General features: G+C 42.2%; 1 protein-coding gene across 2 annotated transcripts; it reads right to left on the bottom strand.

Annotated features, from left to right (window-relative positions):
• Nucleotides 1–6291: 6291 nt before the first annotated feature.
• Nucleotides 6292–52513, bottom strand: LOC142160193 (killer cell lectin-like receptor subfamily G member 1). 2 transcript variants are annotated; one of them, XM_075215135.1, is made up of 8 exons: nucleotides 52412–52513; nucleotides 46258–46404; nucleotides 43307–43384; nucleotides 42837–42935; nucleotides 29035–29133; nucleotides 6998–7146; nucleotides 6771–6853; nucleotides 6292–6586 (listed from the first exon to the last, which is right to left on the bottom strand). In XM_075215135.1, exons 2-8 carry the CDS (start codon nucleotides 46334–46336, stop codon nucleotides 6469–6471), a joined length of 705 nt encoding a protein of 234 aa, XP_075071236.1. In that variant the 5' UTR covers nucleotides 46337–46404; nucleotides 52412–52513; the 3' UTR covers nucleotides 6292–6468. The 2 variants fall into 2 exon arrangements, with proteins under 2 accessions (XP_075071236.1, XP_075071235.1); XM_075215134.1 differs by having other exon boundaries at nucleotides 6771–6883.
• Nucleotides 52514–72089: the final 19576 nt, after the last annotated feature.

Here is a 72089-nt window from a genome sequence, read left to right on the forward strand (position 1 = left end):
AATTTGAAGTGGTTACGCTGTGGTGATTAGCGCCAGATATATCTTTTATTTGTGTATAATATATATATATATATATATATATATATATATATATATATATATATATATATATATATATATATATATATATATATATATTAGAGATGAGCGGGATCGGATTTCGGAAATCCGAGCCCACCCGAACAGTGCGGATCCGACGGGATCCGAGCACTGTTCGGGAACTTCCGGGCGGCAAATGAAGCCAAACCGAGGCTATGACATCCAAGTCTCGCGTCGGATCTCGCGAGACTCGGATGTCATAAATTCAGCGCTAGCGGCCGCCATCTTCATTCTGGCTGCGATCACTCGTGAGAGAGGTTGTAGTTAGGGAGCTCCTGTCCTGCTTTTCAGCTTAGTGTAGCTTTGTGCTTTGTCCAGTGCTCTGTTCTGCTGAGTCCAGTGGTGCTTTGTCCAGTGCTCTGTTCTGCTGAGTCCAGTAGTGCTGTGTCCTGTGCTCTGTCCTGCTGAGTAAAGTGGTGCTGCCTGTGTCCTGTGCTCTGTTCTGCTAAGGGCATTGTTATTTCCAAATTATCCAAAAGTTCAAAAAAATGTTAAAAAAAATTATAAAAAACTTATAAAAAAAAAATATAAAAAAAATGATAAAAAAATTATCCAAAAATAATTGAAATTTTTTTTTTAAAAAATGAGTTAAAAAATACTAGGTACTGCTATTTAAAAGTCAAACTACGTTCACTGTTGCTGCTGTACCAAAAAATACTAGGTACTGCTATTTAAAAGTCAAACTACGTTCACTGTTGCTGCTGTACCAGAAAATACTAGGTACTGCTATTTAAAAGTCAAACTACATTCACTGTTGCTGCTGTACCAAAAAATACTAGGTACTGCTATTTAAAAGTCAAACTACGTTCACTGTTGCTGCTGTACCAGAAAATACTAGGTACTGCTATTTAAAAGTCAAACTACGTTCACTGTTGCTGCTGTACCCAAAAATACTAGGTACTGCTATTTAAAAGTCAAACTACATTCACTGTTGCTGCTGTACCAAAAAATACTAGGTACTGCTATTTAAAAGTCAAACTATGTTCACTGTTGCTGCTGTACCAGAAAATACTAGGTACTGCTATTTAAAAGTCAAACTACGTTCACTGTTGCTGCTGTACCCAAAAATACTAGGTACTGCTATTTAAAAGTCAAACTACGTTCACTGTTGCTGCTGTACCCAATAATAGGTACTGCTGTATAACTCCAGTCCAGTGGTACTCTCCTGTGCCGCATATAATTTGTAAAGGCTTTGCCGAGTGTGTGTGGTTTAGGGGTACGCTCTCTTCTGCTGCATATAATGGAGTACAAAAATTTGGAGGATAAAGTAGGGAAAGATCAAGACCCAATTCCTCCTAATGCTGAAGCTGCTGCCACTAGTCATGACATAGACGATGAAATGCCATCAACGTCGTCTGCCAAGGGCGATGCCCAATCTTCAACACCTGTGGCTGCGCGGAAAAAGCTCAGTTTTCCTAACATCCCCACTGGCGGGGATGCTGAGAACATCTGGTCTGGACTGAAGGACCTGACAACCATTGCAGACATGTCTACTGCAGCTGCATTGGATGCTGTCACAATTGAAAAAATGGTGGAGGATTACTTTGCTGACATCATCCAAGTAGACATGTCAGACAGTCCATATTCTTACTGGCAGGAAAAAAAGCCAGTTTAGAAGCGCCTGTACAAACTGGCTCTATTTTACCTGAGTTGTCCCCCCCCCCCTTCAGTGTGTACTCGGAAAGAGTTTTTAGTGCAGCGGGGAACCTGGTCAGTGAGCGGCGAAGGAGGTTGCTTCCGCAAAGCGTAGAAAAAATGATGTTCATAAAAATGAATTATTAATTTATCAATCAAGTACAGCACGGGCCTCCAGATACTACAGAGGGACCTGTGGTTGTGGAGTCCAGCGGGGACGAATTGATAATGTGTGAGGATGAGGAAGTACACACTGAAGGGGGAGAGGAATCAGAGGATGAGGATGAGGACGACACCTTGCCTCAGTAGAGACTGTTTAGTTTGTACAGGGAGATATGAATAGCTTTTTTGGCGTGGGGGCCCAAACAAACCAATCATTTCAGCCACAGTAGTTTGGTTGGCCCTGTCACTGAAATGATTGGTTTGTTAAAGTGCGCATGTCCTATTTCAACAACATCAGGGTGGGTGGGAGGTCCCAAGGACAATTCCATCTTGTAACTCTTTTTTGGCATTATGTGACCGTTCAACAGTCGTTTGCCATGAGCACAAAGTAAAACAAAATTAAAACAAATTAAACAAATTAAACCAAAAGTATAATATAACTTATAAACACTACACTTGAAAGCTTGAGCCTTTAAATGAAAAAGTCACTCTTCATTGCACGAAGATTTTCAACAGGGACAGTTTTTTTGTTCACAAAGTCAACAAATAACACTTCGACCCTGTCTGTCTTTGACATACTTGATGGGATCTCAATGATGAATGCTCTGTACCATGGTCGTCGAAAACAAGAGGTATTGACATGCTAGAAGTACTGTAGTGTTTATAACTTATAAACACTACACTTGAAAGCTTGAGCCTTTAAATGAAAAAGTCACTCTTCATTGCACGAAGATTTGCAACAGGGACAGTTTTTTTGTTCACAAAGTCAACAAATAACACTTCGACCCTGTCTGTCTTTTACATACTTGATGGGATCTCAATGATGAATGCTCTGTACCATGGTTGGAGGAGGTATTGTGGCCCCTGTACCAAATTGGGTACCGGGCCCACTCCACTACGCAGTCCAGAAAGCTACCTCAGTGCAATGTTTTGGATTAAAAACAATATTGTGAGGTGTTCAGAATAGACTGGAAATTAGTGGAAATGATTGTTATTGAATGTTATTGAGGTTAATAATTGTGTAGGAGTGGAAAAAAACCCAAAAAACTGGATTTTAGTGCTTTTTATGCTTTTTTAAATATAAATCAGAACCCAAAACCCGAAATCAGAACCAAAACCTTTCGTCAGGTGTTTTGGCAAAACAAATCAGAACCCAAAACCTCAAGCTAATCAGAACCCAAAACACTAAAAGTGCCCGGTGCACACCCCTAATATATATATATATATATATATATAATCATGCATTTGCAAATATGTGTAAAAGGATTCTTTCAGTAAAGTGCTAGCCACACCCCCACTTTAGGTTGGCCACACCTACTTGTCAAATGTCACTCCCACTTAGATGGGGGGCGCCGGTGCCCTGTTTCGCCCAGGGCACTAAAATGTCTAGTTACGGCACTGACCACAACCCCTCAGGACTTAACTTCCTGAGTATCAAGCAGGTACAAAAACCCTAATGAGGAGATTTCATATACCAAATATCAAGAGAAGAAGCAAAACGGTTTCACACATTAGCACCCTGACACCCAGAGGTCTCAACATAGACTTAGACCTAGATAAAACCGAAGTTCCAAACTCTACAAGACACCATAAGGAGCAACTTTCTTATTATACTATTTTTTTTTCTTATTGTTTCTCCTTTACAATTAATTCTAATCTTTATTTTAATTCTATTTCTTTTTAATCTATTTTACTGCTAAATTAATCTTAATTTTATTTATTATATATATATGTATATATATATATATGTATATATATATATATCTCCATATATGTATATATTTTAAATTTTATCCTTATTTTGCTTTTTCATATTTTGTTTATTTTTCAAATTATTTATTATCTATCTTTATTCTAATTTCTCATTTATTTTATTTTGTTTCCTATTATTTTATATTTTAATTTTGATTATTTAACTTTTTTATATATTTTTGTAATCTTTTTATTATTTTTAATTTCATTTATTCTCTCTATGCTACATTAAATAATGATATCACGTCTTGTATTCATCCAATGCTGTCACCTTTTTACCTATACCCAGGGCTTCTAGATACCCTCCCTTTCTCATCCATCCATATGGCTCTATTCTCCTATGTTTTCTCCCTCCCACATCCTTCCCTTGTTCCACTCCCTACCAATCACATTAACTCCATCCAGATTCCCTCTTTTTCCTATTTGGACACTTGGAACACAGCACCGTACATAAATCCAGCAATTCTCAACTGGAGAACACAAATCTTTGAAGAAAACCCATTAGAAGTGACAAAACACATTGGAAACAACTCTTCACATCAATTTATTCTTACCTGACTACAGCGTGCAATCAGCGAGACATCTATGGCGAATTTCCCCCCCCCCCCTGTCACGGAACTAAGGATACGTAGCTTACTGGTTTCAACACTGCTCACCAAAGAGGCGCGGAGTCTAACGTGCCCCAGGTCTTCACCAGGAACCTCCGCAAGGGAGTATGGACTTTGCTGCGGGAGACACGCAGGTCGCGGTCCTCAGAGGGAGCAACCAGTGAAACGTTAGGATGGAAGAGGAGTCAGGCGGTCCGAGTCATGCCGTGCAATCAGGAGGTGCCAGTAGGGGAATCCGTAAGCGTGGTCAATAAACTAGCCGGGTCAGATATCAGGAACACTGGAGACAGGAGAGAAGTCAAATGTAGCCGGGTCAAAACACGTGGAACACTGGAAACAGAAGTAGTCAGGAACGATAGCCGGGTCATACACTGGGAGACACAAAGAATTCAGAATATAACTCTGGAGCGCTGGAGATCAGGAGACCTAACACTCATTAGGTGCCAGAGTTGAGAATAAATAGAGGAAGGGGGCAGGGCTACCTATTGGCGATTGTGACGCTGAACACCTCCGCGGGAGACTGAAAGTGGTGTCCCGTTGCTAGGCAACAGGACGCGCCGCTGCCGGGAACCCGGAAGTGCAACCAGACGCTTGCAGACGGAGACAGGCGCCCGTCCCTGTGCGGAAGACACGGCACAGGGACGGCGCCTGACACCCTCCCCTGTGAAAAGCTAGCATACCCAGCTGAATCAACAGTGGGAAACACCAATGCCTGTGCATTCCACCAAAAACTGGTATGTTTTTGGTACGTAACCTGTGTTCGACCACTGAAGCAGGAAGCCGCTCGGGCCATCACTACACAGAAAAGCACCGCTGGCCACCACTGAAGTGCAAGATAAAGTATCAAATACAAAACTGCTCTTCTCAAAGCAATCTTGCAGCACATACATCTTTTTTATCTCTCCCACACCTGCACTTAGTTACAACATGCTTACCTTACCACAGTCATCCATATTAGACACACAATCACCTACCTACATAGATACATCAGTTATAGCCACATACCCACAGAGCTTTAAACATACTATTATCCATTTCTTATTTATTTTATTTTATTTAGATTTTTTTTTAGTTTGCTTTCATTTTATTTAATTTTAATTGTGTATTTTTATTTTTTGCTTTTATTTTCATATTTAATTTATTTTATATTTACTTGTATTTTTATTTATTTTATATTTTTATTTTATTATTTAATTATTTCTTTGAGTTTTTTACAAATAAGAGCTATTTAAACAAAAGAGTTTTTCACCTAAGAATAATGGGCATTCCAAGCTATATATATTAAAACCGTGAGCTACTGAGAGCTATTGACACCAATGACCTAATTGTCCCCAGGCATTCTGAGCTATATACATGTACACTTGCTCACTTAAGTTATTAACAGCAAAAAATAAATAAATACAAAAGAGCTATAACACTTCCTTTTAAACAAAGAGCTAAGGACATAGTAACTGGGTATAAGGGTTAAACAGAAAAGTGCTTTTTATTTGGCTATGTAGATTATAAGTTTTTGTCTCTACTTGAATGGTGTAACTATAACTGATATGCTGTGCTAAGTGAATCATATATGAACTTTTGTATTATTATCTTATATGGTCACGGTCAAGGGAGCCATTTGTAAGATAACATCTATATAGAAATGAGTAAAACAAAGAAAGAGCGGCCTCACAGTGGGATCACACAAGGAATTGATGTCCAGGATGTTATTGTATCAAGCTGCGATTTATAAAATACAGCAATTTTCTTGGGCAAATTGAAACTCACAGATGTATTAACCTGAGATTTGATGTAAAATCAAGATGTGTTTCTGTCAAAATCACCATTTCCAAAATTGCTAGAGATCACCGGAAGCTCGCGGCTTGATACATTTATCTCCTAGTGTTTATATGGTCATGTTAGAGGAGGACCTGTGTAAGTTTAATAGGTAAGGGGATTTATATTATTATAAAGTCTTTTTCTTTTATATGTTACCAGAACTTAATCCTTATACATGGAAAACGAAACAATATAAATGTTTTCTTTATTGATTCTTTACTTTGGCCTGTCTGATATTTAAGATCTGTGAGACACATTTTCTACAGATGAAGCTTTCAAGCTAATGATGTTCTAATATGTAGTTAAGTCTTTTCTTTTAAATCCTATTGGAACATAAATCGACTTTTAATTATCTTAATCTTAAATGATGCAACAGTACATTGTCTTAAAATAACTGTCAGATCTTCACAGCTTCCCTCTGACATATAAATCTATAAGTAGAATTACAGATACCAGTGTGATAACCAACTTCATTCATCAATGCACAGTTTTCTGAGTTCACCTCCAACTGGAACCTGGGTAGAAAAAAATAAGACAAAATTAGATATCACCCTAAAATTGGTTTAAAGTATTGACCAATAATCAGTAGTTATAAGATGATGAACTACAAGTAATACTGACGCACAGATGTTCAGATCCATGATCTGGATTAATGGATAATATTGTAACAAGATTGTGTACAACATCTGAGCCACTTACAGGCTGGTGTTATAGTGCCGGCTGTTCACCCATCTCCATCCATCTCCCTTATGGTAAAGTCCGATCCAAAACATGTCATCTGTCTGTTGTGTGAGAATTTGGTGTATAAATACCTGGAGCAAAGTTATAGCGTCAATCATAACAACTGATTAATGTTCTGTGGAAATGAAATAAGATATTGGAACTAAGCTGGTATTACTCTGAATAAAGTAGACAATAGACCATACCTGCTGTCCCTGGTCCTCTATGACCAGTAGATGGGCTCCCATAATCTCACAGAGGTCCTGGCTCTGATTCCATGACCTTTGTGTAGCATCTGTATAGTAATAACAGTTGTCTCCATACAGCAGCCAGTTACTAGGACACAGTATACACCCTGTAAGACATGTTTGTATTTTAAAATGTTGTATCTAATTTTTATCCTACAGCTTCACAAGTATACAATGTCATTTTAATACATCTGGCACAATCCAGGAAATTGTTCAGGTTCACATTGGGGAGTCACTGTGGGGACTTTACTTGGTGACTACATCCATAAACAGAAGGAGAAAAGTTTTCACAATACTGTGGTGCAGGTTCTTATATACATGTCCCATTAGGACCTTGCAGCCTGGATTTAGAGTATTACCATGCTAATAAAATGTAGTGTAAATTGAAGACATTTTCGAGAGAGAAGGAGGCGTTCAAAGTCCCCCTCACCTGATTTTTATTCTCGGAAAAGAAAAGCACATTAAACTTCTCCCACAATTCATTTTTTAGAAGAGACCCAATAATAAAATCCAGGAACAGATTTTCACTGCTTCAGGAAAGAGTAGCAGTAGCATCTCTATTAAGATAAAAAATTAGATGGAGGGGAAGAAGAGAAAATGCATTGAAAAAAACATTAAAGGGTATATTTACTAAAGATCTTCACTGACCCCTGTGCTCTGGTTTTGGATCTGGATTAACTTTGTGTTTTAGTTTTTGTTTTGGCAAAACCGCCTTTGCGTGTGTTACAGCTAACGGTCTTATCATAAACCTGTAGAACCAGATAGAGAGGTCTTCACCTATAGCTTTCCTGTAGAGCTCGTTATGCTCACAGGTACTCAGATGCCCTCAGGTCTTAAACTCAAAGTAGTGCAGGTGTATGAACATACCGTAGTGCAGAGTAGCGGGGTGAGGGATCTAACGAGGTCAGGAAAAAGGCCGAGGTCTAGGTCCGAAGTGGGCAACGTGGTCAGAGTCAGGCAAGGATGTAAGGGCTGGCAGCAAACAAGGAGTATCCAGAGACAAAGCAGAGATCAAGGCAATAGGCAAGAAGCAAATCCAATAAACGAAGCCAAGGGTCATACACAGGAAATCCAAACTGCAACAGGTCCAAAAGCACAGGAGCAGGTAGCACAGTAAACTGGAAACTATAACTGGCAGGGAGGCTAAGCCCTCCCTGCCTTAAATACAGCCACTGGCCAATGGTAGCAGGGGACACCCAGGTGGGTAATCAGCTACAGGGGCTACATAATGAATATTAAATACAATTGCACACGCGCCTGGCTGCACCCAATGCCGGGAAGCGGCGCTACCTTTTACAGTGTCCCGACCGTTACCTAGGCAACGGCCGGGACGAAAAGAAGAAGTGACGCCGCAGCTTGTAACAGTACCCCCCCCTTGAGGAGGAGTCAAGGAACGCCAACATCCAGGTTTTCCAGGGAACCGTTTAAAGAATTCCTTGAGGAGTTTGTTAGCGTGCAGACGCTTCCAAGACACCCAGGAGCGTTCTTCTGGGCCGTAGCCCTTCCAAAGTACCAGAAAATGGGCTTGTCCCTGGACTTTCTTTGAGTCGAGAATCTTCGCCACAATAAATTCATGAGAAACCATGCAAGTTGCCTGGTCGAAGTTTGGATTGTTCAGGTGACTCAGACTTGGAGGACGAGAGAACAGGTTTCAAAAGGGAACAGTGAAACGTGTTAGGAATTCTCAATGAAGGTGGAAGTTTCAGCCTGAAGGCAAGAGGGTTAACTTTTAACAATAGAAAAAGGTCCAATGAACCTAGGTCCCAATTTCTTGCAGGGCTGTTTGAGCTTAATATTGCGGGTGGAGAGCCAGACTTTGTCTCTTACTTTAAAAGAACAGTTCTTACGATGATGATCTGCAAAACATTTTGTTCGAAAGGAGGCCTGAAGCAAAGCGGATGTACCTTCTTCCAAATAACTCTGAGACGGGTAGCTGTTTGGCATACCCCAAGAGAACCAGAAGGATTGATTGAGGAAAGAGAATTAGACCTGGGATGAAGGCCATAGTTGCAAAAGAATGGATATGTGCGGATGGAAAAATGGCAAGAGTTATTATAGGCAAATACGGAAGTAAAGAAGACCAATTGTTAAGAAATTTGGAAATATATAATCAGAGGAATTGTTCCAAAGACTGATTGACTCTTTCAGTCTGTCCTTTTCACTGAGGATGATAGGCAGATGACAGACTGATGTTGATGCCGAGGTGGGTGCAGAAAGACCTCCAAAACTGAGCGATGAACTGAGACTCACGGTCAGAAACAATATCTTCAGTCAAACCGTGGAGGTGGAAGATATGGCAAATAAATAGTGATGCCAGAGTTTGAGCATTCGGTAGACCTGTCAAAGCGATTAAGTGGACCATCTTGTTAAATCGGTCTACCATCACCCAGATTGTATTGTGACCGGATTACCAGAGTAAATCCACAATGAAATCCATTGACAGATGTGACCAAGGTTTACTTGGAGTAGACAAAGGCACAAGTTGGCCCGACGGAGAGCTTCTGGGAGACTTGTTCCTAGCACTATCTCTACAAGAGAGCACAAATTCCTTAACATCAATGGTCAAAGAGGGCCACCAAACTGTGCGCAAGAGGACTTCAGTAGTTTTGAAAACCCCAGGATGTCCGGCAATCTTGTTGTCATGAGCTTCAGATTGTACCAGTCCACCTCAGGAAGGATGTACTAACAATTTACCCGAAGGAGTCTCGGGAGAAGCGATTCTTTGGAAATGGTGAAGAATGGCTCCTAAATGCTGGGTTAATACCGAATGGATCGAGGAACAATAGGAAGCAGAACAGCGGGTGGAGCGTGAGACAAAATAAAACTGCGGGAGAGTGCATCCGCTTTAACATTCTTGGAACCAGGTCTGTAAGTAATCACAAACTTGAAGCGGGTAAAAAACTAGGCCCAGCATGCTTATCTGGAGTTTAGACGTTTGGCGGATTCAATAAATGATACATTTTTGTGATCTGTGAGTACGGAGATAACATGAACAGCACCTCCAGCCAGTGCGGCCATTCTTCAAACGCCCATTTGATAGCTAAAAGTTCTCGATTGCACACATCATAATTTCTTTCAGCTGCTGAGAATTTCCGTGAGAAGTAAGCATATGGGTGCAATTTATGATCCTGAGGGTCCTTCTGGGACAGAACAGCACCAGCACCTCTATCAGAGGCATCCACTTCAATGATGAAAGGTAATTCAGGATTGGGGTGTCTTAAGACTGGAGAGGAGGCAAAGGCAGACTTTAGGGCTTCAAAAGAGGCTATAGCATCAAAGGTCCAATTAGCGGCATCAGCCCTTTTATGGGTTAGGGCAGTAAGAGGAGCTACCAGGTTAGAGAATGAATGAATAAATCTCCGGTAATAATTTGCAAAGCCCAGGAATCTTTGAACGGCCTTCAGATTGGTTGGGCGTACCCATTCTAAGACTGCTTGGACCTTGCTAGGATCCATCAAGAACCCATCCGGGGAGATAATATATCCTAAAAATGAGACCATTTGGACCTCGAATCCACACTTTTCCAGCTTGGCAAAGAGTTGATACTGCCGAAGTTTAGAAAGAACTTGTTTCACGTGAAGGCGGTGTTAGTCCAAGGATGAAGAATAAATCAGGATGTCATCCAGGTATACCACGACGAAGCGTTCTAAGAACTCTCGTAGAACATCGGTAATTAGATCCTTGAAAACAGCAGGTGCGTTGCATAAACCAAAGGGCATGACCAGGTACTCATAGTGACGTGAGTCTGTGTTGAATGCGGTCTTCCATTAGTCTCCATCCCTGATACGTATAAGGTTGTATGCTCCTCGAAGATCGATCCTGGTGAACACTGAAGCACTTCTGAGTTGATCAAAAAAGACTGATATGAGCGGAAGTGGGTAGGTATTTCTAACAGTGATTTTATTTAACCCACGGAAGCCAATACAGGATCGAAGAGAACCGTCCTTCTTAGACACAAACAGAACCCGGCTGGGATAGTGTATTGCACCAGGGAGTCTTTTACCTGTTCGGAAAGGCCCAAGCGGAACTGACTCCTGAGTGCCGGAACATTCCACTCGCTGTCCGTGGACCACTGCCTGAACTCCGCACAATATCCCTCAGCAGAGCAACGACCCTGTTTCAGGGCCCTGAGATGTGATTCAGCTGAGGCCACTCTATCCGGATCATCATAGAGCAGCCCTAGGGCATCAAAGAATGCATCAATGGATTGTAGGGGAGGACTCGTGGAAGCAAGGCTAAATGCCCAGGATTGAGGATCACCCTGCTGATGGGATATAATGATGCCAACCCTTTAAAGCTCCAATCCAGATGAGCGAGGCGAAAATAAAGTTCCCAGCCATTTGTACCTCCATAAACGAATCTGTGCCAACTGGAACACTTCGCCCAGAAGGGGCACATATTTGTAATATCCCGATTCTTTAGTCTTGATTGAAGTAAAAAAAAAAAAGCCAGGAGCCGCCGCAAACACCTCCTACCTAGTAGGAGGTCCGTTCCGCAATGCTCTTACGCTGTTTGCGTAAGAGCTAAGTACTGTATTATGGTATTTTCCCACGCTAGTGGGGAAATCACATATTACTGTATTTAGCGCTTACGCAATTAACGTAGCGCATTGCGCATGAGCTACGCTACTTGCGTAAGCTGTATTTACTCTATTAGTTCCAGTTGGCACAGATTCGTTTATGGAGGTACAAATGGCTGGGACTGGGGCAAGCCGGCAAGATGGATGTACAAAAAAAAAGGGACTAGGGCAAGCAAGGACACTTTGGATCAAGAAAGAAGACATCATTGGTAAGTATTTGTTTTTTGTTTTTTTTTATTAAATAGTTGTGGTTAAAAAGAGGGTGGTTAGTGTCTTTATTGTGGGTTTTTTATTTTTAATAAATATGTGTGGTTTGTATGAGGGTGTTTTTTCTTTGTGGAACTACAGGGCCCAGCAAGCCAGGAATGTCAGGGCATTGTGGTTCTCCAAGTGCCAACATGCCCTGGCTGCCATAGGTATGCTGGTGCTTGTAGTTATACAAGTACCAGCATGGCCACAGTTTTTAGGGCAACCTGGCTGGCTGGGACTTGTAGTTCCACAAACAAAATTGGTGTCTGTTTGTTTTTTTAACCATTTAGCGCCGTATTACCCTACTACCCACAGCCCAGGGGTAGTAGGAAGAGCCCTAGTGCTATCAGCACTGGGCTGGTTCTTTCTAGGGGGGGGGCCCGCTCGTTTTTTTCAGCGGACCCCACTCCCTAGGGAATCCAGCCCAGCGCTGAACAGTCTAGGGTTGGTTAGTCAATATGGCAGGGGGACCCCTGCTGCGCGTCCCCCTGCTATAGTGCCGCCAACCCTGGCAGGTTTGCCTAGTGCTGGTAAAGTGAAAATCGGGATGACCCCACACAAAATTTTTCCCCGATTTTCACGGGACCAGCACTAGTCAGGCAGCACTAGGGTTAAGCATAAATAGTGGGGGGACCTCACGCTTTTTTTTTTTTTAAACTTTAATCTGTTCTTTAACTTTTTACCAGGGCAGTGTAACAGTGATGTGTTTGCCAAACACAGGAGAGTTTACAAAACTCGTCAGTGTTTACATCGCTCAAAATCGCCAGAGATGACCAGCGATTTTGAACATGAGTCTCAAAATCGCAGCTTGATACATTTCCAGTTTTTTTTTCAAAAAATCGCGATTTGCCGCGATTTCAACACGCTGGCAATCTCGCAGTTTGATACATTTACCCCCAGATGTCAAAATGTTGTGCTGAGTCATCTGCATCATCAATGCGTGTCTAAGAGTTTTGCAAAGCACACAACAGTATATAGCACATGTAGGTAACATTGGCACACAGCGCTAGCTGAAAGAAAAAGTGGAACAAAATGTAATTGTCCTTGGGCCCTCCCACCCACCCTTATGTTGGACCTTAAAAAGGACATGCACACTTTAACAAACCAAGCACTTCAGCGACGAGGAGTGCCACTTTTGTGACTGATGTGCTTGGTTTGTTTGGGCCCCACAAAACAAGCTAAAAATGGCCTCAAGGCACCTAAGGTAACAGTGCTGTTAATGAACTCTACTGTGGCAAGATGTTGCTGTCATCATCATCAGCCTCATCCTCACCCTCATCAGTTTGTACATCATCCTCACACATTATTAATTCATTCCCGCTGGAATCCACCATTACAGCTGTGTTAGGCTGACGGTCTGTTCACAAACTTACAGAACTATTTGGTGGAGGTCTTCACCTTTAGCAGCCGCCTTTCCCATAGAGTCTTATACGCTCACTGGTACTCAGATGCCCCCAGGACTTAACTCCAGACATAGTGTAAGTTTGTAATACAGGACCGTAGCAGCAAGCCAGGAGACTGAGTAGATGGCAGCGGATGGTAAGATGTAAGCTGAGGTCAGAGGTCACTAGCAAGACAGAATGGTCAGATAACACGCCAAAGGTCAGGGTCACAGGTAACACAGCGGAGTCCAAAGTACAGGCTAAAGGGTCAGGGTCACAGGCAAGCAGGCAGAGTCCAAGATAGAAGCAATGGTCACAACAGCAGGTGCAAAGGTAAACGGGCAGAGTATCCACAGGAACAAACGTATCCAGGACAAGAGCAGTTCAGCAACAGAGTAACTCCACACTATAACCAGCAGGGAGGCTAAGCCCTTCTCGCTGCGGCTCACTTCCCTTTGGTCCTGCCAGGACCAAATAAAAGTGAGCCACGGTGGCGCGTGCGGCCGCAGCGGCTCCTGACAATACCCCCCCTTGAGGTTAAGGATCCCCGACAGCCTGGCTTCTCAGGGAACTGCTCGAAAAACTTCTTGATAAGCTTTTTAGCATGAAGGCGCCTGTGTGGAACACAGGACCGTTCATCCAAACCACGATTCTTCCACTGGACCAGAAAATGGACCTGTCCTTAGAATCAAAGATCTTTTGAACAACAAATTTCAGAGGTCCATCCAGATCTGGTGACCGAGTACTTAGGGGGCTGAGAAATCGGAGGCTGGCTTGGGTATAACACTGGTTTGAGAAGGGAGCAGTGGAAAGTGTTTGGGATCCTCAAAGCGGAAGGAATCTTTAACCTTAAGGTAACAGGATTGACTTGTCTGATAATAGTGAATGATCCAATAAATTTAGGCCCAAGTTTTTTGCAGGGTTGTCTGAGTTTGATGTTGCGAGTACGATTGCAGTCAGAATTCTTTTTAGAGTGGAATGAGGCTCGCCTCAAAGAAGACTGAAGACTTTCTTCCAAATGGTCTTGAGGTCTGCAGCTGTAGCACGTATCTCGGGAGACCAGAAGAACTGAGTGAATATAGGGAATTGGATCTGGGGTGGAAACCAAAATTACAATAAATTGGAGAAGTATGAGTAGAAGAATGACATTGTCACAGATCCTATGGATATTTGGTGGATCCCTTGTAGCTGCCAGATGATATTGCACATCCAGAGGCGCGGAGTCTAGCGGGTAGAAGGTGTTTGCCAGTGACCCCCGCCAGAGGGTATGGACTTGCAGCCCCTAGTCCGCAGGTCGCGGTCCCCTGGGTGAGTATTGAAAGAACAGTAGGCGGAGCCTGACACAGGGAAGAGATGTCGGTAACTCAGAGTAGCACTGAAAGTAGTAGCAGGGAAGCTGGCCTATTTATAGTGCAGAGCAGCAGTACGAATAGAGATGATGGTAGAGTAGAACTAGCTGATCCAGGAATGGTAACTCAGAGCAACAACAGGTGAATTACTGGTACAGCGGTAGTTCAAGTAGAAGCAGCAGCGGAGTAGAACTTTGCTAATCCGAAGATGGTAACTCAGAGCAACAGCAGGTGGATTGCTGTTATAGCGCCAGTTCAAGTATAGCTGGTAGCGGAGTAGAACTTAGCTGATACGAAGATGGTAACTCAGAGCAACAGCAGGTGAATTACTGGTACAGCGGCAGTTCACATAAAGGTAGTAGCTGAGTAGAAGTTAGCTGATCCAAAGTTGGTAACTCAGAGCGCAGCAGGGGAGTCAGAACGAAGGGAGCCAGATACTTACAGAGAGAGTGAATGAACTCGATGAACAGGTATCGGACAGGAGAAAGTGGGAGGTTTAAATAGTGCTCCCAAATGCTAGGTCCAATGGAAAACAAGTAGAAGTTAATGAGACAGGGGAATAGGTTAGCACATACGCAAAACAGATGATGGATGTCTCCAACGGTGTGAACAGGATAGCAGCATCACCACTTGCAGAAGGAAGGTAACACCGTCGGTGCCCGTCCACAGGGTCGGCATGTAACAGACATGAGTTATTGTATGCAAATTCTGCCCAGGGTACCAGAGAGGACCAATTGTCGTGGAATTCTGAAGTGTATAACCGTAGAAACTGCTCTAGGGATTGGTTAACCATCTCAGTTTGTCCATTAGATTGAGGGTGGTATGCAGATGAAAGGCTGATATTGATTCCAAGAAGGGTACAGAAAGATTTCCAGAACTGCGCAACAAACTGGGAGCCACGTCAGAGACAATATCAACAGGGAGCCCATGAAGTAGAAATATATGTTGAGCAAAGAGAATAGCCAGATCTTGTGCGCTGGGAAGTCTGGTTAACGGTTTGAAATGAGACATTTTATTGAACCGGTCCACAATCACCCATATGGTGTAATGTGCTGCAGAGGATGGGAGATCAATGATAAAGTCCATTGTTAAGTGTGTCCAAGGTTTCGAAGGAATGGATAACGGAACAAGCTGGCCTGAAGAACAGTTCCTGGGGACCTTACTCCTTGCACAACTTTCACAGGAGAGGACAAAGTCTCTGACACCTGCAGATAATGAGGGCCACCACACGGAACGAGAAAGAATCTCCACAGTCTTATAGATACCAGAATACACAGCGGTCTTGCTGTCATGAGCTTCAGAAAGGACCGCTTTTCTTAAGTGGACCTGGACAAACAGACGATACACCGGAGTGTCTGCGGGAGCTATCTTTTGAAATCTACGGAGAGTAACTCCCAAGTCTTGAGTTAGACCAGCATGGATGATAGACAATGGAGTTATAGACAGAGGTTCAGAGACTGGAATGTGATGCAACATGAAGCTCCTTGATAGGGCATCCACCCTGATGTTTTTAGAACCAGGTCTGTAGGTAATTATGAAGTTTAACCGGGTAAAGAAGCGTGCAGAGGGGGCCTGTCTGAGATTCAACCGTTTGGCTGACTGGATGTACTGCAGTTACTTGTGATCAGTTATCACGGAGATTAAATGCATGGCTCTTTCCATGCCAATGACGCCATTCTTCAAAGGCCCACTTAATTGCCAAAAGTTCTTGGTTACCTAGGTCATAATAAGTTTCAGCAGTAGAAAATTTACGGGAGAAATTTGCACACGGATGTAGACAGTGAGTATGAGGGTCTTACTGGGAGAGGATAGCGCCAGCTCCAACATCAGAGGCATCAACTTCTAGTACAAAGGGTATATCTAGATTAGGGTGTCTGAGAACTTGAGCAGAGACCGGGGCGTGCTAGCCGAACACTCTGCATCCGGCTGTTGCCCTGGCAATGGTCGGGGCTGAGAACAGGAAGAACAGGAAGTGACGTCCCGGTCATCATAGAGACAGCCAGGACCAAAGGGAAGTGGCACCGCCGCGGCTCCTGACAGCGGGAAAGGCCTTCCTCATGGAAATTGGAGTTCATTTTTATGAACATCATCTTTTCCACATTTTGAGGAAGTAGCCTCCTACGCCGATTGCTGACAAGGTTCCTGGCTGTGCTGAAAACTCATTCTGTGTACACACTGGAGGGTGGGCAGCTTAGGCAGTGCAAAGCGAGTACATGGGTCTCCAAATTCCCTTTATTTCCTCCCAGTATGTACAGACACGGTCTGATGTGTCTATTTCTAAGGTGTCGTTAAAATAATCTTCCACCATCCTTTGGATGTTGATAGTAGAATCAAGTGGAGCTACGGCAGAGGTGTCACTTTTTTGGTCAATTCTTTTAGACCAGACCAGATGTCAAAATGTTGAGCTGAGTCATCTGCATAATCTCACGTTCTCTTGGGAAAGTTTTTCTTAGCAGCAGTTGATTGAGAAACTGGAGGAGGAGACGCTGTTCTGTCACGTAACACTTGAGCTATCATGCTGCTCACAGGAGCTCCTTGCATCTCTTCAGATCTGGGCCAGTTGGAATCAAAGAGAAGACATAGCTCTTAAACGAAGGATCAAACACAGTCGCCAAGATGTAGTGATCCGATTTCAAGATTTTGATAACTCTTGGATCCTGGCGAAGCGAATAAAGTACTTGATCTATAAATCCGACATACTTAGCGTTATTGCTTTGTTTAATCTCCTCCTTCAGTTTCTCAAGCTGCTTTACCAAAAGTCTGATTAAGGGAATCACTTGACTCAAGCTAGCAGTGTCTGAATTCACTTCACAGGTGACTACTTTGAATGGTTTCAGCACCTTGCACAACACGGAAAGTATTCTCCACTGCGCTTGAGTAAAATATATCCCCCTCCCTTCCCAATGGCATGGCTGGTGAAGTAAGTGTGGATGGCTTTTCGCTGTTCCTCTATCCGCAGAAGCATATAAAGGGTGGAATTCCACCTTGTCACCATCTCAATGCTTCAGTTGGTGGCAGGGCAAATGAAATTGCTCTTGTAGCTGCTGCAATCTCCTACATGCTGTTGCCGAATGACAGAAATGTCCCGATATTTTACGGGCCACAGACAGCATCACCTGCGTGTCCCTGTCATTTTTTAAGAAGCTCTGCACCACCAAGTTTATTGTGTGAGCAAAAGAAGGAATGTGATGGAATTCACCCAGCTGTAATGCTCTCACAATATTGGTGGCATTATCAGAAAAGACATATCCTGCGGAGAGTCCAAGTGGGAGAAGCCATGTTGCACTGACATCCCTAAGTTTTTGTAACAGATTGTCAGCTGTCTGCCTCTTAGTGAAACCGGTGATACACAGAGTGCAAATGTGTCGTACTTGGATACATGCTGCTGCTTTTCCTGCTGGTGAAAGCGACTCACCAACCTAGTGGGCTGTCACAGTCATATAATCGTTAGTTTGCCCAGTTCTGCTTGCTGACATAATTATATTTTACAAACCTTCTGGTAGAGGTTAGGAATAGCTTTTCTAGTAAAATGTTGTCATGATGGAATTTGGTAGCGAGGACACAAGACCACAAGTAACTGTCTAAAACAAGATGTATTAATAGTGGATATTGGACGCAGATATAATACATTTTCCTCTAATGCCTTACTGTTTTCTTCAAGCTCGGCTTTTACACGTAAGAGTATTTGGACACCACTTTTGTAGTCTGAATGACAAGGTCTTGCTTGGTCATGACTGACCTTACAAGAGGATGCTTCAGTGACAGTTGCAGAACTCCAACTCATAGAGAAAGGAGAAGGCCTCATTCTTTCCCTGCCACAGCATGTGTAGAATGGCATGTTGGCCATTTTATTTTTTACTGCAGATAACACCTGTAATTCAGGCAAAGTTTTTTTCTTGACCAAGGTAAAAGGTGTTTATTTACATTTTTGTTTCCCTGACTTAAAAACACTATGCACTTTAACATAGGCTTTAGCAGATGACGTAGAGGGATTTCTATAATCATGACTGGTGCCAGCAACTGCTTGATGCTCCTGGTCTTCTGTTTACTGCTGTGAATCAATGTTGATAACACAGTACAATGTTACTGCAGATTAAGAACAACACTGCCAGCCCTATTATTTGTATTTCAGCAATGACAGTTAGCAATGGAGCGCTCCCCTATGTGTGTTACTTAGATAACACAGTACAATTTGACTACAGATTTAGACCAAGAAAGCCAGTCCTATTATTTCTATTTCAGCAATGACAGTTAGCAATGGAGCGCTCCTCTTTGTGTGTTACTTAGATAACACAGTACAATTTGACTACAGATTTAGACCAAGAAAGCCAGTCCTATTATTTCTATTTCAGCAATGACAATTAGCAATGGAGCTCTCCTCTTTGTGTCTTACCCATATAACACAGTTGTCACGGTCACTAGGAGTCTCGTCCCAGAATCTACCAATAGTTGGCTTTTCCCACCAGAGGCGCAGAGTCTAACACAGCAGCTGGTCTTCTCCAGGAACTCCCGTAAAGAAGTATGGGATTTTAGTGGCTGCCACTGTGCAGGTCGCGGTCCTCTGAAGTGTATGGTAGGTCAGATGCTAGCCTGAGCTAGGTAGTAGGAGAGGCTCAGAAATAACAGAAAGTCACTGGAGAGTAGAGACTGTGCCGTGGTCAGCGGAAGATGGGCACAGAACGAGAATGCTTCTAAGGATGGCAGGTATAGTAGCAGGTCACGAAGGAATGCACTGAGGTTGAACGGTATTACCACTAATGTGGAGATGAAGTATACAGGTTGCAGGTACGATACCAGGTAACGTGAAGATGTCTGCGGCAGACGAGTATTACCACTAATGTGGAAATGAGGCTTGTCCAGTCTGCAGGTACGATACAAGGTAGCGTGGAGATGTCTGCGGCTGAAAGGTATTACCACTAATGTGGAGATGAGGCTTGTCCAGTCTGCAGGTACGATACCGTGGAGACGTCTGCGAGTGACAGGTATTACACTAATGTGGAGATGAGGCTTGTTCAGTCTGCAGGTACAGTACAAGGTAGCGTGGATATGTCTGTGGCTGACAGCTATTACCACTAATGTGGAGATGAGGCTTGTCCAGTCTACAGGTACGGTACAAGGTAGTGTGGAAATGTCTGCGGCTGACAGGTATTGCAGCAGGTACACGGGAGACATACTTCTGCAGACAAGTAACACGATCCAGGAGGTGAGAACGCCTTGGTTACCTCAGCAGAATGAGGACCAAGAACGGGCAAGGAAGGAAGGTCAGGGGGGGCCATAAATAGGGAGAGACAATTAGTTAACCAATGAGAAGGAGGAAAAGGTTTAAACAATCCTCCGATCTGCACATGCGCAGAAGCATGGCTAAGATGGTGGACGGCTGCGGCGTTGCATGGGAGCCGGCAGAGTAGAGAGTGGACTGAATCTAGATCCAGAGGAACCAGAGGTCCAGTGAGTGACAGTATCCCCCCCTTTAAAGGTGGTCTCAGAACACTTAGAACCAGGTTTACTGGGGAATTTGGTGTAAAATTTCTTCAAAAGGGCAGGAGCATTGAGGTCAGCAGCGCAAATACAGGAGTGCTCCTCTGGACCAAACCCTTTTCAATGAACCAAATAGCGGAGGACTCCTCTGGAAATTTTGGAATCGAGAATGTGAGTGATCTTGAATTCTTCTTCTTGTTGAAGTTGAATTGGAGGGGGTGTAGAGGAAGGAACAGAAAATTGATTAATGATGAGAAGCTTGAGAAGGGAGGCGTGGAAGGAGTTGGAAATATGAAGGTTCTTAGGCAGTAGTAATTTGAAGCATACAGGATTTATCACCCACGTAATCTTGTATGGGCCAATGAAACGTGGAGCAAATTTCATAGAAGGAACTCTCAGGCGGATATTCCTGGTGGACAGCCATACACGATCTCCAACTTTAAATGCTGGTACTGCTCGCCACTTCTTGTCGGCAAATAATTTTTTTCTGGAGGAAGCTTTCTTAAGAGAGGACCGGACTTTGGGCCAAATCAAGGAGAATCTCTGGCGTAAAGAGTTAAATGCAGGAACCTGGGTGGGAGGGAGGGAAGGAAATTCTGGGAGAGAAGGATGTTGACCGTATACCACAAAGAATGTGTCACGGGCACTAGGAGTTCTGACCAGGATTCACCAGGTGACTATGCTTACCAGAGGGGCGGAGTTTGCACAGCGGTCCTCTGGCAGCAGGGTGAATAGTGGAACGTATATAACAGCAGATGGAGAGAGGATGCCAATGGAACTGATGATAGTCAGTGACTTGCAGCTATACTGGTAGATGAGTCAGTGACTTGCAGCTATACTGGTAGATAAGTCAGCGACTTGCAGCTATAGTGGAAGACAGGTTTCAACCACGGAGAGCCGGGTGGACGTGAGCAGGTGAAGGAAGGTAATGGAAGAGTCAGTGGTCTGCGTTCAGCAAGTTGTACCACTGCTGTGAAGGGAAGACTTGTCCAGGTGCAGGTAGGTAGCGGGAAGTCAGTGGTCTGCATACAGCAAGTTGTACCACTGCTGTGATGAGAAGACTTGTCCAGGTGCAGGTAAGGTAGCAGGAAGTCAGTGGTCTGCATTCAGCAAGTTGTACCACTGCTGTGATGAGAAGACTTGTCCAGGTGCAGGTAGGGTAGAGGAGGCGTCAGTGGTCTGCGGACAGCAAGTTGTACCACTGCGAGGAGGTGAGGACTTGTCCAGGTGAAATTAATAGAGTCAATAGTTGTATGAATACAATGAGAGCACAGAGGAACTTGTTTCAAACAGATATGCAGCGTTATATCTAATAGTCTTTAGAGGGTATGGATACCGCTGCTGAGTAGGAGAGCTTGTCCTGAGCGGATATGCAAGGTAACAGTTGAAAGTCAATAGCAAGTAAGCATACCGCTGATGAGTAGAGAAGCTTGTCCACGAGGAGATGCAGGCACAGCAGGAGCGCTGAACGGCTGAAGCGGGTATGTGAATCGCAGGTGAGCAGAGCAGGTAATCCAATAGATAGCTGAGGACACGGGCAGGATACAAGAGTCAGTAGCGGGGATGAGAGCCGCTGATGAGCGGAGCAGGTAATCAGCAGGAAGCTGTAGACATGAACAGGACACAGGAGTCAGTAGCGGGTATGGGAACCACCGATGAGTAGAGCAGGTAATCAGCAGGGAACTGAAAACACGAGCAGGACACAGGAGACACCTTCAGAGACTCACAGGGAATGAGACTCAAGATCAGGCAACGAGGTAATGAGCACAGGTGCCTTAAATAGGGAGAGGTGCCTGATCCTCCAATTAGATTAAAAGCAAAGGTCATAAGAGTTCTTGGGTGCTGCGCATGCGCAGTCCATCAAGATGGCGGATGGCCGCAGCTCAGGACAGACGCCGGCAGGAAGGCTAGAGAACCACGCACCAGCGCAGAGGCACTCACGGTCCGGTGAGTGACAGAATGGTGTATTAGATGAAGATTCATGGTACGTGTTGTTATGGGCAAACTCAGCCCACGGGAGTAGTTCTGCCCAATCGTCCTGGTTGGCTGAAGAAAAAATTCTCAGGAAAGTTTCAAGGTCTTGGTTGACGTTCTTGATCTGGCCATTCGACTGAGGATGGTATGACGAAGACAGACACAGGCGAACAACCAAGATCTTGCATAGGGCCGCCAAAATCTGGAAACAAACTGTACTCCTCTATCCGAAACGATCTCAGACGGGCACCCATGAATTTGAAATATTTCTTTAATAAAGTGATCTGCCAATGTGGCAGATGAAGGCAGGCCGACCAGTGGGACCAAATAGGCCATCTTGGAGAACCTGACCACGATTACCCAAATGGTGTTAAATCTTTTACCGGGAGGAAGGTCGGTAATGAAATCCATGCTTATATGGGTCCATGGTTTGAAAGGTATGGGTAAATGTTGAAGCAGACCAGCCGGAACCTGATGGGACGACTTGAACTGGGTACAAATATCACAGGCAGAGAAGAAATATTTGACATCACTTCTGATAGTAGGCCACCAATAATTTCGAGAGAGCGTCTCCAAAGTTTTCCGTACTCCGACATGGCCGGCAAAACGGGAGGAGTGATGCCAAGAGAGAATCTTCTTTCGAGCAGGGGGGTACGAAGGTCTTGCCAGAGGATGGAGTGGTGGCAGAAGAAGCAGATAGAATCACACATTTAGGGTCAAGTACTGGACAATCCATACAGTCTTCAGAGTCTGAGGAAGGAGCAACCTCTCGAGATAATGCATCCACCTTTTTGTTCTTGGAGGCCGGTTTGAAGGTGATAATAAGATCAAAGCGGGAGAAAAATAGTGACCATCTGGCTTGTGGTGGATTCATACATTGAGCTGACTGCAGGTAGAGAAGATTTTTGTGGTCGGTGAATATGGTTATAGGATGATGAGCCCCCACCAGCAGGTATCTCCATTCCTCTAAGGCCACCTTGATAGCCAACAGCTCCTTGTCCCCGATAGTGTAATTTTTCTCTGCAGGCAGAAGACTTCAAGAGTAAAAGGCACAGGGATGAAGTTTCTTTTGCACTGAATTTTGAGACAAAATGGTCCCTATTCCAACGTTGGAGGCATCTACTTCGAAAAAGAAAGGAAGAGTGATATCGGGTTGTTGGAGAATGGGGGCAGTGGAGAATGCTTCTTTGAGAAACTGAAAGGCCTGAAGGGCATCAGGAAACCATTGTTTGGTGTTGACACCCTTGCGAATAAGGGAGACTATGGGTGAAACAATGGAGGAGAATCTTTGAATAAAGCGCCGATAGTAATTGGCAAAGCCCAAGAAGCGTTGGATAGCTTTGAGAGTTTTTGGCAGCGGCCAATGCATTACCGCTTTCACTTTTTCAGGATCCATCTCCAAGCCCAATCAAGAGACGATGTATCCCAAGAAGGAAATTTGAGATAATTCAAAGAACACTTCTACAATTTACAAAATAATTTATTTCTACGGAGTCTTGAGAGAACCTCGGTGACATGTTGTCGGTGTGAGGAAAGATCCTGAGAGAAAATTAGTATGTCATCTAGGTACACAACGACACACACATAAAGCAGGTCCCGGAAGATCTCATTCACGAACCCTTGGAAGACAGCTGGGGCGTTACATAACCCAATTTGCATGACAAGATATTCATAGTATCTGACCCTGGTGTTAAAAGCTATCTTCCATTCGTCTCCGGCCTTGATCCAAATTAGGTTGTAAGCACCGCAGAGGTCTAGCTGGGTGAAAATCCAGGCTCCTTTGATGCGGTCTAAGAGCTCAGTAATCAAAGGGATAGGGTAACGGTTTTTGATAGTAATAGCATTAAGACCTCGATAATCAATACAAGGTCTTAATGAACCGTCCTTTTTTTAACAAGGAAGAAGTAGATGGTCGTATGAAGCCTCGATGAAGATTTTTTTAACGTAGTCTGACATAGCCTGGGTCTCTGGTAGCAAAAGGGGATATACTCGACCCCTAGGTGGAATTTTACCAGGTTGTATCTCCACCAGATAGTCCCAGGAGGAAGACGTTCAGACCGTATTTTGTCGAATACATCAGAAAAAGGAGCATACTGTGGAGGAAGGCCAGGCAGAGGAGAACTCAACGAGGAGTTGGACAGTTTCACTGGAAGGACCCGAGAAAGACATCGGTCATGACAAGCAGAACCCCAGGATACAACTTGAGGCGAGTTCCAGTCTATTTGTGGAGAATGGAGTTGGAGCCAGGGAAGGCTCAAAATGAGAGGACTAGTGGTAGAAGGAAGGACCAACAGGGAGATTTGTTCCTGATGCAGAGCCCCAACTTGGAGAGAAAGAGGGATGGTATGTTTAATTGATGATTCAGTTAGCAATCTGAGATCCATCGATGGCCGTGATGACAATGGCCATTTCTAGTGGGATGACTGGTAAAGACCACTGAAGCACCAGAGAGTTTGAAATGAAGTTCCCTGCTGCTCCGGAATCCAAGAGTGCCTGAGATGTAAAAGAACTGGTAGAACTAGAGATGGTAACAGGGAAGGAGCAAATTTTAGAGCCTGTACAGAGTGGAGAGGATTCCAGAGAACCTAACCTAACCTCTCCGGAACAGGTTAGGGTCTTGCATTTCCCTATTTTTTGGGGCACGAATTAAGAACATGACTTGGGTCAGCACAATAGATACAAAGTTTGTTCTTCAGGCGTCTCTCCCTCTCTTCTGGAGCGTCCCAATTCCATGGGTTCTACCAGTGGAGAGGGGTGACGGTATCGGGATGCCAAGCGGACCGGTGCCCTTGAAGGTGACTCCTTTCAAGAGGTTCTCTCCCGAAACCCCATGTCCACTCGGTTACATAGGGATATCAAGGCATCCAAGGAGGAGGGTAATTCTTGAGATGCCAACACGTCTTTAATTATATTGGAAAGGCCTTGCCAGAAAGCAGCTAATAATGCTTCATTATTCCAATTCAGAAGAAAATGTACGAAATTGAATCACATACTTTGCTACTGAGTGAGACCCTTGTCACAACCGAAGGATGCTGGATGCGGCTGAAATGACTCGTCCGGGCTCGTCGAAGTATCTTCGAAATGTAGAAATGAAGGCAGCACTATCTTTTAGAAGAGGGTCATCTTTCTCCCAGAGGGGGGAGGCCCATGCCAGATCCTGTCCAGAAAACAATGAGATCATATATGCTACCTTAGAGCGATGGGTAGGACATTTTTGAGACTGGAGCACTGATTGAGAAAGCCCTGCAAGTTTTTGGGTCTCCATCGAACTTGGAAGGAGTAGACAGGTGTAATGCAGAAGATGTAGGATCCTGAGGTGGCTCAGAGGAATGAGACACCATCGGAGGATTTGGAATGGGAGATGAGGTTGTGGTCTGCAAGGAGTCTACCCGAGACACTAGAGATTGGAAGCATTGAAGTAATTGCCGCTGAATGACATCTTGTTGTTCTACCCGAGTAACCAAGTGATGTAATAGATCCATAGCTGTAGGTTCTGAACCTGGGTCCGTCATGGCCTGTTCTTACTGTCACGGTCACTAGGAGTCTCGATCCAGAATCTACCAATAGTTGGCTTTACCCACCAGAGGCACAGAGAACGAGAATGCTTCTGAGGATGGCAGGTATAGTAGCAGGTCACTAAGGAATGCACTGAGGTTGAGCGGTATTACCACTAATGTACCACTAATGTGGAGATGAAGTATACAGGTTGCAGGTACGATACCAGGTAACGTGAAGATGTCTGCGCCTGACAAGTATTACCACTAATGTGGAGATGAGGTCTGTCCAGGCTGCAGATATGATACAAGATAACGTGGAAATGTCTGCGGCGGACAAGTATTACCACCAATGTGGAGATGAGGCTTGTCCAGTCTGCAGGTACGATACAAGTTAGCATGGAGATGTCTGCGGCCGACAGGTACTACCACTAATGTGGAGATGAGGCTTGTCCAGTCTGCAGGTACGATACAAGGTAGTGTGGAGATGTCTGCGGCTGACAGGTATTGCAGCGGGTACATGGGAGACATACTTCAGCAGACAGGTAACACGATCCAGGAGGTGAGAACGCCTTGGTTACCTCGGCAGAATGAGGACCAAGAACGGGCAAGGAAGAAAGGTCAGGGGTAGCCTTAAATAGGGAGAGACAATTAGTGAACCAATGAGAAGGAGTAGAAGGTTTTAACAGTCCTCCGATCTGCACATGTGCAGAAGCATGGCTAAGATGGTGGATGGCCGCGGCGTTGCATGGGTAGTGAGTGGGCTGAATGTTGACCCAGAGGAACTAGAGGTCCGGTGAGTGACAACAGTACAATGTGACTGCAGATTTAGAAGACCGAGGCTGCCAGCCCTATTATTTGTATTTCAGCAATGACAATTAGCAATGGAGCTCACCTCGTTGTGTGTTACCTACATAACACAGTACAATGTGACTGCAGATTTACAAGACCAAGCCTACCAGACCTATTATTTCTATTTCAGCAATGATATTAGCAATGGAGCTCTCCTGAATGACACTGGAAACTTTGAAGAACACTGCTACCCCTTTGTTTTCTACCTATTGCTCTGCCCAATTGCATTGGAGACTTCCAAGAACTGTGCTACCCCTTCTGTGTCTCTCTGTGAAATGGCGCTGGATCGCTGTGGAGGGCGGTACTTATAGAATCCAAAACTTGAGAGATTTCACGACATAACAATGACATTTTGCCTCATTTTCAATTCCGAGGGTGCGCAAAAGTACCGAGCCGCCTTCAGATGTGTTTGGTTCTCGGGGAACAGAGCCTGAGCATCTCTAATATTTACTAAACTGTGGTTTCAATGAACCGCCAATTCTCTGCGCTTTCCTGGGTTTTTTTTTCAAAACAGCAATTTTATTAAAGAGAAAATCGGTTTTGTCTAAGACAATAAATAATCAAGGAATTTTCAATCTAAGTAGTTTTTGATGAAATAATTTCCACAAAACATTACTTAATAAAAGCACCTTAGTACCTTTGAATTGGATTAATTTAAAACCTACATTGAAAAATACTTTCACAAGGATAGTAAGATGGTTTAAAGATATGATAATAAGATGCAAAACAAATTTTGGCAGGAATAGAGGCACAGAGTCTAATGTACCCAGGAACCCTTTTAAAAAAAAAAAAAAAGAGCACGCAACATGAGCACAGTTCCAACCATATTCAATTTCAAAAGGATCTCAAGATGTGTTTTGATTTGAATTTGGGTGTAAGTACACTCTGCCTAAACGTTATGGGACAGAACAAAGTGCAGTATACACACAAGCATAAGGTCACATCATACAAAAAAATGTTTAACATAAAAAAATTTTACACCTCTGAACAGCATAATCATTAATAAAAATATGGCTGGTTTAAAGAAAACTATTTTGTCAGAGTTTGTTTTGTTTTTTGCTATGCCAGTCAACGGACTTACGTTTACAAATGAATCAGGTCCACTAAGTATAAAAAGTATAAGTCTATAAATACATGGCCAAAACCAGAAATGCGTTCCACCCTGGGGCGCAAATCAGAAAATGCATAATAAAGACATAACCATATCTCATTTCAGCCAGATAGCACAAAGTCAATTGGCCATATAAACAGAAAAACATTATTAATATTATAAAGTTACAATAATAGAATTAATCTAAAGAATTAAAAATAAATCAACCCAGAAAAACAAAAAAATGGAAATGCATTCCAAGCAGGAACGCACATCAAAAAATATGCAGCAAATTGGTAAACCGAACCCTATACCACATTAGAGGCCCGATTCATCAAGGCACGCATCTGATGATTTTGAGCATAACATACGCAAAATCACTCTGCGCATGCCCAGAACCAGACCAGGGAGTAAATATTTCAAGCTGAGAGTTTTCTGGCAGGTTTGAAAAGCGGAGATGTTGCCTATGGCAACCAATCAGATTCTAGCTGTCATTTTGCAGAATGTACAAAATTAATGATAGCTAGAATCTGATTGGTTTTTCAAACCCGCCTGAAAACTCTCAGCTTGATACATTTACAGATGTCAGTAAGTGCAGCCCCGGTCCACTCCATCTTCAAGCGCAAAGGACACTTACTACAGCCTACAATTACAGGGAGTGAACATGGCAGTGAAGAGGTGTTTTGCCATACTCAGTTTACAGTAAGGACATGTCAAAATCAAGAACACGTTTCCACGTCTAAATCAAGGTCTGGGCATTGCAAGGTTACTTGTTTTGCTGCCGTATTTCTTGCTCCAGCTACAGGGTTAGTCCTGATTAGTAGTGATAACAGTCTCCTATGCATGCTATAACATGTGTTTGAAAGCAGGAGCCACTGTAAAAATTTATTTTATGTTTTGTAGACATTAATAACATCCTGATAAATGTATTTCATGGGAGTGGGGGGGGGATAAAAAAAACATTTTTCTTTACTGTTTTATTATTAATGCCTATATAACAGGTGACGTTAATTCAATGTTTTGGTTTTTTTCTGTGCGCTCTTTTGTGAATGTATAATCCACATAGGCATTGGCTGTATCCTGCAGCATCTTGTGTAGTAGAGCACGACAGACTTACATCCGAATTCATCAGCGCACGTATCTTCAGATCTGTTCCTTGTTGAATTCAGGAGTGCACAGAGCCGATTTACGTGCGTTTTAAAGCAAACGCACGTTGCGCTCAGGATGCGTGTCTTAATTAATCAGGCCCTTATGCGATTTATAAGGATATCTTTCCTTAAAGTGCAGTAATGCACATAAAATGACATTTTATTTACCAGTTGGTCTCAATTTCCATGAGTTATCTTTATGTTAATAATACCAGAAGCAGGCTGGCTAGGGGTTAGGGGGGGCATCTGTTCCCTGGGCTGGTCCCAAAGTGGGCTACCCTGGGCTGGGTCACTGGGCCACCTGCGTTTTATTTCTTTAAAATGTTCCTAATAGGCTGCTGAGTGGAGTCTTGTCCCCTGGGCTAAACTTTGCCAGCCCTTCTCGGGATAATACACTTACCTTCTTGTGTCTTGTTGGGGCTCACACAGAGCTGATTCTCTATCTCTTTCCTACAGCTCCCATCATTTACATCTTGATGCTGATTCTGATCCTTATACACTGAAAGAGACAGATAGCTCATTTACTAACGTTGCATTTAGGTAAATAATTTGCGCTGAACTATAGCGACCAGGCAGTCGCTTCCTCATATACAGCCTGATTCATTAAGGCACACAAAACAAACGCAAATAGCTTTTTTTGAAAACGCATATAATTTTGGCACACACACATCCATAATCAACAAGGAGCGAATCTGAAGAAACGTCTCTTGTTGGATACGGGTCTAGGTCCGCTCTGCTTTGACAGATACTGCAGGATACGTCCAATACATATGTGGAACATAAAGTCCCAGGAGAGCACACAGGAAAACAATAGTATTAAATAAATGTCCCCTGTTAATAATATAGTCATTAATGACAAAACATAACAATTTTTTTTTCTTTTAATTCACCCTCCCCCCTTCCATAAAATACGTTTATAAGAATGTTCTTAATGTCTACTGTACATAAAATGCATTTTTACAGTTGTTCCTGATTGCAAACACATGTTCTAGCATCATACACAGCCGTCATCACTATCATTCGGCACTTATACCTGACCTGTAGCTGGTGCAAGTCATACGAAAGACACGTACTTTAGAGATGCCCAAAGCTTGAATCGATGCTGCTGCGTACACTCTTCCTTGATACATCCTTACTGTACATTTGTGCATATGCTCCTTCCCTTTCTGGCCATGAAATCATAGGCTGTAGTAAGGGTCCTTTGCAACTGACGATGAATTGGATGTTCTGGCATATGGTCTAGTTCTGGGCATGTGCAGTGAGATTTTACGCAAAATACGGCACATATTGGCATTTACTTATCTTAAAAAATCAGGCCTGTAATTTGCACTAGCCAGACAAAAGAAGCACAGTGGGTGCTTGAGACAAGGTTTAGGGACCCGCACCTCAGATTGTTATAAATATTACTATGTACCTGTGGCAATATTGGCAAGTCTATGGCTGCAAATACTGGGATATCAAACAAGGTAGGGCTGATGACAATAATGCATCTAAATGTAGCAATTAGACACATGGGAAAGGTGCAAAAGTGCTGAGGTGCAATATGAAATTGTCTGTTTGATCCTCTATAAGCCTTTGTGTGCATAAAATTGCACAAGTATTGAAAACGAAAATATGCAAGATGGCATTTGTGGAGGTGCAAAATTTTACACTGCCTCATGGGGAGATTTGGGTGAAGCAAAGGCATTTTTGTACTTGTGCAAAATAAAAGATTTTATTTCACAGATAAAAAAAAAATTAAATGAGAAAAACATTTCACTTCAGGTTTGTCGTTGGCAGTAGCATCTTATGTCCATGATTCATGGGCAAGAATCATTGCATGAAATAAGTGAAATGATTTTGTGAATAAAAACTAAAAAGCTAAATAAATACCCCAGATCATGAATACTTACAGCAGTTGGTTGGTCTAATAAGAAAGAATAAGTGAGTGGAGGGATAATACGTTACATAGTTGCTTATAAAGGAAACAAGAGAATAACCCATTTACCACTATACATTATTGTCAATGCTTTTTTACAACATCTATGTGACTTTTAGTTGGACCTTAGAAAACCTCAGGTGGCACAGGTCAAGTTATTCAATGACTGTTGTTAGATATACCATATTGACTATAAAGATCATTTTGTAGTGGATGATCGCCAAAGATAATGAAGACAGTTTAATAATAAAGCGAAAAAGTCATGCAATCATATGATCCACTCCTGGACAGAAAACTACATATGAAAATCAATTATAAAAAATGGAAACATGCACAGAGAAGGAATATTGATAATGGATTTACTGGACGATGAGAGAGGAGACAGACCTATGTGAGGAAGAGAAAACTAATTGAGACAGATCTGTGAGACTTATTTTAATAAGGTTGATCTATTAAGAGATGTATGTGTAAAATGCTGTATTTGTGGAAATCAGCATTTATGGCAAAATCATTTGATGGTAAAAATATATGTAAAGAGAATTATCTATGAAGCTAAAGCGTCAGTGAGAAGAAACATCATTTTGAAAGAAGCAACCCTCTGGGAAAATAAACAGAGAGAAAAGCGGTATTGGTATAATTAAACTTTGGTTCTTGTGAGTAAACCTGAGAACCTATCATATCCTTATATTACATACACCTGAAGTGAAAGGGAAATATAAAGTTAACACCTGCATCAGTATGTATATTTATTTCAAAGTCTGTGATATAGAAACATTTGAGATATAATCTGCAGCAGAATAAATGTTTATTTTTGAGACTGTGATATAGGTCCATTTAATATATTATTTGAGTCACTGGCTGAGCTGGGGAGCAGGGGGGCATCTGCACCCCGGTGCGATCCCATAGAGGGCTACCTTGGGCTGGGCCACCTGCATTTTTTTCCCTTGAAAATGATCCTAATAGGCTGTTGAGTAGAATATTGCCCACCATGCTGAAATTTGCCAGCATTCCCCTGATCTGGGTCATTAGAAATACTTATTTCAGAGACTGAATTATAGATTAATCTATCATATCATTTGCATCGTTAATTATATGAAATTTAAATACATATCTGGAGAAAATTAAATGTACATATAACTAAGTGAGAAGTAGCAACCAACGGTATTATATATGCACTAACGACAGCCTGACCTGGAATTGAGGGATATTTCAAGAATCAATACTGTGAACTTTGAAGTTTTGATGCCGTGTTATAATATTAATTAGTCAATATTTATTCTAAGTACTGAATGGATTTTACTTTCAGGCTAGCATAGAGTAATTTCGTGTGGAATGATCTATATATAGGTGGTAGACAAAGTGATATTTTATAGTGGGTTTGGATTAGTTTATAAAGGGAATTTTGTAGTCTATTAGAAATAGTAGCATAATATCAAAAATACATAGATGCTATAACATTCAAATGTATTAATATATCTATAGGGAGTCTAGTAATTAACCTCATAAAAGTGGATTATAATTATTATATATTCCCTATTGCACATCTATTTAAAATATATATTTCAAAGTAAATATTTTATATAAAAGAACAATCTTATCGTGTGTCAGAGTTGTGCGAAGTGTGTGGTTACAGGGGTCCCAATGTCACCACCGGTGGTCATTACATCCATGTAAATACATACCCAGATTAAGAAGTTTTGGTGGAGGCAATGAAGAAGTAAGTGATACACACATGCCGATTTTACATGTACACCCTTTAGCAGGAGTAAGTAGGTGTTTTATGTAATTGAAACAATCAGTCCTCAGTTTCCACTAATGCAAGACAGCTCATTTAAAAGAAAAATCTTAGTCTCTCAGAAAGATTCTCTTTTCAGCTCTGATTGGTAAAGGCTATCAATGATAATGAGATACATGGTTAAAGTTTTCAACCAATCACAGGTCAGAGAAGGGTGTATATATATATATATATATATATATATATATATATATATATATATATATATATATATATATGTATATATGTATATATATATATATATATATATATATATATATATATCTATATCTATATCTATATCAGCGACCGCAAAAAAATGTCATCTGCCATACCACCGTCTGAAGCAAGCCCATTAAATAAATGGAACAACAACAAAAAAGTTAGTGCAAGGTGCACGCAATAAAAATGTTGAAACGCTACACACATACTAAATTTGGAACATTACACAGCATGCATCATGTAGAGTGAAGAGGCAATAGCAATCAAATGTCATTAGATGGACAGAGGCATCAATAAATATTTAGACAAGTAGATACCCAATTGTAAAGAGCTACATAATTTGCTGTCACTATATAAATAAATGATTATGCTGATAGACGAAGATGGCCTGCACCCATACTAAAAAAATTCAAAGACTACGCTCACAATACATTGCCAGAGCGTTCATCGGTAGTTAAGAGCAGGATTTTCCTTAACTTGCCACTATATAAATAAATGATGATGCTGATATACAAAGGTGGTCTGCACCCATATTAACAAAATATTCAAAGACTATGCTCACAATACATTGCCAGAGTATTCATCGGTATCCAAAGAGCAGAGCTTTCATACCTTGTTTTACTTATATGCTTTATGCCGTAATGCTGCCCTTCTTTATCAAACCAGGGCAATCGTATATATATTTATGGGGAGAGGGGGCTGAAGACTCATTCCACCAGGGGAAGCTTTGTCTAACCCCAGGGTAAAAAGGACTGGCCGAGAATTCCAGCGGAGGTGGTCCCTAAGACCCATGTATATAAATATGGAATGTATATAAATAATATTTATATGTTCTATTAGTGACGTGTAAGAATTATGTAAAATAGACAGTTAAGATAGGCCAATATTTGGCCTTCCTACACAGTGGGTATAGCTGATATTGATGCAGATTTGGTTGCCAAAAACATCTGTCGTGGCAAGACAATGCAATTGAAAGTCCACGTTCTGAGAAATTAAGTGGACAGAATTTAGCACTGGCAAAAAATACATAGATGGAGATATGATGGCTGATGATTTATGCTATGTGTTGGAGTTAGAGAACCGTATAGAGTGGCTAATTATATTTGAAATTGAAAGGGAGAAAGCAAATGCACCCATAGCAGATTTAAAAAATCTTTCATTAAGACTACAGAGGACACAATACCTCAACTATGGACAGCGGCATTATTAGATATTTAAAAGATAATGAGAGGACACAATGTTAAATGGTGCAAGTCAAGATGGCATTGTCCTTGAAGTGAGGTAGATGTGTGCCTTAATGCTACCCTACTGAATCTAACCAGGGGACTCAGATATATTTTAGGAGAGGAAGGGCTTAAGAATCAATCCCACGGCTGAAGGTTTTTCCACCCGTGGGGTAAAGGGGACTGCCCGAGACTTGCAGCAGATATGGTCCCCAAGAAGTGGTGCAGACACTAGATTTTACACCGGGCTATCTGCGACAGCTGGAGTGTATCCAGATTGCGGTTGTGTCCTGGCTGTTGCCCTGGCAGTTGGGATGTCACTTCACTTTGCGTCCCGGCTGTTGCTGGGACAACCATGATGCCTCTCACACTGCCGCTGCATTTCGACTAGTAACAAGCAGCCAGGGTGAGCGACTGTAATTGCTGCCTCCTGAGTGGACATGGAGTACGTGCTCTTGGTCCCATTTCTGATTGGTCCCTATCAGTTTAAAATGCATGGTGGACTTAGTCTCCCTGCTGGGTATAGCGCTTTTGCTCTGCAATAGCTAACCTGCTCTCTGTGCTGTGAAACCTCTGAATACCTCTGATTGATTCCTGTTCTGACTGTTGTTTTCTGGACCCTGCTTGATTGCTGATTGCCCCTGACCTCTTGGCTCATTCTTCTGGACTACCCTTGTTTGCTGCCAGACCCGACCTACTGGCCTGTTTGTGATGCTCCCTGCTGACCCATGACCTCTGGCCTGACCTTGGTTATCTGTGTACTGAGTCGCCTGACTCCCTGTTTCCTATTTGCGTTCTATGGATTCTTGCTCATAAGCTTTTACTACGTTGAGTTAAGTCCTGGGGGCATCGAAGTAATTGTAAGTGTGTCCAACTTTATGGGAAAGGTGGCTGCTATAGGTGAAGACCTCTCCCGCTAGAACTGAAAGCTCATGACAGTTTCTAGGAAGCTGTAACATCGCAAAGGATTGGGTGCAATGAAAGGGAGATATCATTAATATGCAGTATAATTATTTTTTGAATTGAATCAGGGAAAGCAAATGTAACAATGGCAAAGTTACCACAGACTTTGGCCAAAGTTGGTGAAAATTGGGATCATTAGAAAATAGACTGGAAATAACTGGAAATTAATGTTTATGCTAGAAATAGCAATATTGGAGCAAAAACAGTTCAAAATGACATTATTTTACCTATTTTTCCAAATTTTGACTTTTTGCGATTTTTTGGCAAAACCTGTCCCCTAATCCAAAATACGAACGTGTTTTAGAACCATAACCACATCCAAAACCAAAACATGGGGGTCAGCGCACAACTATTATATATATAGTCCCATATTGTAAAATTATTGTTTGTGTACCCATCTGGAAGAGGTCACCTTGACGTGATAGATGGACAGTTTAATCAAAATGTGCACTAAGAATGTCATGTTTATTTTAGAAATCATATTTTAGAGTTTATATTACTGCAAATTTTAACATATATTTTTATCTAATTATTTATAAATATCTTAGTGATTTAGGCATTCACTTGCACCTGTATTTTGGATTGTGTACTGTATTTTCAATCACAGCAGTGTAGCACTTTTAATATAGTTGTAAACTAGGATGTGTGGACCAACCTTCCCTTGGAAACTGACCACTGAATATAGTGGTCGAAGTGGAGGTATATATGGTGGTATATTTCACCTACTGCCAAGTTCCAGTCACTTACATTCCCATTACATTTTTCATACAGCCACTTCTAAATTTTCGCTTTGACCTTATATATCTATATATATGGTATAGATTTCACAGCATTTCTTGGAGACCCTAAACGCTAGCTAGACATAGCTCTGCTGTCACTCACCGGACGGTTAGTGCCTCTGGTCTGGTACGTGGCTCTCTCTCATTCCTGCCGGCGCCTGTCCTAAGCCGCGGCCGTCCGCCATCTTGACTGGATTGCGCATGTGCAGTACTCTTGAACTTAAAACCTTGCTTTTAATCCTATTGGTGAATCAATCACCACTCACTATTTAAGGCACCTGTGTCCTTAGTATCGTTGCCTGTTTTTGGTTCTCATTCCCTTGAGACTCCTAGGTGTTTCCTGTGTTCTGCTCGTGTGATCGGTTTTGCTGTGGACATGTCCTCTCTGCTCATGCGTGGTAAACTTGCCCGCTACAGACTACCTCTACTCGGCTGCATGCCTACACCTGGACAAGCCTTATCTGCTCTTCTGTTGTAAACATAACCGCTATAGACTGCTTGCCATTCCGCTGCATACCTGCACCTGGACAAGCCTACTCTGCTCATTAGTGGCAACGTACCCGCCACAGACTATCAGCTATTCAGCTGCATACCTGCACCTGGACAAGCCTGCTCTGCTCATCAGTGGTAACTTACCCGCCACAGACTATTCGCTATTCAGCTGCTTGCCTGCATTTGGACAAGTCTCCCTTGCTCATCAGTGGTATACTTGCCGCTACAGACTACCCGCTATTCTGCCACCTACCTGCACCTGGACAAGTCTTCCCATCACCGCAGTGGTACAACTTGCTATCCGCAGACCACTAACGCTCCCGCTACCTACCTGCACCTGGACAAGTCTTCCCATCACCGCAGTGGTACAACTTGCTATCCGCAGACCACTGACACCCCCGCTACCTACCTGCACCTGGACAACTCTTCCCATCACCGCAGTGGTACAACTTGCTATCCGCAGACCACTGACGCTCCTGCTACCTACCTGCACCTGGACAACTCTTCCCATCACAGCAGTGGTACAACTTGCTATCCGCAGACCACTGACGCACCCGCTCCTACCTGCACCTGGACAACTCTTCCCATCACAGCAGTGGTACAACTTGCTATCCGCAGACCACTGACGCACCCGCTCCTACCTGCACCTGGACAACTCTTCCCATCACAGCAGTGGTACAACTTGCTATCCGCAGACCACTGACTCTCCCCGCTACCCTCCTGCACTGCACATCAGTTGTTATACCTACCTCCGCATTATAGCTGCAAGTCGCTGACTCTCCTGCTGCATAGTTGCAAGTCGCTGACTCTCCTGCTGCATAGCTGCAAGTCGCTGACTCTCCTGCTGCATAGCTGCAAGTCGCTGACTCTCCATTGACATTTCTTATCCTAAGTTGTTGTTCTGTTCCAACCATTCACCATACTGCCCAGAGGATCGCTGTGATAAACTCCGCCCCTTTGGTAAGCATAATCACACCCGGTGAATCCTGGGTAGAAACTCCTCGTGCCCGTGACAGTAAGAACAGGCCATGACAGACCCAGGATCGGAACCAACAGCTAGGGAGATGCTGCAGTATCTGGTTACTCGGATTGAACAACAAGATGTTAGGCAGCAACAGCTGTTCCAATGTTTTCAGGCCCTAGCCGCCCGAGGAGACCCTGTGCAAAATGTATCAGCTACTGTTGATCCTCCAGTGTCTTCTTCCCCCCCAGTGCCATCCCAGGTGTCTACCACTTCTACGCTACAACTGCCTACTCCCGCTAAATATGATGGAGACCCGAAAACTTGTAGGGGTTATCTCAACCAGGGCTCCATTCATTTTGAACTCCAATGGAACAGTGAGGCGCTGATAGCCGCCTTCTGGCAGGGTCTTGCTGACAAAATAAAAGACGCTCTGACCTCACAAGAGTTACCCTCTTTCTTGGACGATTTGATTTCTCTGTGCCACAGAGTAGACATGAGATTTCGAGAAAGAGATTCTGAAAGAGAGAGTTCATCTAAAGTCTCCGTTCGCCCGACATCTCGAGTTCGTCACCTCCCACCTCCTGTAGAACCCATGGAGATTGGACGCTCTAGGCTAACTTCTGAGGAGAGGGAGCGATGAGTAAAAAATAGACTCTGTATCTATTGCGCTGACCCTACTCATATGCTGAACTCTTGTCCCAGAAAGTCGGGAAACGCGAGGCCCTAACCTGTTCCGGAGAGGTAAGGTTAGGGTGCCTGGAATCCTCTCCATGTCTCATGGACTCTAAAATTTGTTCTTTCGCTGTTACTGTTTCCACTTCTACCAAGTCATTTACGTCTCAAGCACTTCTGGACTCTGGTGCTGCCAGAAGTTTTATTTCAAGTTCTCTAGTGTGTCAGTGGTCCTTACCAGTGATTCCTTTAAAAACAGCTATTGTTGTCACCGCGATAGATGGCTCACGAGTTATCAATGGAATCATTACTCAATGTACCATTCCTTTGACCCTTCAAATCGGAGCTTTACATCGAGAGCAAATTTCTTTTTTGGTCCTTCCCGTTACTACCAGTCCTATTGTACTTGGCTTTCCGTGGCTTCAACTCCATTCTCCTCAGTTTGACTGGAACACTCCGCAAGTCATTTCCTGGGGTCCGAATTGTCATCACAAATGTCTGACTCGAGTTGTTCCAGTAAAAATAAATAAATCTTCTATAGCACCTTGTCTGCCCGGCCTTCCTCCACAGTATGCTTCCTTTGCGGATGTATTCGATAAAGCCCAATCAGAACGCCTTCCACCCCATCGGGCTTGGGATTGTCCGATAGATTTACAACCTGGCAAGAACCCTCCTAGGGGTCGTGTATACCCTCTTTCGTTACCAGAGACTCTCCATCGTGGGTTTATTCGGCCGCCCACCTCTCCCGCTGGAGCGGGGTTCTTCTTTGTTAAGAAGAAGGATGGGTCATTACGACCTTGTATAGACTATCGAGGCCTTAACGCCATTACCATCAAAAACCGCTACCCTATCCCGTTAATTACCGAACTGTTTGACCGCATCAAGGGAGCTCGAATATTAACTAAACTAGATCTTCGTGGCGCCTACAACTTAATTCGGATCAAGGCCGGAGACGAATGGAAGACAGCTTTTAACACCAGGGAGGGACACTATGAATATCTAGTCATGCCTTTTGGGTTGTGTAACGCCCCAGCTGTCTTCCAGGGATTCGTGAATGAAATCTTCCGGGATCTGTTGTATGTTTGTGGCGTCGTCTATCTGGACAACATATTGATTTTCTCGCAAGATCTGTCCTCCCATCAACAGCATGTGGCAGAGGTCCTTTCTAGACTCCGAAAAAATTTACTATTCTGCAAGTTAGAAAAATGTTCCTTTGAATTATCCCAGATTCCATTCTTGGGATATATTGTTTCTGGAGTTGGTCTAGAGATGGATCCGGAGAAAGTCAATACAGTGCTACTTTGGACCTAGCCAACTACTCTCAGGGCGATTCAACGCTTCTTAGGATTCGCGAACTATTATCGACGCTTCATTCAAGGTTTCTCCTCCATTGTCTCCCCAATCGTGGCTCTGACCCATAAGGGCGCCAATACTAAGCAATGGTCAGCTGAGGCTCTTCAAGCATTTCAATTCCTTAAGAAGGCGTTCTCCACCGCTCCTGTTCTTCGACAACCTGACGTGACCCTTCCCTTCTTCCTCGAAGTAGATGCCTCTAATATTGGACTAGGGGCCATTCTATCCCAAAGATCGGAACAAGGGAAATTCCATCCCTGTGCTTTCTACTCCCGAGCTCTTCTACCTGCCGAGAAGAACTATACTATCGGGGACAAGGAGCTATTGGCCATAAAGGTGGCTTTAGAGCAGTAGAGATATTTACTGGAAGGGGCTCATCACCCCTTGACAATTTTTACTGACCACAAAAATCTTCTCTATCTACAGTCAGCTCAATGTATAAACCCCCGACAAGCAAGATGGTCACCTTTTTTATCTCGCTTTGATTTAATCATAACTTTCAAACCGGCTTCAAAAAATAAAAAAGCTGATGCATTGTCTCGGGCGGTTGGTGCTTCCTCTGACGTTGAAGATTGTTTTGACATTCCTATATTGGATCCTAAATCTGTGAGTTTGGCCACTTCTTCCACCAATGTTCTACCATCTGGGAAAACTATTGTGCCACCACCTCTGCGTAAAAAGGTTTTGTCATGGTATCACTCCTCTCGCTTCACTGGACATTCTGGAGAACGAAAAACACTAGAGATTCTCTCTCGGAGCTATTGGTGGCCCTCGATTAGGAAAGATGTCAAAGAATTTGTGGCTGCTTGTGACATTTGTTCCCAATTTAAAACCTCCCGTAGAACACCGGCGGGCCTACTCCAACCACTACCTATTCCTTCCAAACCATGGACCCATATAAGTATGGACTTTGTCACTGATCTTCCCCCCAGCAAGAAATGTAATACCATCTGGGTAGTGGTAGATAGATTCTCAAAGATGGCCCATTTCATTCCCATGACAGGATTACCCTCTTCATCTACACTGGCTGACCATTTCATCAAGGAAATTTTTGGAATTCATGGATGTCCATCTGAGATCGTTTCAGACAGAGGAGTGCAGTTCTTCTCCAGATTCTGGCGAGCCCTTTGCAAAACCTTGGGTATTCGACTGTCATTATCATCATCATACCATCCTCAGTCGAATGGGCAGACCGAGAGAGTCAACCAGGATTTAGAGACTTTCATAAGAATGTTTTCCTCAGCCAACCAGGACAATTGGGTAGACTTGCTTCCACGGGCTGAATTCGCCCACAATAATATGTATCACGAGTCATCTTCGAAAACACCTTTCTTTGTGGTATATGGTCACCATCCGTCTCTCCCAGAATTTCCTGCCCTCCCTCCCACCCAAGTTCCTGCTGTGGAAAATTTATGCCAGAAATTTAAAACTATCTGGTCTCAGGTTAAAACCTCCCTGAAGAAGGCATCTTCCAGATATAAATTTTTTGCTGACAAAAAGAGGCGAGCAATTCCACCACTCAAAATTGGAGACCGCGTATGGCTTTCTACCAGGAATATTCGCCTGAAGGTTCCTTCCATGAAGTTTGCCCCACGTTATATCGGTCCATATAAAATCACTCAAGTGATTAATCCTGTGTGTTTCAAGTTGTTATTACCAAAGAACCTTCGGATCTCCAATGCCTTCCACGTTTCATTACTCAAGCCTCTCATCATCAACCGATTCTCGGTCCCTCCTTCTGTACCTCGCCCAGTTCAAGCTCATCAAGAGGAGGAGTTCGAGATTACCCATATACTGGATGCCAAAATCTCTCGTGGAATCCTTCGCTTCCTGGTGCATTGGAACGGTTTTGGCCCTGAGGAGCGCTCTTGGATCTGCACAGAGGATCTCAATGCTCCAGCTCTTCTAAAGAAATTTTATTCCAAATATCCAGGCAAACCCAGTTTCAAGTGTTCTGTGCCCACCTTTAAAAGGGGGGGTACTGTCACTCACCGGACGGTTAGTGCCTCTGGTCTGGTACGTGGCTCTCTCTCATTCCTGCCGGCGCCTGTCCTAAGCCACGGCCGTCCGCCATCTTGACTGGATTGCGCATGTGCAGTACTCTTGAACTTAAAACCTTGCTTTTAATCCTATTGGTGAATCAATCACCACTCACTATTTAAGGCACCTGTGTCCTTAGTATCGTTGCCTGTTCTTGGTTCTCATTCCCTTGAGACTCCTAGGTGTTTCCTGTGTTCTGCTCGTGTGATCGGTTTTGCTGTGGACATGTCCTCTCTGCTCATCCATGGTAAACTTGCCCGCTACAGACTACCTCTACTCCGCTGCATGCCTACACCTGGACAAGCCTTATCTGCTCCTCTGTGGTAAACGTAACCGCTATAGACTGCTTGCCATTCCGCTGCATACCTGCACCTGGACAAGCCTGCTCTGCTCATCAGTGGCAACGTACCTGCCACAGACTATCCGCTATTCAGCTGCTTGCCTGCATTTGAACAAGTCTCCCTTGCTCATCAGTGGTATACTTGCCACTACAGACTACCCGCTATTCCGCCACCTACCTGCACCTGGACAAGTCTTCCCATCACCGCAGTGGTACAACTTGCTATCCGCAGACCACTGATGCTCCCGCTACCTACCTGCACCTGGACAAGTCTTCCCATCACAGCAGTGGTACAACTTGCTATCCGCAGACCACTGATGCTCCCGCTACCTACCTGCACCTGGACAAGTCTTTCCATCACAGCAGTGGTACAACTTGCTATCCGCAGACCACTGACGCTCCCGCTCCTACCTGCACCTGGACAACTCTTCCCATCACAGCAGTGGTACAACTTGCTATCCGCAGACCACTGACGCTCTCGCTCCTACCTGCACCTGGACAACTCTTCCCATCACAGCAGTGGTACAACTTGCTATCCGCAGACCACTGACGCTCTCGCTCCTACCTGCACCTGGACAACTCTTCCCATCACAGCAGTGGTACAACTTGCTATCCGCAGACCACTGACTCTCCCCGCTACCCTCCTGCACTGGCACGAGTCTTCACTGCACATCAGTTGTTATACCTACCTCCGCATTATAGCTGCAAGTCGCTGACTCTCCTGCTGCATAGTTGCAAGTCGCTGACTCTCCTGCTGCATAGCTGCAAGTCGCTGACTCTCCTGCTGCATAGCTGCAAGTCGCTGACTCTCCATTGACATTTCTTATCCTAAGTTGTTGTTCTGTTCCAACCATTCAACATACTGCCCAGAGGATCGCTGTGATAAACTCCGCCCCTCTGGTAAGCATAATCACACCTGGTGAATCCAGGGTAGAAACTCCTAGTGCCCGTGACATCTGCTCTCTCAAGACCAGCCAGCTTCCCCAGCGTTGATCTCTCTGAACAAATGGCACAAACAAGCTTTTATACATGTTACTCCTCCCCCAGCCTTAGCTTGATGGACAGGTGACACACCCACCTTCTCTTTAAAAGAAAACACCCACCAGTGGCTCTGTTTGCCCAGACACACCCTGTCTGTTTGCTGAGAGGAAATCATGTAAGTTAATAAACTTTAAACTACACATACGTTTTTACCTGGTTTAATCTCAACCTAGGTGCATAACTGTGCCAATATTTTATTCTATTTGTGTACTTTCTCTGCCTCTTGTCAGAAAAATGCCTCCCTTTGTTATACTATCTATCCATCTTTCTATCTATACATACATATATATATATATATATATATATATATATATATATCTCTGATCAAGTGAGCAGAGACATAGAAATATAACAGCTTGTTATTGCAAAAAGAAATCAATGAAATATCCGTACTATGTAGAAATTAATAGAGGTTATTTACCCATATATCCAAGGGCACAGCAAAGGATGATAATGATGATAACTTGGACTATGAAGAAAATGCCATAGTTGGACTTTCTCACTGGGTGTTCTGTAGTTTCTGTAAAAATAAAATTAGAGCCATTACACCTGTAATCAAGACAGATGGGCAGATTTCATTGGGGCTTTATAAAAGTATCCTAAACAATGCCAGTATGGGGAAAATGGCTTACTTTCCACAAATAATGCTGCAATTGTAGCAATGATATTGACAAACAACTTTAAGGTGAATGGACCTCTGCCAATTCAAAGTACAGAAGTTCATCCATTTGCTATAATTTTGGAACATATGTTACTAACCGATGCCAGACATAATTATATTTTTACAGTTCAAAATTGCAGATATTTTTTATAATGATGTTTTCTGTGTTGTTATTTAAACTTCCCATAAAATTTGTGTCTTATGAATATCTTCAATAGAGACGTACTTACCTGGTGTAGTATGTACTGCTGGCAGATGAGTCTGCGACCCACTAGTCGCGATTTCCGCATAGAGAATTGTGGATGTGCCTGGTCAAAATGACAGTAGATCATTATGATTGAACATACATGTTAATGTATTCATTATAAACATATTGATAAATGTGAAGCCTTTTACATGTCCCTGATTGTGTGTGCTAATAAATCATTGCTTTTAAAGAATGCCACACAAACATAAAATGTATTATTTAATGGGGTTCAATAAATTAATAAATTCAGTGTGTTACTGACTTGAGGTGCACCGTCCCTGGTTCAGACTTGTACCTTCAGGCCTCCAACGGTCCTGTGTCATTCTGCTGTACACTAATACAGCTGGCCTGATTCAAGCAGAAAGTAGTGTTGTTGAACTTGTCAGTTTTCAAATAAATAATTATGTGAAGTCGTTCCAAATTAATAAATAACAATTGTAATGTTTTCCTATACTATTGCGATTCATACGTGACGGCGTATTGTAGCTATTTACGCAATCACATAGGAAAACATAGTAAATACATGTACGTTCGCACCTACTTTTGTAAATAGTTTACTTTTAATAAAGTTTCCAACTCACATTCTTATATTATTAAGACTTAGGGCTAGATTTACTAAGCTGCGGGTTTAAAAAAGTGAGGATGTTGCCTATAGCAACCAATCAGATTCTAGCTTTCATTTATTTAGTGCTTTCTACAAAATGACAGCTAGAATCTGATTGGTTGCTATAGGCAACATCCCCACTTTTTCAAACCCGCGGCTTAGAAAATCTAGCCCTTAAAGATTTATTACATAAAGGTAAACATACATTAAAGATATTGAGGGTTCAGGTCCTAAGAAATGTATTGTGTTTAGTCTAGTATTATGCGCCGTATAAGGACAAACACTGGCACAGTACAAGGTGAAACAGCACAGTACAGATAACAGTAAGCACTATAACTCTGGGAGCTCAAAGCACAGCTAGAGAGAGAGGGTGGGGGATAGTCAGTACAGGCTGGTAACTTGAGTTCAAAAGGGTGGGCGCGGATGACAGGTTAAGAGCCACTGAGAGGAACAGAGAGAAGCGAGAGGAGTCAGAGGGTAGAAGGTCCGAGAGAGGGTGAGCTGAGTAGCTGGAGAGCGAAGTTAAAAGTGATGGAAACAGGAGGTAGGAGAGCCCTGCTCAAAGGAGCATACAATCTAAAGGGAGGGGAAGACAGACAGAGACACAAGGATGAGACGGAGAGATGGGTGAAACGGAAACGGAGTCGAGGAGGGGGGAGAAGAAAAGAGGGGGTGAGAGGGAGAGGTAGCCGACAGGTGGGAGGTTAGGCATGTGACTGGAAGGCTTTTAAGAAAAGGTGGGTTTTTAATGTTCGTTTGAAAGAGGACAGATTACGGGAAGTTCTGATGGAGCTTGTTCCAATGGAGGGGAGCGGCGCGGGAGAAATCTTGGATACGTGCGTGAGAAGGGGTAATCAGAGGGGAAGAGAGGCGACGATCGTTGGACTAACCTAAATCCTCAACCAATGAAGAATGTTTTTAGTGTAATCTTTTTGTACATTGTGACATCATCACTGTTTTTTCAACACAAACTGTATATAAACAGGCACTAAACCCAGTAGCTCTCTCTCTCTCAACAAGCAGACTACAGGATTGAATGACTGTTACTGAATCCAGTGCGCAGTGTATGTATCGATTTTACTTTCTTGTATTTTGTTATACTTTGTTATATTTTGCTAGTCAATCTCTTTGTGTGTTGGAACCACATTGATCGCATTGGACAATCTTTAATGGTAAAGATAGAAGCGGAAAATACACAGTGAATGTTTGAAACAGGCTAGTAGTATTGCTATACATGACATGGGACCATTGAAGACTTTGAGGTACCTATGAAACTGAGGAAATGGCGCATCATAGGTAAGTAAAGCTCAGTAGTATAAAACAACTTTGTGGAATACACCCAATACAATATTTGAAGTTGTGGGTATAATTCATCTTTAAGTATAGAATGAAGTGGTCAAAAACATATAGAAATATTTGTGTTTACAACAGTACTAAAGCTAAAAACAGTGAATCCAGTGATTCAAGTATGTGATTGTTCTCAATAGTATGAGAGTGCATCAATTTAAAAGCAGGAAACATTAAAAACATAAAGGTTCAGGTATGAAACACTTGAGTGATGCATGTTTTAATTTTGTAACTTTTTTTGAAAAATAGTGTTCTTATAAGATAATTTTCTCAAAAATGACTTTATTAAAAGGGTACCCTTTTGATAAAGTCATTCTGATGAAACGCGTCAAGGGACAAGGTAATATCTGTGTCCTCTCAGCCTGCATTGGAGAGTGCTTCCCTGGCCAGTGAGTGTTCTCCTGGAATCATCTACATGAGAGAATTATGAATACAGATAAGCCTTATATCTTCTTTATTATGTACGGGCATTCATTTGCTTTCTGTCGATTGTGTTTTAATAAAACTTTTTATGAGTAACACCTGATGTTATGAGTCTACTACACTATATTATCCCTCATTTTCTCGAGTTCTAGTACAAATTGGATCAGATGTGTATCTTTGGGAAAAATCTGGATTCCAGTTGAATTTCCAACCAGATAAGCTCTTATTTATTTGAATTTGGTATGCGGATACAGGAGCACTTATATATTTCTTATTATTTGTGGTATCACACTATGTTTGGCGCTTTTCTTTTTATGTTTATATAGGTTTGTTGATTCCGCAAATGGTGCCTTGAAGCAAAGCAGCCTACTGTATGTGATGCATTATATTGTTGTTGAGCACGTTTGAGCACTATATTGGTTTCACCGAGCATCGTTTGTCTATTGACTTTTTATATATATATATATATATATATATATATATATATATATATATATATATATATATATATTTATTTATTAGCATCACTTATATATAGAACTATTATGGCTGCAACTCACCCTCTAAATGAGTTTTCATCTCTGGCGGACATCCAGACTTTTTCTTCATGTTTAGTTTGGAATACATAACATCATCCATACTTTTTATGTGTCAGTGTAATACACTGTTTCTCAACACAAACAATCTCTCTGGAACGTCTTGAACACCTGTAACAGGTCAGGAACTTGTGTGAGTACATGTTTTCACACATCCGAATTCAGCAATCTGAAATTATACTCAATGAACAAAGCACACAAACATGATCAAGGATTGTGTTGTCTCACCCCCCCACCTCCCTCCCCGGCATTAGCAGTAACCAGCCCAGGCCATGAGCACTAGCGGGTGATGGTTTCAATCTGTGGAGGACACATCGATTATTTATTAAAATTATTTATTCACCTGTAAAGATATGTGCTGATAGTCATTATAACAGGGCTCAACTAGAAGCAAGATATAGTCATCCTAACAGGTGTATCTTTGTTGCACTTGAAGAAGCTCCAGCAAAATGTGTTGGGTACACACTGATCTAGCATGTTTTCTCCTGTGGTCACTGTAATGACTAATCATTATAATTAATATCTTGCTGCAAATGAAGTTTAACCTTCTTTGGAGACCCACATAGAATGCCTGAGTCTAGTTTTTATATTTAAGTATAGCAATGTCACTATTATATAGATGCAGAGATACTATTGTGGGGACTTGATAAAGTCGAATACTCCTACTAAACAATACAGAAATAACATTACTGAATCAGGCTGGGAGTAATAGCAAACTAGCAGCTATGAGAACCACATCTGTATGCTCTAAATCTACATGTGGGCTTAAAATCTGTAGAGAATCTATTCACATGACACACAATATAACATATACATTTAGGACCTCACTCAGATCAAAGTGTGCAAACATTAATTACCTTGGAGCTTTGTTTGTGCACTGGTATTAATGAACATAGTCACTGCCCGCAAATAACCTTATATATAAATAGTATTACTGTCGTGAACATAGAGAGCTTGCAGTTATTTCTAAGGGATAATTCATAACTGCAGTGTAAATAGGTTGTATCAAATGAATCCTTTGATAAGTTAGTGTAAAAGTTAAAGACGCAGAGTCTGATGTAATTGTGTTTGATTCCTTTTTACATCCCAGTGTGAGGAGATAAACCTGCCACTTTTAGCAGCTTCCAGGATGTTCGCTTTAGACACTTGAATAGACTTTGTGGTGCCAATCACAGCTGGAGATCCTGGTAGGCAGCATGTGAAAGCCTATACAGGTATATAGAAATATGACCTTCAAAGGAAAATTTTGTCATAGTTCCTATTTTGGGAAATCTGGATGCTACTCCGTACTGAGGGGCAAAAACCACACAAGGGTCTTAAAACATAGATACCAACTACACAGGGAACAACCATAGTCACATGTATTTCAGGATGAGATTGGATATTGTTGTAATTCCATTATGTTTGGTATTTAAACGTGCGGGAGATTATGACCGGTTTATTGAGGGGGGTGTTATTTCTCTGAGATATATCTGTGAAGAATTACCTATAGGTCAAAACTTAGGAATAGTTTGACCAACCCTGAGGTGACACCCAGGGGACATTTCCGCCCCCCACATTAGCATTCATGCTGCCCCTGTGAATGCCGTCCCATTTGAGTTTGCTTAAAAACCTGTGTCTGGAGGGACAAATTGTCAGCTTCTTGGGAAATCAATCTAATTGAAGGACTGTCCATCTTTCCTGCCTGCCCCAGGCATACGGATTATTATTTGTAAGTAATGCTCTGTACTTTCATCCCATTTATTTTATAAGAAACAATTGCACTATATTTGTATGTATTTCATTATCTTTTTATCTTAAGCATTGTGGATGTATTTTCCATATTAAATTACACTTAATAAATTCTAGTCTCTGTGTTCTTACGAATTCACGCGACAGTTTGGTCCAGACGCTACATAATTGAAACTGTGCAAACCTTGTGGTTTATGTGAACTCTGATTAAAGTAATTTGTGCTAGATTAATGCTAGGGAGAACTGAAGGCTTCCTAAATAAGAGTGTCAGCTCTTGTCTGAAAAAACCTTGGTGGTGGTAATTAGTATCGCAAAGCTAGTGTGTGGCATAGATAGGGAAGGATTTAATCATTTTAGACAGACCAGGTGGTTGTTGTTTGGTTAACCCTGTGTCACATATGCATCACGCAGACTCAGGTGAGTGCTGTTCGTGACAAATTACTAATCAGGCATTATATTGATCATGGGGCCTCTGACAGGTTGAGGAAATACTCACTTTACATGGAGAAGTGTATAGTCTTCACTACAATTTGGGACTAAAACATGAGATTACCAAGAACAATGTTGACTCTCATACACAGTGCACAATGCTGATAGATGGTATATAAGAGCAAAATTATCACCATTTATTTATATAGCCCTACCAATTCTGTACTGCTGTAAAGAGAATGTTTGTCATTCATATCAGTCCCTGCCCCACACTTGGATTCATTTTGTCAGCAGCCAATTAACCTACAAGTATGTTTTTGGAGTGTGAGAGAAAAACAGAGCACCTGGAGAAAATCCAAAGGGGGAGAACATACAAACTCCACACTGATAAGGACCTGTTTGGAAATTGAATTTATGACCAGAGTTCTGGGAGGCAGAGGTGCTAACCACTGAACTACCACACTGCCCAAGATAGTTTGCTCTTTCATTTTGAAATATGCAGTGATCAATGCTAAGAACTGCTATATAAAGCAAAACTGTTACTGAACATCTCACATTCTGACTCTGGGGATGAGAAAAAAAGTCTAGTAACAGAACTGTGTGAATATTGTAACACTAGATAAGTAAAATCTGATACATATTCTTTAACTCTCACCAGAGATGCTTAGGAGTTCCCGGTGATCATTCCTGCACAATAGTGTGTATGGTAACATTAATACTGAACCATCAATAAGGGAATGACTGGGATTTGTGTTTTAGAACAAATTATCCACATAATTAAGAAACACATTTCTACTGGAATCCATTGAGCAATTTAAAGGAGTCTGTTATAGGAGTCAAATAATAAAATCATCAATCCAAGGAATAACTGAAATATCTAAATAAATAGCACGCCACGACCATTTAGAAGAATTTTTTTATTCAAAAATATTTACTTATCACTACTTCCCTTGGAGTTTTTATATTTTGCTGCAGTAGTATTTAGGTTAAGAGTTTGATTTTCATACTGACTAATAAAGTTTATAAAGAATTAAATTTTAATACCTTGGTGGACTCCCAAGTGCCCTGAACTTTATTCTCTCTTCTTGTCTTTGGAATTTTGCTGAATAGACTAAGTCCACGACCAAGGTGAAAGGGTTTGTCTCCCTCCCCCCGGCATTAACGGTAACAAGCCCAGGTGCTGGTTTCACTTTGGGGAGGGAACATCCTTTTTTTTTCACTGATTTTTTTTTTTAATACCTGCAAATATACGTGCTGCTGGTTATTATCAGCATATACCTTTTAAACAGGGCTCGACTAAACGCGAAATATATTCATCATGACAGGTGTGGTGCGGTGAGTAAATATTGTACATCAGGGGTGTCCAACCTTTTAGCTTCCCTGGGCCACATTGAAAGACGACGAGTTGGTTTGGGCCGCACATAAGATACACTAACAATAACAATAGCAGATCATCCAAAAAAACATAGAAAACATAGTTAACATATATATATATATGAGAAAAAAAGTGATATATATATATATATATTTATATATATATATATATATATATATATATATATATATATATATATATCACTTTTTTTTCAAATCCCCCTATACTTACCTTTCAATCGCCCTGTTCAAAAAATCCTCTCTAGTTATTATACTATAATCACTTTTTGTATTGTTTCGATGCAATATCAATAAAGTGCATTTAAGCCAGGCATTGTATATCAGGGTGCCCTGACCAGGCCTGTGGTACCTGACATATACATCACTGTGACCCCAAATTGTGACCTGTTTTGCTAATTACACCACTATGTTAGTTAAGGGATAACAACTTATAATGGGCCAAAGAGAATAATATATAATGCCCCATTAGTAATACAAGTAGAAGTATGTAGCAGGGAGATAAGGTCCATGATGCTCCAGAACCAGGTGACTTTTATTCACTGGTCAGCGTCCCTTGAAACATTGAAAAAAATCCCCCTTAACTTACCTTTTAATCGGCCTGTTCTCCTGTCCTCTTCTCTTCTTTTCTCCAATTCTGTGCTGCTGATTGTTCTTCTCGCGCGGGTGACTCCACTGTGCTGCGCTCCGCAATGGATGTTGGGCGTGATGACATCACGCCCGACATTCACTGTGAGCACCGCACGGAGGAGGAGACCAGGGAGGGAGCCGGAGTACCAGCTGACGTGACCGCGTGACCGCAAGGTAAGTATTTTCTTTTCTTTTTTTGCAGGATTTTTTTTTCCATTAACAGTGCTGCCCCCTTGCCACAACCAAAACTCCTTCTGGGCCACATTTACAGGGGTGCTGGGCCGCATGCGGCCCGCGGCCAGCGGGTTGGACAACCCTGTTGTACATCCTTACTGTAAATTAGTTGCACTTGCATACCTAGGAACCTTCTCTCCAGGCGTATTGCCAATTACACTATACTCCAAGGGGCCTATTTATCAATCAGTTTTTACATAAATAGCCACATTTTTAAGTATAGTTGAAATTTATTAATAGGGCATCTCAGCAGATATCGTAGTTGCCTATTTTCTCAAACTCTATAGATGTCTATGGGGACTGCTATTTAGCGCAGAATAGCAAATTCTGAAATTCAAAGATTTTCGGAACTTGTGCCCGATGGCTAACGCCAGCTGAAGCCTATTGGGAAAGCATTGCGGTAGAGGATCCCTCACCGAATTTACCTGCTCTCCCCTCCGGTCACTATCGCAAGGTGGCCACGTTGTGATAGTGACCATAGAGGACATAAGAGACAGATCTTCACAGGAAAAGCAGTTTTTTTCTGACTGCTGTTCCCAAAGAGGAACTTGAATAAATAGCCACAACATTTCATTCCTGATCTTTACTATAAGGAATAAAATTGATCGTGTTTAAAATGCGGATCGTAATAAATATGCACCTTAATGACACGTTGTTTTGCTGCACATGTACGATGAAGGAATTATAGAATGAGGAGTCTGGGGTGAAGAGAAGCCATCTGGATATAAGAACTCACTGCTACTGTATGTATCCGGCAGGCTTGAATCTGGAGTATGATGTGCGTCAGTTTATTTGAATTGTTATTTTTGTCTCCTTATTTTCCATTTGTATCATTTTAGGACCTATTTCTGGAGTTCACTGATTATTGCCAGTGTTATGGTAATTCTTTATGATGAACATTAATTTGATTAATGAACTTGAGAAGTATATACTTGCCCCAATGTTTTTGTATTTTAGATATTGTGTTTATTTGAATATATGATATTGTGTATTGTTTCGATGTGCTATTTGTATGGGTATTGCCATTTTGGTGAGCCAAAAATGTATTTAACTTGTTTTGATCCAATGTGGTTATCATAGTTATAGCAGATCAATACATTGCTTGCAGGTATTACTTAATTATGATTTTGTGTATAAAAGGAGCATAGCTTGAAAAAGGACCCTAAAGGTTAGAAATTATGATATGTTATTGTTTCTGTGGTGAAATAAATTAGATTTTACTTGCAAGAAATCAGAATACTCCTGTTTTTGACTGTGCTTAGTATTCAATCAATGGCAGGAATTTGGTTCACTAGAATATTACTGTTCTCCTAGTTTTACTGTATAATTTACAGCTTTTATTTTAGTCAGTTGTAAAGTGCTTGTAAATAGGCAACATATCCACTGTTGTTTCTGTGGTCTCATGTAATTTACACCCATTGCCAATGTTACACTTCTGCATAAGATATTGGTGCTTCATATATGCTGTATATCTTTAAGGTGATACTACTGCACACTAACACTACAATTCAAATCCCTCTATAAATAATGATAATATACATCACATACAATGTGTACCTTCCAAGAAATAAGAGATTGATACAAGTTGAGGACATTTCTTCTTATGTCTATAGACCCATCACCAGGATATTGCCGATATACAATTACTAAGGCATTATTTTATAGCCCAGATAACCCAGAATATAATATATGTGCCCCTTACCTGTATATCCAGCACAGGCTCCTGTCCTTATAGATGAAGATGTCAATGTCTCTGAACCTGCATAGATCAGGATAACCTGCACCTGTACAAGCTGTATATCTGTATGAGAACTCTCGCCTGTATGCGTATCTATTACGCTATTTATTACTGATGTTCCATCTTTACTTCCTGTGTGGTTTTAACAAATGAATGAGGGGGGGGGGGGGTCTGATTTTTGACCCATTCACAGGTTCCAAGAAGACCAGATAAATACATTTTAGCTACCTGTAATGGTGTTTTGTTCTTTTGCACATTTACCTCAGTTGACACTACTGATAGCAAATGTTTTAGTGATGGGTAAAACTTTTGTATGACCACTGCTGTGTGGTGCTCGAGCAAACCTCTCTCATTCCTCATTACTTCTCAAGACTGAAAACCTTTGCAATTCTCCCATATCAACTCTGGACCACTTTCATTTATGTTTTCATTAGAACATTCAATAAGCCCCTCACTTGAAGGGCATATATCTGTATACAGTAAAATTTATGCACAAAGTGCTGGACGCGTTTGTTCCCCTAGGACTGGGACTCTTTGTAACACCCCTGGCTGGTGGGTGTTGGAGAAATTATTGTGATAAGTAAAAACAATAATATTTTATTATGTGGCACTACAGGTCGCAGCAAGCTCTAGCAGCCATAACATGCTTAGGTATACTTTCGCTTGTATAACAACAAACTCCAGCATGCCCTTGCATCATATAGAACTGTAGTGCCCCATAGTAAAATACTTTTTTTTAAAAAATCCACACACTGTAGAAAAAATAATGTCATTTAAACAAGCAATCTGCCAAACCTTTGTTCTCCACTTTATTGTACTCAGATTATTTAATTTTTTCTTGTTTTCTATCTTCTTTTTTCTGTGGTAATCCAAAGGTTAAAAAAAACAACCTTCTTAGAGGATAACCTGCGCCTGGTGGAACCACAAGACAAGGACTTTTCTGCAAATAACCAATCAAGAGCAGCTTCGGTCTGATTGGTTAGAGTGGGAGAAAGCCACTTTGATTGGCTATTTGCATAAAGATCCATATGGTGTATGAATGAACTTCATTGTATCAGTTAAGTTTATTCATAAAATGTATCACTGAACCTTATTGATACCAAACATTGGGTCTATAGGCAAATAGCCAATCACAGCTGCTTTCTCATGCTCTAACCAATCCCAGCAAAGGGATTTTATTTTTAACCATTGGATTGCCATGAAAGAAGAAGATAAAAAAGAACATGAGTTAGGCGTATTATAAAGTGGAGAATAAGCCATTGGGGAGAATTTTTTTAATGAAAGGACTTTTAATATAGCGTAGGTTTTTCTTTAGCACATAACTATGTTGCACTAAAAAGCACAACGGGTCCTAGATGCCAGGGTAATCTGGCACTTGTAGCTCTATTTGAGGAAGGCACATCGATTAGCAGTAACTGTAGCTTACCCAGTTACTGTTCTAATTTTTAAAAACTATTTCTTTATTGTTTAACATCTGAAAAGATATGTTCAAACGGTCATTATCATCAGCACAAGTGCGTTGAAGGGAATCAGTGGCGGGCTGGGACGGGGGGCAGGGGGGCATGAGGCCCCCGGGCCGGTCGTCCATTGTACAAATCGGGCCGCCTAGTTAGTAGGGGAAGCGCCATAACCCGCCCGCCCGCACCTACTATACTAACTATTGAAAGAGAGCCGGCGCATCGGCTCTCTCTTACTGCAGCGTCCTGACGTGAAAAAAAGAAGTCAGGACGCTGCAGTGAGAGAGAGCCGATGCGCCGGCTCTCTTTCAATTAGTGATGGGTAGTTCACGAATCATTAGTTGAAATGAACTAATCTTCAAAGTGAACTAAATTATTTAGTTCACAGCTCTGACAAAGATTAGTTCACCAGGAACTATAACAAGTGGGAGGAGTTAGAGATAAAGCCGAGCAGCTCCAGCAGCCGCACTCACTGTCTCATTCACACTGGCTCTTTTGTTTCTATTCAGCTCTCATTTAATACTCATGAGTCAGTACCTCTAAACTACCAAAGGTGGCGCTGCTGTGCTCAGACATTGTGTGAGACTCACTGAGCTATGAGTCATGAGTCATTCTCCTGGCTGGAGTTCATTAGTTCATCTAGTTCATTTCACTCAGTGACTCATACGAGTCTTCAAATCATTTCACTCTTCAAATCATTCCACTCTTTCAAATCTTTTCAATCATTCAGATCATTTAGCTCATGAGTCACAGGATACATTCCCTTCCCTGTCAGCTTCAGACACACTGCACTGCTGACTGCTGCATGTTATATACTGTAGTTCTGTTTACTGCACCATATATACAGGGGAGATGTATTAAACCTTCAAGAGAGATAAAGTGGAAGTGTTGCCCATAGCAACTAATCAGTTTCTGTCATTTTATAGACTCTGCTAGATAAATGACAGAAGCTGATTAGTCATAATTGCCAACATTATGTTGTTTACGTCTGGGAGTTCCTGGAGCGGGTTATTGGCGTAGGGGGCGGGGCTTCGTGAATTGCGCCATTTTGGCCCCGCCCCCATTAACTTGATGTCTGTTTGGGGTCTTTTTACAGCTGTAAAAATCCCCCCATAAGGTTTGATACATCTCCCCTATATCCTGATTGCACTGATCTAAATTTTAAAAGCAAAAAAGTGACACTTTATAATACTCTGAATTTGGGTCTTTTTCATTTGCATATTATGGAAATAAAAAATAATAATGAAAATGTAATTAACTTTGCAGAGCTCAACATGTCACTACTAGTTTTTGTATAAGTGATTGCCCTTTTTAATATATTAAAAATGATCTGACATATTAAACTTATCTGATCATTTTAACAGGACTATAACTCATCTAATGAGGTAGTAGTATATATGCCTACAGTATGTGTAATAGACTAGATCTATGTCTCCAATCACTTCTCTCAGCAGTGTTCCAGAGCCAGTGATCTAACTGAACTAACTGAGCTAAATGAACTAAATGAACTACTGAGTGAAATGAGTGAAATAAACTAATCTTTTGTGTGAACTAGATCAGAATCAACTAATCTTCAAAATGAACTAGATTTTCCATCACAACTTTCAATAGTTAGTATAGAAGGTGCGGGCGGCCCAGAACACAGCAGCTGCTTTGAGGAGCCAGCACAGACGACGCAGGAAGGAGGAAAAAGAGAGCTCAGGTAAGTAAATTACAGGGGGCTGATGAGAAGAGGTGGCTGGAGACTAGAGGGGGCTGATGAGAAGGGGGGCTTATGAGAAGGGGGGACTGGAGACTAGAGGGGGCTTATGAGAAGGGGGGACTGGAGACTAGAGGGGGCTGATGAGAAGTGGGGGGCTTATGAGAAGGGGGGACTGGAGACTAGAGGGGTCTGATGAGAAGTGGGGGGCTGATGAGAAGGGTGACTGGAGACTAGAGGGGGCTGATGAGAAGTGGGGGGCTGATGAGAAGGGGTGGCTGGAGACTACAAGGGGCTGATGAGAAGATGGGGCTAATGAGAAGGGGGGCAGGAGACAAGAGGGGGCTGATGAGAAGTGGGGGGCTTATGAGAAGGGGGACTGGAGACTAGAGGGGTCTGATGAGAAGTGGGCGGCTGATGAGTAGGGGGACTAGAGACTAGAGGGGGCTGATGAGAAGTGGGGGGCTGATGAGAAGGGGTGGCTGGAGACTACAAGGGGCTGATGAGAAGATGTGGCTAATGAGAAGGGGGGCAGGAGACAAGAGGGAGCTGATGAGAAATGGGGGGCTTATGAGAAGGGGGGACTGGAGACTAGAGGGGTCTGATGAGAAGTGGGGGGCTGATGAGTAGGGGGACTGGAGACTAGAGGGGGCTGATGAGAAGTGGGGGGCTGATGAGAAGGGGTGGCTGGAGACTACAAGGGGCTGATGAGAAGATGGGGCTAATGAGAAGGGGGGCAGGAGACAAGAGGGGGCTGATGAGAAAGGGGGACTGGAGACTAGAAGGGGCTGATGAGAAAACGGCGCTAATGAGAAGGGGGGCAGGAGACAAGAGGGGGCTGATGAGAAGAGGAGGCTGGAGATTTCAGAGGGCAGGAGGATAGAGAGAAGGGAGGATTTTTTTATAGTATGATACATACTATAAAAACATAAGTAATATAAAAAATAAATCAGTAAAATATTAATTTGCAATAATAATCTCTATTAAATGTGAGGAAAGTTGTAACCCGTAATTTGATTGTGGGGCTGGTGGGGAAATAGACATGTGTATTACATGGGAATGTTAATAATTTAATGTCGGGGATAGTGAGGGGTTAAATCGGTCTGTTTGTTAAATGTAGAGGTTATCAATTTAATGTCTGGGCTGATGGGGGGGTTATGTTTGTTTATTAAATGGGAATGTTATTAAATGTTATTCATTTATTATAGGGGATTGATTGGGGAGAAAGGAGGCTTTTAAATTATTGTTGGCTGGTTAGGGGGAAGGAGGCCTAATTATTAAACATGGGTGCTATTAATTTGATGTCGGGGTTATATGGAGGAAAATAGACATTACACTTAAATGCTATTAATTACATTCTGGAGCTGATTGGGTGGAAGTAGACCTGTTTATTAAACAGAAAAAGCTACTGATTTAATGTCTGTCTGGTTGTGAGGAGGGAGGCCTAGATTCTTCACTCACTGATCAACTTTTCAAAATGTGAATAATAACTATCTTTTATCCAAACAGGAGCTCAACATTCCAGGATCCAGCCAAGCAGCAATGGAGTATAAGACCAGCCAGCAGAAGCCATCGGTGATGTGTAACCACTGAAAGGAAGCATCTACTCCCACAAAGGTACGTTATGGAGGTAAAGAACCTAGTGGTCCAGTGGCAAACTCGGTGCAGGAGCTTATGCAGTCTGTGCATAGTCAGCAGCATCATGTACTACTTTATATGGCCGTGTCATCCATTGACAGATTATTGTACTACAAGTTGTATATTCTATAAATGGGTGATGCGGCCGAATCCAGCAGTATGTGATGGCCACTTATGCGCGGACTGCATAGACTGCCTACACCTTGTTTCTCTAATGACAGTGTACAGTGCTCCTCCCCTAGACTACAGGAGCCTTGCGGCAACAAATGACTGTGTGAATGTGATCGCCACAGTATTAATGTTCCCAGGGTGTCAGAATATAATCCCTTATAATCAGACAGGTATGTGAAAAGGGAGGAACATATACAATAAATAACATACAATATAAAGGGAGGTTTGTTTTTTGTTGCATTATTTATTTTCATTATTTAAGATTTACATTTATAATAATAAAAGTACCGCTGGATTAAGCAAAACTAAAATAACCTATTTTTTTATATTGATAAATATATTATAGTTAAAGCAACCCTTTTAGGATACGCCGCTACTTATGGGCCAGTGCTGTGTGCTTGCCCCCCGGGCTGAAGTCTGCCAGCCCTCCCCTGAAGGGAATATATAATGAGGAGTCTTAGGTGAAGAGAAGCCGTCCAGATATATGCACTGACCACTACTGTATGTGTCCGACAGGCTTGAACTGGAGTATGATGAGCATAGTTTTATTTGAATTGTTATTTTTGTCTCATTATTTTCCATTTATATCATTTTAAGATCTGTTTCATGGAGTAAACTGATTATTGGCAGTGTTATGGTAAGTTCTTCATGCTACATTATATTGCACATTTCATTATTGAACTTAAAAGTATATACATGCTCTAATGTTTTTGTTATTTTGTTTTGAAGATATTGGGCGTTTTTTTTGAGGCTTTATATTTCACATCGGTATTGGATGTATCCTGCAGTCTCTTGTGTAGTAGAGCAGAGTGGACCTACACCCGTATTCCTCACCGTACGTATCTTCAGATCCACTCTTTGCTGAATTCGGCATACGCAGGCCCAAATTATGTACATTATGAAATAAGCACACATTGCTCTCAGTATGTGTCCTTTGATTAATCAAGCCCATTGTGTTTATTTCAATATTTGATATTGTGTATTGTGTTAATGTGCTATTTGTATGGGTGCTTTCCCATGTGCCAACATGATCTGACAGCCATGGGTTTGCTGGCACTTGTAATTCTACAAGCACCAGAATACCCAAGCATGTTATGGCTGCCAGGGCTTGCTGGGACAAATAGCGCCAGTTATTAAAATACTATTTTTTTACTTTTCACAATGTTTTCTAGAACACACATTATAAATAGCTGTAGGGATCAAATGCAATAAGCCAATATTATATAGTATAGTATAGTATTATAGAGTGTATGTATATTCATATATATATATATATATATATATATATATATATATATAAATATATATATACACACACATTTATATGTATGTATACATTAATATATATATATATATATATATATATATATATATATACATATATACATGTATATATATATATATATACACACACACACACATGTATATATATATATATATATATATATATATATATATACATATATAAAGAGAGAGAGAGAGTACTTGACCTACACTTGCCTGTTCCCCTTCCCTCCCTTATACTGCCTCTCTAGCTGTAAGGAGTTGTAAATGTGAGAAGTGCAAAAAATCTGTGCATGGATGTTTTTTATGGTATGCTTGTGCAGCACAGAAATGTGTATTTTTAGGGTTTCCTAAATTCAGTAATTCACCCAAAGCACCCCCATCCCATATCTGAAAAACTCAATACTATTGTTTGATCCTTGTCTTCAAGCCCTAAGTGAAGACCTGGCTCTAACCCAGGACTGGTGGAACACAGTAAGTGGGGTAAGCAAAGCGGGGGGAGTCATGCCTGAGAGGTGCTCCGCTCAGCCTGCCTTACCCGCTTGTCCATTGGTCCAGTAAAAAAAATACTTCTGTCTGCATCCACCAGCAGCTCCCTCCACTCTGCTTCCTCCTCACTGACTGTTGAACGTGCCGTCATCACGTCCCAACACTGTCAGTGAGGACTCGCGCCAGAAGACTGAAGAAAAGAAGGTCATAGAAAAGTAAGTAAAGAACATAGAGGAACAGTGTTTTACAGGGACAACAGTTTAATCAAGGGGCACAGTGTAATAAAGGAGAAACAGTGTGATGGAGCAAAAATGTGATGAAGGAGCTCACAGTGTGATGATGAAAGGTCACAATGTGATGAAGGGGCACAATGTGATGAAGGGGGCACAGTGTGATGATGAAGGGAGCACAGTGTGATGGAGGGGGCACAGAGTGATGAAGGAGAGGTCACATTGTGATGAAGGGGGCACAGTGTGATGGAGTTGGGGCACAGTGTGATGAAGCAGGGGACACAGTGTGATGAAGGAGGTGTCAAAGTGTGATGAAGCAGAGGACACAGTGTGGTGAAGGGGGGTCACAGTGTGATGAAGGGGCAAACACGTGATGAAGGAGGAAAATTGTGATGAAGGGGGGCACAGTGTGATGAAGGGGCAAAAGTGTGATGAAGGAGGGGGCACATCTATACTTCTCACCAAACTAATTTGCCAAAAACTAACATTTTTATTACAAAGAATACATATTCTTCATTTATTTTACTAATGTAGCAATAATGAGTTCTGTTTGATGCTGGACATGCTAGCACTGACCCTACTCAAACCCTAACAACTTTAATAAAAAAAGAAAAGTATTTTATTTGAAACTGATAGTCAGTTACTCTCAGAATGTACTGCTGTTTTCTAAGTACAACAGATGGTGATATATATATGTGTATATATATATATATATATATATAACCACAACAATAGATATACACTGGCGCTATCTACCACATCAGTTAGTGTTATATATAGAGGTTCACAATACTATATAGTATCAGATATAATAATTAATAGTCCACAATCACTTCACTCATGTGTGAGTGGCAGCCACGTATAAGCCTGTATCCAGATGGTCAATCCAGAAGAAAATAGTCACTAGAACAAAGCACAGGCAGGGCGCCTCATAGTGTTATACCAGGACAACAAGGAATAAAATATGTATATATATGCGTACCGTCAGGTAAAGATGTATAATCTAGACTTGAGTGGATCCTCTTTGAGAGTTGTAACACTGGATCTCAACTCAGGAACAATCCAAGGGCGTGGAAAAAGACAAACATATTATAATATTGTAATGCAAAGGATAATGCACCACGTGAGACACCACAGAATATTCAAAAGGGTGTAATATTCAAAAATGCACCAGGGTATATATATAGAACAACGTAGCCCAGAAAAACACACACCACTTTATGTGTAGGTAATAATTCATATGCGTACCAGAAATATGAGCATAATAGCCAGAAGATGTTTTCTTTATAGGCAGCTGTATCTCATACAATGGACACCCAGGAATATGGGCATAATAGCCAAAAGATGTTTTCTTTAAAAGCAGCTGTATCTCGTGCAATGGACACCCTTCCAGCGTCGGTATAATAAATGGAAGGGAATACAGTTGTAAAAAGCAATAAAAATTTAATAAACAAGGTAATACTGAACTCACATATAGTTCACCAGGTACAGCTGATCAACAGTAAGGCTCGACGCGTTTCGTCTTGATGATCACAAGACTTCCTCAGGAGCACAGATATATATATATATATATGTACAGTGTCGGACTGGGGCATGAAGGGCTCATTGGGGTACTGCAACACTAGGGGTCCACCAGAGGGGGTGTGGCCGGCTGTCATAGAGGCAAGACCAGACACTAGAGCAGGAGGGGTCAGCCCACGAACGACAGCTAGCACCATAGTGTAGTATATAAAGAATGCAGTGTGTATATAAATAGTACATAGTCTTGACCTGCCCCTTAGATTGGGCAGAACAGTCACCGAAAATTGGGATTGTCCCACTAGACCAGGCTTGGCTAACCTGTGGCACTCCAGGTGTTTTGAAACTACAAGCCCCAGCATGCTTTGCCAATATATAGCAGCTTATTGCTGGATGGGTATGCTGGAACCTGTAGTTTCACAACAACTGGAGTGCCACAGGTTAGCCAAGCCTACCTATTCTTGTCACTTTTACCACCTGTGGCTGCTGGTTTCTTCAGTGGCGGCTTGTCTGGATCCTGGAATGTTGGGGGCCCTATTTGGAAAAAATAATGGGTACATTTAGAAAATTCCATCCAGCCCCGGTGTTAAATCAATAGAACCCACAATTAATACTTAGGTCTTCCTCCAGCCCCAACATTGAAGTAATAGTATTTCCATTTAATAAACCTATTGCCCTCCCTCCTGACAGCCCCTGCAATAAATGAATTGCATTTACGTATAATAAATATACCTATTTCCCACAACCGTCACTGCCATTAAATAATTCATATTCACATTTAATAAATAGACCTCATTCTCCTCAAACTCAGCACCACATTCAATTAATAGCCCCCAAACCACTCCATCTTAAATTAATAGTCCCCACTATAAAATTAAATTGCCCCACATTCACCCTACAAACAAAATAGCACCCATTATTTAGCCACCACCTACCACACACACATTACATTGCCACGAGCCTGCTGTGACATCACACACACAATACTGTGCCCCTTCATTACCATGCTGTGCCTCCTTATGATCACACTGCGCCCTCCATACTTCTTTTGCCCCCCCTTCTCCTGGCCCCCCTTCATTACCCTGTGCCATGCTGCTTTTGTCCCCCATCACCCTGTGCCATGCTGCTTTGGCTCCCTTTCACCCTGCGCCATGGTGCTTTGGCTCCCCTTCACACTCTGCCATGCTGCTTTGACCCCCCTTCACACTCTGCCATGCTGCTTTGCCCCCCCTTCACATTCTTCCATGCTGCTCTGGCCCCCCTTCACACTTTGCCATGCTGTCTTTGCCCCTTTTCACACTCTGCCATGCTGCTTTGGCCCCCCTTCACACTGCCATGCTGCTCTGGCCCCCCTTCACACTCTGCCAGGCTGCTCTGGCCCCACTTCACAATCTGCCATGCTGTCTTTGCCCCTTTTCACTCTGTGTCATGCTCCCCCTTCACTCTGCGCCATGCTCCTCCTTCATTCTGCACCATGCTCCCCCTTCACTCTGCCATGCTCCCCCTTCACCCTGCTCCCCCCTTACTTCCGTTCCTTCACTGATCTTTTCTTTCAGGTTCTTTCTTCTATTCTTTCTTCTCTTCTTCCCGACTCCTCTCTGCGGCGCTCCTCACTGAATGTCGGGCGACATTCAGTGCGAACGGAGCAGAGAGAAGTCGGGGAGCGCCGCGGTCATGTGCGTATTCTTTTTTTTTTTTACATTTCCCACTCCCCCCACCAACGAAGAGGGGGGCGAACAGGGTTGGGGACCTACTGGGGGATAGCCCGGTACCCCGGTGGCCCAGTCCGACCCTGTACACACATATATATATATATATATATACTTACAAACAAATTGCTATGATGCACAACAAACTTATAAGACTAAGAATTTCATTTCTCTTCAAAGAGGAAGTAACTGTGGATGGAAAAACATGGTGCAGAGGAAGCAAAATTAAAACAAGCATTGACTGAAATCTTGTGTTGTAACACCACACTGACCACACCACCAGTTAGGACCAGGCAGGAAGGGTTATTATTAAACACTACACAGATGGAGAGATTAGATAGAGTAAGGTGTAAAAATGTTGCTATATGAACCCAACTCTAGAAGTGTAAAGATAACATATATAGCAAAACAGAAATCAATAAATGCAAAAAAAGTCAAAAGCAATGCAGAATTTAATTAATTTGTTAGACAAATGTTACTGACACTGGATGTAATTTATAAAAACTACAGAGTAAATGCTGTGGTACATCTAAAAATGCGTAAATGCATCTAATTTAATTGTACACACCCACAGTCAGGTTCAGGGACATTTAGGGTCCCTATAGTAAACTTTTGAACGGGCACCCAATGTTTCTAGAAACAAGAACACTCTCTTCTCTCTTTCCTTCCTCCCACCCTGACCAGCTGCCTTACTTTGCTTCAACTCTGCCCTGCACTTCCTGGTTAGTGAGAGCATCAGAGTTACCTTTTCATCTGAGCAGAATTGCTGGGGGATTTTTCTATGTATTTTTGCTTTTCTGGATAACCCTGTCCTTTCAAGCACCTGCTGTGAACCTTTAAATTGATTGAGCAAATTCCATTTCTGTATTATTGTTTGAGAGGCATGTTTGGTATCAGTAGCTGGTCCTCTGTTGCCATTTGGAGATTCCTGGGGTACCTCTTGGTAAGTTAGCTCTCTGTTTAAAAACACATGAATGTATGACCCAATATAGGGACCCTCATTGTTTAGAGTTAGGTCCACCTTATTAGCAAAGCACCGTAAAGGGGCGGGCGGCTTATCATACATTTGCAAATGTTTGCAACTGAGATTTCTGTATTTTACGTAAAAGTAAAATAGCAGCTTTTTACCATCTCACAACAGTGTGCTGGGGAATTATTCTCTGTTTTTGTACCTTTCTGGATAACCCCACCATCTCAAGCACCTGCTATGAACCTATAATTCATCAAGCAACTTCCTTTTCTGTTATATATATATATATATATATATATGCAGAGAGGGAGAAAGAGAAAGGACTAGGAATAGATAGATAAAAACATTGACTACTGCATGCACCGCATACAAACTGTGGGGCATGAGGGGCGTGCCCACACTGTGTAAACATATATTTATATATAAATATAAAAATGATGACAATAACAGTGGCGCTTATTTCAGAATTGAGGATAGGTATAAATATAATAGTCCAATATAAATTCACACCCAGACACCTCCTTAATAACAAAGTGGCAGTCTCCCTTCAGATTTGGATGGTATGCCAAGTGAAGTTCAATGAAGACGGATGAGAAGGGGTACGGTGCCTTTGGTGTATTATTATGGGTAAGGTAACCCAGAAAACCAAGGTGTGTGCATATGCATACCAGCTGTCTGCTTGAATACAGCTCATCAATATACTGAGTAGACTACATCTGTAACAGTATCACACTATTTGGGTTTCTTCTCTCTTTGCATGGACCTAAGAGACACAGCGGACTTACGTGACCGCAGCAAAATTGTCTACACTGTATATTGATGAGCTATATTCAAGCAGACAGTTGGTACGCATATGCACATACCTTGGTTTTTTGGGTTACCTTACCCATAATAATACACCAAAGGCACCGTACCCATTCTCATCCGTCTTCATATCTATATCTATCTATCTATCTATATATATATATATATATATCTCTATCTATCTATCTATCTATATCTATATATATATATATATATATATATAAAAACAACTATGATGCACAGTAAACAAATTAGTCTAAGAATTTCATTTCTTCTCAAAGCGAAAGAAGCTGGGGATGGAAAAAGTGCAGAAAAATCTACACTTCCTGGTTAGTGAGAGCATCAGAGTTCCCTTTACATCTGAGCAGAATGCAGAATTTAATTCTAGAGTCCATACAGCAGGGAGCTCATAATGTTTATAGCTGACCATAAATATCCTGCTAATCAGAGCAGGTGGTAGAGGGTTGCAGGGCCCACGGCTGCACTGGGGACAACTACAAGAGATCTGGAAGATTAGGGGCCATTAAGGAAGGAGGCACAAATACCTAGTATACAACGAACAACACCCTAATACATGCAATGCCAAAATTGTGGCGGGCACCACACACCTGATCATCCGGCCTTTAATAAACGCTGTAACTCCTGTAATAAATGGAACCACTTTGCAAAATGCAGCAGATCCAATTACACAATTGCAGCTAGCACGTCATGTGAAACACTGAAGGAAAGGCAGTCACATAGCATAAATAACGTGGAGACCGTATTAGAACTTGCCAATGTGATATATTGTGAGAGAGTAGATCTGGTCTTTGAAAAGGGAGAAATCTTTACTAGCCTCTGTGTCAAACACAACGGAAATATACTGAAAATAAAAATTGGCACTGGTGCCAAGTGCACCAAGTGGTGGTGCGAGTTAAAGACTCGCCTATACAAAACAAACTCACATGCACTAATTGACCAGACAGATTCAGTAAACCTTGTGGCGTACAGAGTTTAAAGCATTAAAACTATGGGCACAGCCACAATAGAGTTTATGTTTAAACCATTACAATTTCACATCGTTGATCGTGACTTCAGACCACTACCAGTACTGCCAGATAGCGTTAAACTCGACTTGAAACACCTGAGAGCCGAAGTCCATATGGTACAGCCAGAAACTCCAGAACTCAAGGAATTCAAAGACCTGTTTGACTGTGATACCATTGCCATGAAGGACAAAGTTCTTACTGAACTAGAAGGCATCACAAGGCTCGGTATAAATATCCCGATAGAGGAAGTAGGTCTCAGCCATGGTAACTGCAGTGAAAAAGAGGGGTCAGTCATAATATGCTTAGACCCCGTGCACCTAAACAAAGCACTGCTGAGGCTCGACACCCATTGAGAATGGTAGAAGAAGTTATTGCTGACATGCCTGAGACAAGAATCTTCAGTACTGTGGATGCTAAATGCGTATTTTGGCAGATACTTCTGGAGAAAGAGTTGTCCAGGCTCACCGTATTCACGACACCCGCTGGACAATATGCTTTTTTGCATATACCTTATGGCCTGATAACTGGCAGTGAAGTTTTCCAACGATGTATGAAACAGCTGTTTGCGGGATACTGTGTGAAATCATTGTCGATGACATCCTCATCCAGGGTTTCAACATCCAAGAACACGGAGAGCGCCTCTGTCAGGTGTTGGAAAGGATCTGTGCCATAAACTTAAAGCTCAACTCAGACAAATGCAGGTTCTGGGTATCAGAAGTTCAATATGAGGGTCATTTTTTCACTGACAAGGGGGTCAAGCCAGACCCTGAAAAAATGGCGACCATTCAGCAAATGCCGTTCCCTGAGGACAAACTCAGCCATCAGCGATTCCTGAAAATGACAACCTACCTGTTGAAATTTCTTCCCAACTACTGCACCACTAAGACAGTTACTACACCAAGATACATAATGGTGTTGACAGGAGCCAAAGCAGGCTGCAACTACAAAACTAAAACACATGTTAACAAGCCCTCCAATATTTCAGAACTTTAATGTGCATTTACTGTTGGTGATCTCTGCAGATGCCTCACAACACGGACTGGGTGCTGTTGTCAGGATTCAAACCCAGGGCTTCTCCCTCTGTGGACTGCTGCTCTGCTGACTGAGCTATTCTGGCTGCTGGAAAGTTCCTTGCCTTTATTCTAGATCAGTTCCAGTGATCTCCTGATCTTCCAGCATGCCTTAGCTCCACCCCTTGACTTCCTATAAAAACCTGCCCAGTTCCTGTCTCTAGTGCCTGATTATTGTGCTCTGTGCCTGTGATCTAGCTCCTGCTCCTGTTGCTGTTCCTGACTACCAGCATCTACTACAAATTTGTACCGACCTCGACTTGCCCTCCACTTCACTTCTGCCTCAACCTTTGGACCTCTACGCCTCTCTGTGTACTGTACCTGGCTTGTTTGACCTTTCTTCCATCTCATCTCCTGTTAGCCAGCCTTCCTCCCTGCCTCTGGGCTCCTATCCGGTCTCCAGACCGTGACAGAATAATCAGGCCCGAAAATGGATCCCGCGGGAGTAGCTGCGCTAAATACTTTCAAAAAAATAGTAAAGGAGTTGCAAGAGTTTGCCTGCATTTCTCAGAACAAGATCAGACAACTAGAAGCCCTTGCTAAAGCTCAGCAGGAGCAAATAGCTCAATTACAGAAAGAATTAAAAGATTATGACGCCACTGCTGCACAAGTTTCGCGTCCACCAATGCCTACAAAATTCAGTGGTGATCGTCGTTTATACAGAGGCTTCTTAAACCAGTGCAACATTTATTTTCACATGCTACCTAAACAGTTGAAAGATGATAAGATGAAGATCTTCTTCATAATTAATCTCCTGATAGGGGAAGCCCTAGCCTGGGTCTCTCCTTACATTGAGCAAGATAGTGCTATTCTGAAAGATCTGGAATCCTTTACGTCTGCTATGGGGCAAGTCTTTGATGATCCTAATCGATGTGCCACCGCTGAAGCTAAACTCCATAGACTGCGACAAGGAAGACGCTCTGTGGCTCAGTATACCACTGAATTCCATTGCTTGGTTGCAAACACCACATGGAATGATTCTGCAAAAAAAAAGCCAGTTCCGTCGCGGCCTTTCTGAGCAAGGAAAGGCTGAACTGGCCAGAGTAGACACCCCTGATGATCTGGATGATTTTATCCAGCTGTGCATTCGTATTGATCAAAGGCTAAGTGAGAGGAAAAATGAAAGATTAAGAGCGTTCGGTATGAGCAGTAATTTGCTTCTGTTTAATAGACCTATAGTGTTCAAAGCTGCACCATCAGACAATCCAAGCGTCCTTCCCGAACCAATGCAAATTGATGTAATTAGGAAACCACTCAGTTTTAATGAGAAACAGAGACATCGAGAGGAGAATCTTTGTTTATATTGTGGTGATCAAGGACATTATGCCTTCACTTGTCCAAATAAGATTCGCCAGACCATCGCTATAACTGACTTTAAGCAAATAGACTCCAAAGAGTCTAGTCAATCCATTTCCATCTCGCAATCACTTAATCCCTTGGCTCATGAAAACAGAGATCCTCTGTTGCAACAATCACATTTTGTTCTCCCAATAACGCTTTCATCCGGGTCTGTTTTAATTTGCAGTCTGGCTATGCTTGACTCGGGTGCTGGTGGCAATTTCATGGATATCACCTTTGCACAGGAAAACTGCATTGAATCAAAGAGTAAACAAGCTCCTGTAAATTTGGAGACTGTAGATGGATCCCTTTTGTCTTCTGGGCCAGTAACTCATGAAACAATCCAGCTACAAATAACTATTGAACCAGGCCATCAGGAGGCTATAAGCTTTCATTGATTGCTTCACCTAAATTTCCCATAATACTGGGAATCCCCTGGCTGTCTACCTATAATCCTTCTGTCAACTGGAATACTCGCACTTTAACCTTTCCTTCTGAGCACTGCAAACTAAACTGCCTATCTAGAAGTGTGGTATCTGTAGACCAGCAGGTCACCGGAGTTTAAATTCCTTTGGGAATTTCAGCATGAAAACTTAAACAAAGGCTTCATTTGCCATTCTACTTCTCCTGCTGGTGCCGCCTTATTCTTAGTTGAAAAGAAAGATTCTATCTTACGCCCCTGTATTGATTATAGGGAACTCAATAAGATTACAGTCAAGAATCGTTATCCACTCCCCTTAATTCTTGAATTGTTGGAGAGGCTACAGAAGGCAAACATCTTTACAAAGCTTGATTTACGTGGGGCATACAATCTTGTTCGTATTCGACCCGGGGATGAGTGGAAAACCGCCTTCCAGACAAGATATGGACATTTTGAGTCTTTGGTCATGCCTTTTGGCCTATGTAATGCCCCTGCAACTTTTCAGCATTTCATCAATGATGTCTTAAGAGACTTATTAGATCAATTTGTTGTTGCCTATCTGGATGACATTCTTATATTCTCCGATAATCTGGAGGAACATTGCAAACATGTCTGTACTGTGTTCAAAAGACTTCGCAGGAACCGATTGTATATCAAATTGGAAAAGTGTGAATTTGAACAAGCTAAGATTTAATTCTTAGAATACATCATTTCCCCTGATGGTCTGAGCATGGATCCCAGTAAGATCGATGCAGTCTTTAACTGGCCTGTACCTAAGAACGAAAAACAAGTACAACGGTTTATTGGTTTTGCCAGCTTTTACCGAAAATTCATAAGAGACTTTTCTGGAATCGTTTCTCCTATTACGCAACTTACAAAGAAGGGTGTTCCTTTTGAATGGACACCTGAAGCTCAAAAGCCTTTACCCAACTTAAGACTCTTTTCACATCAGCACCAATCCTGATACATCTAAATCCTGAATTACCCTTTATTGTCGAAGTTGATGCCTCTGATTCTGCAGTGGGAGTAATTCTTTCTCAACGTGTCGGTGAGAAGATGTTGTTGCATCCTTGTTCTTATTTTTCTCGCCAGATGACATCAGCTGAAAAAAACTATGATATTGGGAACAAGGAATTACTGGCCATTAAGTGTGCTTTCTCGGAATTAAGACACCTTCTTGAGGGTTCTATCCACCCCGTGACAGTCCTTACTGATCACAGAAATCTTGAATTTTTACACACTGCTAAACAATTGTCTCCTAGACAGGCAAGATGGACTTTATTCTTCTCTCACTTTAATTTCATAATTTCTTACCGTCCCAGATCCAAAAATGGCAAAGCAGATGCACTCTTAAGAATGTTCTCCGAGCCGCATCTAGAAGAAAATTCTGGAAAGACTATTCTACCTGAGCACAACTTCTTAGGGGCAACTGTTCCTATGGATTTACTCTCTCTTTTCAAGAAAGGTTATGACTCTGATCCTTTCCTCAGTAGTCCTTCTTCAGATGTTAATTTAACTTTTCCTCATGGCTACTGGACTCAGCTTCATCGCCTTTATGTATCCGAGTCAGTACAAATTGAAATATTGAAATTAGCCCATGATTCCAAACCCGCTGGACATTTAGGAGTGTACAGGACTCAAGATTTGTTGACATCTTCCTTTTGGTGGCCAAAGTGTAAAAGCGATGTTGAAAAATATGTTTCATCGTGTCTGACATGTGCCTGAAACAAGACTCCTCGCTCCTCACCACTAGGTTTGCTACAACCTCTTCCCATTCCATCTTGTCCCTGGAGCTCTATCTCTATAGATTTCATAGTTGATCTACCTCCTTCGAAAGGGATGACAACAATTCTTGTGGTAGTGGACCGTCTAACTGAGGTGGCTCATTTTATTCCTGCTAGAGGAGTACCCACTGCTGAACAGACTGCAGAGCTTTTAATTCAGGAAATATTTAGGTTTCATGGCATCCCTGATGACATAGTCTCTGATCGAGGTGTTCAGTTCACCTCTAAGCTCTGGAAAAGTTTTTGGGACTGAAAATTAATCTGTCCTCGACTTTCCACCCACAGTCTAATGGACAGACTGAAAGGACTAATCAGACACTTGAACAATATTTAAGATGTTTTATTAGTTACCTTCAAGATGATTGGATGAATTTTCTACCCACTGCTGAATTTTCTTACAATGACTCTGAACACATTTCAATTTCCCTGACACCTTTCTTTGCCAACTTTGGACTCCATCCAACGTTTATTCCAAATCTCCCAGTTTCCACATCAATTCCAACGGTGACTGATAGAATCAGAACATTACAAGAAGTTCAAACAAAGCTTATTGAACATTTGAGAGAAGCCCAGGAACATTACAGACAAGCTGCCTACAGACACCGTAGAGCTGTACCCAATTTTCATGTTGGAGACAAGGTCTAGCTATCCACTAAAAACCTTAAACAGCGGATACCCTCATCAACATTATCTCAAAAGTTTATTGGTTCATTCAAAATTCTATCCCAAATTGGCCGTGTTGATCTTCCTGCCTCTATGAAAATACATGCGGTATTCCATACTTTCCTGCTCAAACCATTTCGAGACAACCCCTTCCCTGGTCGGATTCCAGCCCCACCACCACCAGTCATGGTGAAAGAAGAAGAAGAGTTTATTGTTGAAGAGATCCTGGATTCCAGAATACACAGAAATAGATTACAATATTTGGTAAAATGGAGGGGATATGGTCCAGAAGAAAATTTGTGGGAGCCTGCAGAAAATGTCCATGCCTCCAGATTGACCAGACTGTTTCACCAGAGACATCCTGGCAAGCCAGCTCCTGAGATGTCTAGAGGATTTACTGGAAGGAGGGGAATACTGTCAGGATTCGAACCCAGGGCGTCTGCCTCTGTGAACTACTGCTCTGCTGACTGAGCTATTCTGGCTGCTGGACAGTTCCTTGCCTTTATTCTGTGTTCTAGATCAGTTCCAGTGATCTCCTGATCTTCCAGCATGCCTTAGCTCCAGCCCTTGACTTCCTATAAAAGCCTGGCCAGTTCCTGTCTCCAGTGCCTGATTATTGTGCTGTGTGCCTGTGATCTAGCTCTAAAAAAACAGGCCCATAGCCTTCTCCTCCAGAGTACTGACTAAGACTGAATCACTATATGCACAGAATGAGAAAGAACTTTTTGAGTTAGTATTTGCCTGTCACAAGTTCCTTGCTTTAAATATGGACGCCCTGTCACTGTTGAGACAGACCATCAGCCACTCATTACCATACTAAGGAAACCTTTGCATAATACTTCTGCACACATACAAAGAATGATGCCAAAGTTACAGAGATACAATCTGGATGTCGATACAAGCATGGCAAAGAATTGTTTGTTGCTGATGCCCTCTCCCAGGCCTACTTACCTCAAGCTGAGTGCCCACAAGGTGAGAATGATTAGGATGTCTTGCCTGCTCAGATACTATCCTCCAACCGAATGGATGAGCTACAGTGTGAAACCTTAGCAGGCAATCTGTGCCAACAGTTGTATCAAATCATATTACAAGGTTGGCCTCAGTCCTCTAGGAAAACCTCACAAGATTTGTGCCTATTCTTTGCCATGAGAGATGAGCTTACTCTGTTTAATGGAGTCAATGATAGGCCAACAATTCATAATACTGGTCACCCTGCAGAATTAATACCCTGCAGAATTACTTTGTAATGCAATTGCACCAGGGGCACCCGGGCCTTGAAGCCACCAAGCAGAGGACCGGAAAGTCACTATATTGGTCCACCATGTTCAGTGAAATTGAAAGAGAAGTCTCCATATGTGGACCCTGCGAT

Source organism: Mixophyes fleayi, chromosome 6 (genome assembly GCF_038048845.1).
Source record: "Mixophyes fleayi isolate aMixFle1 chromosome 6, aMixFle1.hap1, whole genome shotgun sequence".
Classification (NCBI taxonomy): domain Eukaryota; kingdom Metazoa; phylum Chordata; class Amphibia; order Anura; family Limnodynastidae; genus Mixophyes; species Mixophyes fleayi.

What these genes read in the sequence shown, in the direction of transcription:
- LOC142160193 (XM_075215134.1), bottom strand. Translation starts at nt 46,336, where the DNA reads ATGGATGATGTTATGTATTCCAAACTAAACATGAAGAAAAAGTCTGGA. An exon ending in CTGTGCCCTTGGATATATGG is followed by an intron (nt 29,134 to 42,836) that starts GTAAATAACCTC and finishes TGTCTCTTTCAG; the next exon opens with TGTATAAGGATCAGAATCAG. An exon ending in CCCCAACAAGACACAAGAAG is followed by an intron (nt 7,147 to 29,034) that starts GTAAGTGTATTA and finishes CATGTCTTACAG; the next exon opens with GGTGTATACTGTGTCCTAGT.